This window comes from Daphnia magna, linkage group LG9, assembly GCF_020631705.1.
Source record: "Daphnia magna isolate NIES linkage group LG9, ASM2063170v1.1, whole genome shotgun sequence".
Lineage (NCBI taxonomy): Eukaryota > Metazoa > Arthropoda > Branchiopoda > Diplostraca > Daphniidae > Daphnia > Daphnia magna.
In genome coordinates this window covers 4,235,316-4,307,404 of record NC_059190.1, presented here as the reverse complement: position 1 = coordinate 4,307,404, position 72,089 = coordinate 4,235,316, and the positions used below count along the sequence as shown (strand labels likewise).

The following is a 72,089-nucleotide window of genomic DNA, read 5'->3' as shown; positions in this document are numbered from 1 at the left end:
AGTAAACAAAATAGAAGAAAATTCAAAATGATAGTTTTTTTATTGATTTGATAATTTTATTGGTAAATAAACAGCAGTAGCAAGTAAAGTTGAATCGAGTATGATGAGTTAAGAGGTTCACGCGAGAAAGAACACACTTTGTTCTGGAAGGGTTACATTGGTTACACGGTTCTTGGGTGCACTTATCTTGCGTCAGTCACCCCGACAACCTGGCCCGTCTGCGACCCGACGAACCACGTTGAACCTTAAACTTGTTGATAAATTTTCTATAATAAATAACTTCTCGTTTGAATATATAGATTCGTGTAAAATAACTTACATCAATTTTATTTTGTTCAATTACGTTTATTTTAATTGTTCACATAATAATTACACCTTGAACAATAGTGGAAGAATTCTTTTTATTTCACAGTAGCTTCCATATAGTATTGAGATCTTGTGTTCTTCTATATTGTTTTTTCCTCTTCTTTACTATTTCTCCTTCTTTTGCTGTCCAACGTTACGCGAAAAAGAAAATCACACTCGTTGGAATGGCGAGCCCTTCGTCGCCAACTCGCTGGGGTGGAATATGATTCACCCCGCTCTCGAATTCTCAACCAGCCTTTGAAGTCTATTACATGGACCTCAATGTCTTTTCACTTCGGCTCAATCTAAACTAGAGAAGAAAAAAAAACACGTTACTCGCCAATTTCGCAACCAACATTCGAGCTATACACACAATTTCCTCCTGCACTCCGAGCAAAGCAAGAAGAAATATGGTCGAGCAAACAAACTTAACCGTCAAGTCAACTACGTCCGCAATCACCGTGGATAGGTCATGCTTTACATCAACGTCCACTTCGCGACAACTACAACGCCAGTCGCCAGTGCCACCACCTGCAACTGCCACAACACCGGCGCAACCACCTGCGACAGCCAGTGCTGGAGCAGTGCAACCGGGAACCACCACCACCAATCCTCCACGAGCGCTCTCCTTAACCCCAGCGATGCTGGAGGAAAGGTATCTTGACATGGAGAGGCGCAGTATACAGCAACAGAAAAAGGCCGCAGTTGAATTTCTACTACTGCTATGCCTTTTTGGCCTACACACACGCGCATTTAAAACAACTGATTGATTCACTTCACGCGCTTCACCATCAATCTCTTAAGTGAGCATCTTTTGATTGGCTGTCCAAGCCGCGCAACCATGTGCCATCGGCATCTGGGTCACTGACGAAATGCAATGTTTCGTGGTGAACCCACAAATCGAACGAGTTGAGTCGATTCGAAGCTGCAAGACGTACAGTTGCTGATTTTATGAGCTCTGAATTGAAACTCTCTCTTAATGTCTTTTCGTAGAAATCGATTTTTTTTTGTCCGATATTGTTCTGCAGTGAGCCCTATCAATGCGTTTCCTTTTTATTGACTGACTGTTTCGTCCTGTTCTTCCTCAACGTTTCGACGAACAGTGCCTTATTCGTTTCTTCCGTCGTGTACTCACCGCATCGCTCGCGCTACGATGGTAAGCCTATCTTACCAACATAGCACAGGTCAGTCCCACGGACATCCGCAGTTTATCCAACACGGATAAGGGTGATATCCAACGGACATCCGTGGAACTTCCCTATCTCCTCTGGATGTCCATCGGGTATCGACTGAACATTACAAAACCTGCCGGGAAGATGCCATCGGATATTCTAAAAACATCCGAAAGGACTTCTTTTGGCTATAAATAGACATTATAAGAAAAATGAACATATACGATTCGAACTTCGAACCCGGGTCTTCCGCGCCGTAGTCGGACCATTCTGCTATCCCATTCACATTCATTTCAACTATATTTTGTTACGAAATCAAAATATTGTGAAATACTTGTGAAATGTTTGCTGCTGGTGATGCCAACAGCTGTCTTATATAATTATATGCTTTTTTTTAAAACATGCATAGACTTGTATTATTTTCATTCTGTTATTCATATTTTGCTGTTCTCTTTACACTACGAATCACTCATAGAAATTATCGAGAACATCGATATAAAAAAATGTAAATGAAATCATAAAACCTAACTTCTCATTTTAAAAATTTATTTTTTTATTTTTTCAAAATTTTTTTTTAAAGCAAGAGTTTGTCTTAAACCTCCCCAAACCCAAGCTAGTCCTTCCGTGTGCCAATCCAAGCAAGTTGTGGTAGAAAATTGAAGTCTCCCTCAGTTTTAAACAAAATTTATTTTGTCATTCAAAAACAAAACATTAACAGTTTTCTTGGCTGTCGGATGGACGTCCGTAGAATCAAATTTTTTTCCATCCATTTGCACTTCAATTGTAACTATCCGACGGACCTCCCTAGAACTAATCATAGAATACATGGATATTAAACGGATGTTCGGCCATGAATCGGACATCCGACAGCAGAAGTGTGCTATGTGAGATTTATGCTTCTCCAATCATGTCTTGGCTCTCGCATTTCTTTCTTGTCTTGCTATATGTTTATTCCCATGTAGTTCTTATTGCAATAATTAGTCCGTCACGGGGGTGACGGATTTAACTGCTTAAAACAACGAACAAAGAATTGTAGTACTTAAGCTTGCGTTGACTCCATTCTGATGCCAGGTGGTACGGTTTGAAGACGGCTTCACGGTGGGTATTGTAACGTTGGACGAAGAAAAGGACGTAACGATGGCAGGGTGTGAATCGTTTATTCAACTCGTCCTCAACACTAACAAGTCGGTTACACAGCTACAAGAGAACTAATACCGTCTTCAACACTAACAAGTCGGTTACACAGCTACAAGAGAAATAATACTCACACTAGCTAGGAGAAGACTGGCGAAAAGAAATCGTGTTTTGGGTTTTATACCACTAGTTGGCTTGGGGACGCTAAGGTTGGCGTGGGGTAATAAAAGAAAACATCAGCAACCAGTTCATGAAGAAATGTGAACTGGTGCGAAAAAAGGAAACATGGTTGAGAGATAAGGTGGGGGCTTTGACATCCTGGTCAGCGGAAGGGGGCAATAAAATAATAAAAGAGATAGCGTAAAAAGGAGGTCAAGGGTGGGGGAAGAAATATGAGGCTGTACACATTTAAACTAAATGCAGTTAACTCTGTAATAGACCACAGCAACTCCTCCCAGCAACAGTAACCCCACCCAGCAAGAAGGTCATCACGAATGCAACCTTCCCTGAGGCTAACTGTTTATGATAAAAGTAAAAGTTATTGTAAAACCCTTCCTTCTTAACCTTCAATCTTTGGTATATATGTGCATGGTTGTAACATCTTAAGTAGAGTTGTTTACTGGCAAATACACAGTCTAGAAACTATTACATTTGGAGGTCCCAACGAGACTGTCAAGAATAACAACGAGACTCTGGAAGAAAAGTTTCTGATCTGTGCTTCATTTGCCAGCTGCAAGTATTCTACGCTTCTACCACCAAGTTTTCAAGCAACCGACATCGGAACACCATCGAGGTAAGCGAATGCCGTTTGATTCACCTGTACAAAAGACTGCTCTCAACGAGAACACACTACTACCCTTATACCCCGTACTACAAGAATCTGATTTAACCGACCAAGACCCAAACCTTAGTCACCATCGAGAACAATTTTTGGAACCTTGGAAGACCTTAATAGACTTAGAATTTAAGCAAGACTTAGAAAAAAATAAATCATACCAGACAATCTCAACAACTGAAAATATCCAACAGTCACAAACACAGAAACAAGAAGCAAGTCAGGCGACGCAAAATTCGCTGGATTTTTACACTTATTACCTTCTAGAACAAACTTTAAAAGTAACAGATGGTGTAACGGCAGAAACCATTGCAAATGCTAATAAACCACTCAAAGACGATATAATCGCACAAGGTGGGAACACCAGAACACTCGATAGTTTACTCCAACAGCTACACACATTGCATGGAAAGGAAAAAGAGTTTTTGTTCAGTACCATCAGTATATTGCAGAAAGAGTCAGTAATTGCACTAATTGAAGATAAAAAGCAGATATCTACCCTAAAATTTGAACTTTCAAACGCGCAAAAACAATTGGAGAGTAACAAAAAGAAGGCCAAAAGTTCCAAATACACTTTAAGCAGTTCGTTAGAGCAACTTCAAGAAAACAACGTTGCTCTGAAAAACTCCCTTGAAAAAGCCGATTCCCGATTCGCCGACCTAGAACAAAACCTCGAAACCACCTTAGCAACCGAGAGCCAATTGCAGAATCTTCTCAAAAGAAAAGAGGAAAACAACGCAGCTGTCAAGAATGAAGGGCAAGAAATAATTAACAAACTTGAAGGTGAGAAGACCAGACTGATCCAGAAACTCAGCACTGCAGAAAACCAGATAAAACAAAAATCAGAAACAGCAGAGCAGCTCCAGAAACAGATAAAAGTTTTGGCAGACAGACTCGACAAGGCTTCAACAGAGAAAATCAATTTACAGAAAATCTTGATAGATTTTACTTCGAAGAACAAGAACCTTGAAAAAGACCTTCAAGAACTACAAGATCGGGTACGAGGACAAGAAAATCCAATAACATTTCTAGAAAACCGGGTGAAAGAATACAAAAAACTTCAAGTGAAATTCATCGAGACTGAAGACTCCAACGACTCAAGGTTAGACGAGGACGAACCAGGAGAAATATCTAAACTAGTGGGAGATATAAACGAGCTGACCTTTCCGACAGACAGTGGAGACAAGTCACTACACTACGAGCTGGAAATAGAACAAACCAACGATTTCGAACAAACAATAGAGAACCTCAAAACGCAAATAGAACACTTAAACAAAACAATCATCTATTTGGAGCAAGAAAATCAACAGCTAAAAAAGAAGCTCGACATGGGCGTAACACACGACAACGAGGACACTTCGGAAAAACGTTCGCGAACACCTCCAAGAAAAATCACAAGGATGACGATATTCCAACAACTGAGCAGGACGACGAAGACGCGAAGAAAGCGAACAGGTACTTCACTCAGCCAATAGTTAAGGCCCTAGGAGAACTATTCTCCAGAGAAGACAAAAAGGCAATTCCAATTTTTAAAGGAAAAAGCACTGACAAACTAATATCAGAGTTGCTACGCGGTGCCGAGCACGTAGCACGAAACAACGAATGGGATGACAATCAAAAGATACGTTGCTTTTCTGATCGATTGAAAGAACCAGGATTGGAAAGAAGCACTAATAACAAGATTTCAAGACACATACGACTTAGCTACGCTGGAGAAAAAACTTTCAAAACTAACTCAAAAACCGGAAGAAAACTGCAGAGCTTTCGTTTCAAGGTTAAATAATCTTTACGATACCATCGCTGATAAGGAAGAAGAGGCTGACCATAACCAAACTATTATTGAAGGACAATTACTAAACAAAGTGAAAAAGATGAGGGATCACAGAAAAAGCAAAATCCTACTACAAGGAAAACTACCAAAGTATAAAGCAGAACTTTATCTACGAATGCCAGAAAACACAGAAGACTTTGACGCATTATGTAAACAACTTTTCATTTCTGACAAAATTCTACACACAAAAGAAGCTACAGACGACAAGGAGATGCCAGCTGTCATAGCAGGGATAACGCATCACGAAAAACAACAAGACGATAAAATCCAACTACTTGAGCAAAAATTTTCAGAAGCTCTGTCAGAATTAAAATGTACTAATACGAAACGTGGATCTCCACAGGAAAACGACTTTACCATAGCTGCAACTGACCAATACGAAAAAGGAAGACCCCGTTCAAGTGAACGCTGCTCAAGATCACGTGATTCGCGAAAGCGATTTGCTGACAGTCATAACAGCCGAGAATCAAGTCGAGAAAGAAGTCTAAGTAGAAACAGAGACAACAGCCCCTACCGCAGAGATTACAATTCGTCAGGTCGAAGAAATTATAATCCTTCAGGATACAGGCAAACCAGATTTCCATCTCACCAACGTCTCCCATATCGGAACGACTACCCCAACCGGCAAGGAAACTACAACGGACCAAACTTTAAAAACTACGGACATCAAGCGCGTTATAACAGCAACCAACATCTACAGCAGCAACAGCACACTGGCAACAACCCTCGAACCACTGAAAATCGAGAAATAACATGCTACAAGTGTAACCGAAGAGGACATATTCCAAGAGAATGTTGGACAGATATGGCACGTACCAACAACCAAGGTCCCCGATAAACACCATAAAACCAATCCGTAACTCCCAACTAACATACAATTTAGGATCAGATGTAGAAATAGAAATTCCTAAACTGATACGTATTCCCGTTAGAACTTTTAATAAGAAAATCATAGCTTTAGTGGACACTGGCGCCGCCACTAGTTTAGTATCCAGTAAAATATTGGATACTCTAGAGTGTAATGAGAACTTAAAACAAGAAGAAAATGCGAATCCTCCTATTTTTAGAACGGTGTCGGGACAAAAACTTAAATCGATAGGGAAATTTGAATTTTCAGTTATTATTAATGATAATCATATTATTAACAATCAATTTTATGTTATGAATAGCTTAAATGAACAATGCATTTTAGGATTAGATTTCTTATCTAACAATAATGTGAATATTAACACTAGAAATCGTCAAATATGTTATGATCACTTTGGAGTAGAACATAATTTTGGAAGTAATACCATGCCCATTTATAGCGTAACATTTAGCAAAGCAGGCATCCATATACCACTAATTTCAATTGATAGAGAAGACGAAGATCTTACACAACAAGATTATCGTAACTTAGAATGCTTCACTCAATTAGACTTTAATAATCAAACTAAGCAGATAGCTAAGATTGCTGAAAAAGTAGAACAACCACTCAATGTATCAGACGACATATGAACTAAAATTGAAATTTTACTAAAGAAACACGAAGGTCTTTTTGCAAACCAAGAATCCGACTTGGGTCTAGCTACACAAGTGAAACATCACATCAACATAGGCCATAACGCTCCCATTAATCAAAGACTACGAAGAACACCCGAATCCCTAAAACTTGTTGTTAAGACTAAAATAGAGGTAATGCTAAGTAACAAAATAATAAGAGAAAGCCACAGTCCTTTTGCTTCAGCCATAGTAATGGTACCTAAAAAAGATGGAGAAATGCGAATGCGCATCGACTACATGGCTTTGAACAAAATTACTGTTCAGGATAAGTCCCCTCTACCTAGGATAGATGACACAATTGACACGTTGTTCGGATCTGTTTATTTTTCAACATTGGACTTACTAAGCGGCTACTGGCAGATAGAAATATAAGAAAGTGATAAACACAAAACAGCTTTCATTTGTGAATTTGGCCAATACGAATTTAATCGAATGCCATTTGGTTTATTAAATGCTCCCAGTACTTTTCCAAGAACAATGAATAACATCTTGAAACCGGTATTGTACAAATTCGCATTGGTTTACCTAGATGACATCACAGTGTTTAGTAATTCAATTACTGATCAAGTGAGTAAGACAGAACCAGCAGGAAGATTAACTCAATTGGCTCTTAAGATCCAAGAATTTGATATCATTATTGGGTACCGACCAGGAAAGTCACACCAAAATGCTGACACACTTAGTCGCACACCAATAGTGCCGTTAGCGAAAGTAGAAACAAGGTCAACAGGTACAAAAGAGAAATCAGAAGTAAAAAACGAAACCAAGGAAACTAGAACAAAACAAGTAGTTTTCGAAACGGAAAGTAATCAGTCCAAGGACACGGAAAAATGGATCGAACTCCAACACAAGGATGAGTATTGCCGAACAATATTAAAAGAAATGGCAAAGGCCAATCCAAATAAGGACGTTGAAAATAAATTTAAAATAAACGAAAAAGGATTATTAGCAGATATCAGAGGAAGAATTGTAACGCCAGTAAGACTGGTGCCACAAATTTTAAAGGAAAATCACGATCACATATTGGCAGGACATTTAGGAGTAGGAAAAACGTTGGCTAGACTTCAAAGACAGTATACATGGCCATGCATGCGTACCGCCGTAATAGAATACGTTAAAAGTTGTTTGATGTGTAATAAAAGAAAAGCGGTAGGTGGAAGTAAATCATCATTGCACCCTTTGCCTTTAGTTGAAGGAGTATGGGAAAGGATCGCTATGGATATAGTGGGCCTAATTCAAGAAAGCGCTAAGGGATACAGATATAAATTAGTTATTTCAGATTATTCCAGTAGGTTTGTTTTTACAGTTCTAATGAGAAATCAAACTGCCCAAACAATTGCGAAGGTTTTAGTTAATAAAATATTTACTAAATATGGATCTCCAGAAGTATAGAACTACTTACGTACAGTCCAAGGTTAAGTACAGGTTGGTTATTGGTTGGTTGGTTATTGGTCCTACTTTAAGTACAGACCAAGGTACTAACTTTCTATCCAGCTTGATACAAGAGGTGTGTAAACTATTCAAAGTCAAACAAATAAGGACTATGGCCTATCATCCACAAACCGATGGATTGGTTGAGAGGTTCAATCGAACTCTCTGTGACATGCTAGCTTGTTGTGTCTCAGACCAACCTACTAACTGGGAGAAATACCTTCCGTTCGTTACTTTTGCTTACAACACAGCAAAACAAGCTTCAACTCAAGAAACACCATTTTTTCTATTCTTCGGACGAGAACCAATAATGCCCAATGATATCAAGATTAACAGAAGATACGAGACCTATGAAAATACCAGTATGGTGTATTCACAGCAGTGGGAAAAAGCTCAAAAACTGGCAAGAGAACATCTCTTCAAATCCCAAACAAGACAGAAAAAATACTACGATGTAACCACGAAAATTACTAAATACAACATAGGTGACTACGTATCACTGAAGGCGCCACCAGCAGCAGGAAAATTCATAAATCGATGGAACGGACCATTTAAAATTTCAAGAAGCTTTTCGGATATCAACTACGAAATCCAGCACACTGAAAACAAAAAACTTAAATCTGTGGTACATACCAACCGTCTCAAACTTTACATACCAAGAAAACAAGAAACAACTAAGGAAGAAGAAATACTACAAAACCTACCAGAAAATGTTGAAGCCCAACGACGACCAACAATTCACCAACGCCGACCAGGCCGACCAAGGAAGCAGCAGCTGATACATCCAGTGAAGATGAACATCAAACCACGCAGGAACGAAAGGGAACAAAAAGAACAAACAAACAACACAATACCCAACCTTTACCGTAACCCGAAACGATCCTATAAGGAATCGCCAATACAACTTACGAAGACGATATCAAGGACCAGATTACTAAACATTTTCATTTTTCACAGATGCAGACATTACTCTTCCTTCTTTGCCTCCTTCATTCACTTAACCCTACTTACCTTATCTACGCATTCGTCTGCGATTGTAAAAATATGAAAATACGAGGAATCCTAGACTTCGAATTGCCTTACTACTGTGACAATGAAAAATCAGAAACACAACACTTACCAAGGATACCAACTACATATACCTTCGTAACCAAGCAAAAAACAGCAGCGACTTGGACATGTCGACAGTGGATTAAAACAAAGGAAATAACCGGATCGTTCTGGATGGGATCCTTCGATACAGTTTACTCCCAAGAAACAATATTAATAAGCCCTCTGGAATGCTGGCGGATGGTAAACGATAAAAAATGTGGTGACAATAACATGCAAACCGGACCGACGGGACTCAGTTTCACAGCCACTTCTACAGGAGAAGGTAATTGGTACGCCATCAAGGAATACCAAACCCTCAACTGTATAGCGGAACAGATCACGCTACGTCAGGAGAAACCAGATCACCCAATTGAAAGCCCTTTCGGATTACTAAACACCACCCAACAGGAAGGACAATTTATCCAAAATCAAAATACGATCGTGTGGGGAGAAAGAACAACCAACAGTTCATACACTCAGACATTACTTAAAGGGAAAGGATACCTGGAAATTCCTCGAGCACCGGAGTCGGATAACTCCAGCCACCTCTACGACACCAGTCGACAGATCGAAATATCAATTCTTAACAAACCAGATAAGGACATCGTACCAATAGTACATAAAGTGTTTGGAATCCCTCTAACGTACTTGACGTTTCCTGCAGAAACAACAAAAATTTTATATGAAATGTTAAAGAACACAATCGCAACATGCCTTAAAAATACCAACCTTGAAACACCAGTATGTGAAGACTACAGAAAAGTGTACAAATTCAGACCACAACGTTCTCTTCTTCAAGAAGTTCACTTTCTTTTCGACACCCAAGTCGAAGACGAACAACTTGGGATTCGCCTCTACAGTATTTCATACGCCTGGGGAACTATAAGATTGGCGCATAGAAGACCAAAAATAATCAAGGAAGATGGAAAAATCGTACAAAAGGATGCAACATTATACATTACTTACGAGTCTGGAAGCAGAAATCCTTTAATAACGTACAGTCAACTTTCAAAGGACGACCCTCTCCCACCAGGATCGAAATTTGAGTACATTGTTGATCAAACAATACGCGTACAGAACACTCATATCTGCATCACGGAAACAACAAACGACTGCGTATTTGCTGAAGCCTGTTCAGAAGAATCAATGAGATGGATATTAGAAAAAGAGAACAGCTTCCTAATTTTCCAAGAATCACAAATGTGTCTTACCGTAGGGGTCGACGAAACCTTAAAATTGGAACAGTGCGCTTTGGAAGGAGATAACACGAAAAACCAGCAGTAGTTTTTTCAAACAATAAATACCAACCCGGATGTTATAGAAAATTTTCCCGACGTAACATTGCAGGATATTCAAGAAGTCCGATTAGAACAACGAAGAGCAGTTACAACCACAATCAACTCACCCATATTTGGAGGTATCTTGAAAGCAAGTCATGGCAGTGGAAATATCATCTGGGACACGATCGCCTGGGGGTTGTTGAAAAATAGACAATATTTAAACGGAAAATGTGTCACACATCATGGGCTTAACAAACAACTAACAATGGAAGATTGTGACACAGATTTGACAAAATGTCAAGATGAACTAAAAACATCGATCACAAGCAACGATCCCCTGGTGCAATCACAAGTATCCGTAGGAAACTGCAGCAAAGTAACTAACAAAGGCCAAGCTTTCGAGTACACGTCTGATTTCACCATCAGAACGTTCAACACTAATGCTTGCGTCAAGGCAAACACAACGATGCTTATTCTACAGGAATGTGCCAACACCAGTTCAATTTGGGGCACTTTCGAACACACAGGACAGCTCATGGCAACAGACAGAACTGGCCTACATTCACCAGCGTCAGACAAACAATATCTCACACTAAAAGTAGGTCGTCTGAGTTTAGGACATTGCCACGGTTCAAATAGAAAACAACATTTTAGCTTCGAATATCGAAACCCGCACCAAATACGGACGCTTTCGGCAACAGCCATTATAGCGCTTCACACTCAACAATCATTGGACGGAACACAACTCCCACTTATACCACCTCTTCTCAAAAGAGAAAGTAAAGCAAATAACGAAAACTTAACCACGCCAACCAAACAAAAATCTATTTCGTCTGCTTCAAGCACCACAACGACAGCAAAACCGACTACAAAATTAAGCACAACAACAATTAAAGCAACAATACCCACAACGGCCATAAAAACGACCTTTAAAAGAACACCACCGACACCTAGGCCTACAAGAACTACAAAGCCTACGACTACAACTATTCAGCCTACAGCTACAACAACTAAGTCTACAACTACAACTGCTACGCCTACAACTACAACAACAAAGCCTACGACTACGACTACTACAACTACAACAGCAAAGTCTACGACTACAACCACTACGCCTACAACCACAACAACTAAGCCTACGACTACAACCACCCCGTCTACAACTACAACTACCACACCTACAACTACAACTACCTCGCCTACAACTACAACTACTAAGCCAACAACTACAACCACAAGACCTACAACTACAAGTACACTTCAAGTGCTGCTTCAGCACTTGGGTTACCCATCTGTACGAGTCTGCAAGGCTTCGGACAAGCGATGACACTTCAACAATGTGAAACAAAACGGATTTTCATCTCCGCAAAAAAATCCAAATGTGGATTTCAACCATTCTTTACCTATGAAGATAAAAACTGCACGATTGGAGTAGATGGATGGTCTATACATCCATATTCTGACTGCGTTTGGAAAAATCATTTGGTAAATTTAAATGGATTCCATCACACCTGGGAACATAATTCAACAGACGGAGAATGGGTAAAACAAAAAGCAAACATCCACATGCCGAACTTAGACCTTATCACAGAGTTCGAAGAGTTGCACTTGAATGACTTCGACTACAGTTTGAAGAGCCATCCAGCAAACGAAACAATGGAAATTGAGCAATTGAATATCCTAAACAATTTAGTAGGCCTAATGCAGGAATCAAATTCAAAATCAGTATCTGACATGGTGATGTCAGAAAAACAGCATAATCAGATAGGTACCAGGTTTTCATGGTTCGAAACACTGAAAATTCTTATTCTATCTATTATCGGATTCATTGTATTCATGGTATGCCTACGCATATTCATCATTTGCGACCCTTTCACAAGAATCATGGAAAAACTTCGCCAAACCAGAAGATTAAGAAGATACGGAATCAATATAGAAAAAGCACACGAATTAACTTCAATGATCGCAAATTCAATATTCAACCACCAGAAAAAATAATGGAACAACCATTCACTAGGATGACGGCCCCTACACCTCTTACCATGGAAAGACCCTCACAATCACGCCCAGCTCAACCAAGCGCACCGAAACAACGTAGTATTTACCCTATTATGGAAGAAAACTGGGAATCAGATCAAGCTCGCAAATGCACAGAAAAACACACGACGTGCACTTACTTTGTGGGTTATGGAATGGTATGGGAAGACCTTTGCAGATGCTCAACGGAAGTTGAATCTAAAAACAACTAACCTTTCCCTTTAAAAAAAAGTAAATAAAAATAAATAAAACACAAATAATCATGTTTTATTTTTAAGGAACATGGGTGAAAGGGGAAAGTAGTAAATGTATTAAAAATTCAAAATATGACACATAAAAAAAAAAAAAAACTTGAAGTGAATTGTCTTCGCTATAACAATAGTGTTTAAACAGCCACCGAACAATCAAGTGTTAAGTAAAAATGGAAATTTTCAGTGTAGTGAAGAAAAACAACGAAGAAACCTTAGTGATGGAATGGGACAGTGAAGACACAGTGCAACATAATAAAGCAAGCGATGGGGAAAGGCAACCAGAAACAAACTACATAGTGATCGAAAGTGACATTGAAACAGAAAGTGAAACACAGCGAGATGGACTTTTCGGGGATTATGGTTTTTATCCACCAACGTTCAAATTTGATCCAAATACTACACAAAAAGCAACACTACCTAAATGAAGTAACTGTGCGATGAACTTTATCCGCAGCAAGAGGAGATGCCATTCACGAACGAACACAAGCCATCACACGACTAAGAGATCAAGAAATTTTCTTAGAAATGTAGACGCTCCAAGGGAAGAAATAAGAAGATGTATCATCCAGAAATTGGGAAAGGATGCATCGGATTACCACCCGAAAGCAGAATTTCTAAACCAGAAATTTAGCAAAAAAACACTACTTCATACAAGCGTGAAACCGGGAAAACTGGACATAACGGATTTACTGTTAGACTACGGAGCTGATCCAGACATAGAAGAGGATGGCCAGACCATTGCACATAGAGCGGCAGCAGAAAATAACAAGCTCTTAATCAGGATATTTCGATATCACAAATACAAGTTTTCATCGTATAATAGCCTTGGAGAAACACCCCTAATGGTCGCCATCGCCTACGGACATGAAGAAGTGGCTAGTTATTTGTGGAAAAGTTCCAACGTTGCCCAAATGGCAAAGGACAACAGCACCGTCCTACATTTTGCCGCAAAACATGGAAACAATAGTCTCGCTAGGGCAGCATGCGAAAGGAAAATCCACATTAACATCAATCAAACAACTAGACCAGGGAATTATACGGCCCTACACCGAGCCACAATGTATAGGCAGGATCACATAGTAAATATTTTATTGGAACACGGAGCAAATACAAACATAACTGATGTCAACGAAAATACCCCGCGGGATTACGCGTTTGACGAACAAAGGAGAAACGTATTCGAAAATTGGGACTATATAAGAAGCCACAAGAGAAAAGCTTCTGACAGTGAATAAGACTCCAATTAATTATATTAAAAAACAAAATTAAAGAGCAAACAAAAATTTATTTCGCAACACGACAAAACACTACAATGAAGACACTACAAAAACAAATTGCATTCCCATCATTATCCTAGAGGCAGCCTATAAAAAACGAACGTAGACCATCATTTAACTAACACTCTATTAGCCTAAAGGCGATGAATAGGAAAAATATCTTTGTATTTTGTGTCTCCATCTACATACACATAGCACAGCAAACAAGGAAAACGGTGAAGGAAAGAAAATAGGTTAAGCTGGTGACAGGTAAAAACTAGTTTTCATCTAACCATTGTCACGCCACATGCCGAAAGAAAGTAAGGAGAAGAAGAAAATCAGATGAAAAAGAGGAAAAATTAGAGGACCAATTTCTTCTTGTCAAAGGGGGGAAGGAATGTAATAGACCACAGCAAATCCTCCCAGCAACAGCAACCCCAACCAGCACGAAGGTCATCACGAATGCAATCTTCCCTGAGGCTAACTGTTTATGATAAAAGTAAAAGTTATTGTAAACCCCTCCCTTCTTAACCTTCAATCCTTGGTATATAAGTGCATGGTTGTAACATCTTAAGTAGAGTTGTTTACTGGCAAATACACAGTCTAGAAACTATCACAACTTAATTATAATTAAAGTCTTAACTCTAGCGGGAGTCCTTACATAGCTCCCTTTCCTACAACATTGCGTCCCGCAATCAGCGTTGCGTAGGGCGGTTTGGTGGTAAGAGGGTCAGTTATTCCTCGGCGGTTCTTCCTACGTCACCAGGGGTGGATGACCTCGAACAGGGCTCCTCCTTGCTGCTCCACAAATGATTCCCGGACGTGTCCAGCTCACCGATCTCCCATCCGTACTCCGGCTCCTTTGATGAATGTAGCCGACAGATGCGTTCGACATACCGTGCTGCTGCCAGGTCCTCTTCATCAGAGTCCAGGGAGTAATGACTGCTGACGAAGCTGACCTTGCATTTTCCGCCACGAAGCCTCACGCGACTGTCGTTTAGCGCTGCAATGTCTATGCCCATTTCCTGGACGTCACTGACCGGTGACATACAGTATGGTGAGGGCCTGTCTTCGAGTAGTGCGACCGGATCTAAGGGGAGGGTGGAGGTGCCTGAAGGAAAAGGAGTCTTCTTCCCAGGGGTCGTCTACCGAGAGTAGGGAGACGTCGTTGATGTCACCTTAGACGTCTACGTCGTACATAACCTCGTCGTCGTCGGGGTTGTCCGCGCAATACAGGATGTCCTCTTCGTCCTCTGGGCAGGCCGCCACGTATCGGAATTCCTCCATGTCAGACGAGTAGTCTGCGCAGTAGAGGATGTCTTCTTCGTCCGGGTCGGGGATCCAGGCCGCTTGTCCACCTTTCTGACCTTCCCGATCATCCGTGGATGGAAGGAGGGAGGGTTGGAGCCTAGGGATAGAGTCCGGTAAGGATTGTTTGGATAAGGAAGGCTTGGTATCGAAGGGTGTTATGGGGTACATGGTATACTCGGCACGATTTTGGGTGGGTTTATTCTAAAGGACAATAACATAAAATCTACGACATTGCATGATACATGGGAAAATTAAGGGTAGCAATCAACGCATGGGGTTTTAATACTAGGGACGCAAGAGGAGGGCTGCTGCTTCTCTGTGTTGGACCAGGCTACGAGAACATGAAGTGGGTGGGATGAGGTATGGTTGTTGGTTTAACCCTAGCCGCCCTGTGGGACCAGCGGGGGTTGGGGGAGGGGGTATATTGACAATGGTGACAGGAGCAGTTGGGGCCAAGTTGGTGGTTGCTTGGGGTCCCAACTCGATGTCTCAATGAGCAGACTGAGGTGGCGTTAACCAACTGCAAGGGTTAAAGTACCGACAGCAAGGGATGTAAAGACCCAGGAGGGAACCGAGTCCGCAGAATCGGAAATCCAGAGCAATGGATACTCCTACTCCCGACATGATGCCGAAGTTTCGAAGCCAGTATCCGATCCTTGCCATGAAGGAGACGTCTTGTGCTTGTCTTCGGTAGACGAGGACTGTGTTCACGTGTCGTTCGCCCGACATTTTTGTGACATAGCCCATCTGTATGTACACCAGGATGTCGGCCATGATGGTTGAAGCACTTAGGGGATGCGACGTTATTGTTGGGTGCAACTGCAGTATCATGCCCAAAGAGTTATCGACCTCCAGGGGCATAGTGTCGATGAAACGGCGGCCTTGTATCTCTAGGTTGGGGTTGATTGGCATCCAGGTGTTGTTCTTGAATGTGTGGGCTTGGCCGTTGAAGTTGACGAAGTTTGCGTGCCAGTAGCACTCGGAGTACTTCGTGAGCTCCCAACCTTCAACGTTGATGGTCTGGTTGCCCAACCGAGGTTGGGCTCCACATGGCTTGAAAACCGTCTTGAAGGTGACGTTGCTTGGAAAACACTGAAAAACGGATACGGATGCCCTGACCGCCAGTAGCTTGGTGCATAATGGAAGGTCCAGATGCATAGCGGCTAAGCATCTGTCGTATTGTGCAGTCGTTGTAGCGGCATGGTAGGCGGTTTTCCGGCTTTCGCATTGCAGGTTATGAATTTCTCGGGCCAGGTGGTTTGAAATGTCCATTGCGAAGTCTCTGATGTATTGTGTATGACTGGCGTATTCGATCTCCGCCCTTGTCAGTTCGGACAGCGCCATCTTAGCCACGGCGTCCGCGTTATTTGGCCTCATCTCGACGAGATCGGTTCCCTTGGCGGCTCCCCGAACCGCGATGACGACTCTGTCCATTCCTAGAACCGGATGGTAGGCAGTGAGGTTTACTCCTCCGCAGACGGAACTGTTTATCATTGAATATATAAATTCCAGCTGCTTAATTGGGTCCCGAATACGGAAGGTAGTGTCGTTTTCGGTCGAGTAATTGACGCCCATTCTTTTTTCGATAACCCTTAACTCAAACGGCTTCGCTTCCTTCCAGGAATCGTCCCAGACGAGGGTCACGAGGTTGTGTTTGAAAGAGCCGTTTATTGCTCCAGGGATGTCGCCAAGTGGAGAGCTGATGGTACAGTTCAGGCATTCGCTCTGTAAGGTCACTTCTTCGATGCGACAGCTGGTCATCTTTTCTGTCGCCGTCCGAAGCCAACTGGTTTCCACGAATGGGTGGCCTTCCAGGGCGAACGAGTTGGTACCTGTTATATACATCGCCTTTCCTCGACATTGTCGTGTGTCTCTCATCCTTCGGCACGTTGCTGCATCCACTTCGATAGGGTTGCGGCCGTAAGACACTTGATTCCATTGCATGAAGTCCTTGTACACTGTGGTGGTGGCTACCCACATGCTACACGTGTGGCCAGCAAAGCTTTTAACTTCTGGTAGTGTAGAGTAGATAGCGTACGTAACGGGGATCGGTGGAGTTGGGGCGGCTTCAAAAGAGCAGTCTTCCTCCGTGAACTGCAGGAATCCCAGGTTTGCCGCACCATCGCAGTTACACACGGTGGCATTAAATGCGGCCAAGGGGGTAAAGAACAGGAGGGTGAGGAGGGACATCAACAATAATCTAGGCAAGCAAATATACGATACGGTAAATAGCACGAAATAACTAGTAAAAAAAGAAATGCATAGCAATGATACACAGGGTAGTAACGGATTTTATTCTACGGCAAGGTATGTAGTGAAAAGGCACATGGTTAACTACGCATGATGAACTGTTCATATGGCTGCTACTCAAATTATATTTAAACATCTAACATTTATACGAGGGGATGCGCTACGTGTCACGTCCGTTGGGGGGTCTAAGGGCGCTCCATTGCCGTAGGCCAGTGCGGCGCTCGTGGCGAGGTGCTATGGGGGGACTGGTGGGGCTACTGGCTCTAAAGCCGTTAAAAGGAGTCGTTCCGGGGTGAAAGAGAGGTCTATGTTTGGTCCTTTGTGGAGGTTTGAAGTTATCGTTCCTTCTGCTAAGGGGGATGGACCGGCGTCGAGGTTTATCAGATCCTGTTCTTCCTGCAGAGCGTACTCTTCATCCGTTGGGGGTGGTACTTCTAGTTCGTTGGTGAGCTCCGGTCGTATGGGTTTGATCACGGCTCTCTTGGAAATCTACGTAAGGTTCTTCCTTCCAGATCATAGATTCATACAGGGGTTTGATCCTGTTTACGTGCACCAACTGGTCTGTTTTCCCACGCATTCTTCAATTTCCACGGTGTGGCTGTTCTTGATTTTTGTGACGCGGTATGGCCCCATAAAACGGGGGATGAGTTCCTTGCTTGTGCCTGCCATTGGCGTTCTTACGTCAATTAACACCTTGTCACCGATGTTGAATGCTTGCTCACGAGCCCGCTTGTCGTACTGGGTCCTTTGCTGTTCCCTAGCTTAAGTCAAGGTGTTTTAACCAATACGAAGGCCTCGTGAGGACGTTGCATTAGCTGGCTTTTGTAATCGGATGGGATGATGATGTTCGCTGGCTTTTGTAAAAATTTGTCAATGGGCACTACTGGATCGCGGCCATGATTTAGGAGGTAGGGGGTTTCTAGGGTGGAGAAGTGTACAGAGTTCCTGTAGGCGAAAGCAACTGGGCCTAGCACTTCTTCCCATTTAGAGAAACCCTGTTCCATGTATTTCCGTAGCATTTCTACTACGGTTTTGTTGAATCTTTCGGTTAAGCCATTAGTCGGTGGATGGTACGCAGTGGTCCTCAACTGTTTAATTTGTAGTGTCTTACAAAGTGAGGAGAACAGCTCGGACGTAAAATTCGAACCACGGTCGGTGACAATGGCCCTTGGGGGACCATGATACAAAATGACTCTATCTGCTAGCGCCTTGCTCGTTGAAAGGGCGGTCTGGTCTGCTAGAGGGATAACTTTTACCCATTTCGTGAAGTAATCAGTAACTACTAGGATGTGATTGTTCCCTTGCAGGGATTGTGGTTGAATTGGCCCTAAGAAGTCTAGCCCTAAAACCTCGAAGGGTCCTGAGGTGAGGTCTAGGGGATTTAAGAATGGCCGAAGATTCAATCGTCGTTGGAGGGCACAGGGTTTACAAGCGAGGCAGTACTCCTTTACGTCGGAGAGCATTTTTGGCCAGTAGTATTTGTATCTAATGAGGAGGCAAGTCGGCTGGTATGCCAGATGGCCCGATAGAGGGCAGTCGTGATACTCGTTCAATAGCTGTTTTCTTAGGCTAAAGGGAACCACCAATTGTTGTTGCACGAACCGTCGTCTCTTCTTTGAGATGGGCTCTTGTGTACGACACAGAAGGCCACCCGCAATGCCATACAGCTCGATTTCTTTCGCCCAAATCTGGTCTGTATTCTCTTCACTAAGGGTTCCATGTTCTAAGTAATTTGTAATGTCCATACACAACAAATCTTTTTTCTGTTCGCAGAGTATGGCGTCATCTTCTTCAGGGGCTGTTCGAACTGAATTAACCGGAATTCAGGATAGAAAATCTGCATTCTCATTGACTCGACCAGGCCGGTAATTTATCGAGTATTTGAGGTTAGCCAACAATATTTACCATCTTCCTAATCTACCCGTCTCGTCTTTGAACGTCTGCAGCCACTGCAGCGGGCGATGGTCACTGATGATAACGATGGCGGAAACGCTTTATACCAAAAATCACGGCCGCGGCTTCCTTCTCGATGGTAGAGTACTTGGTTTCTGCTTTATTCAGGTGTCTACTGGTGTAGGCGATTGGTTGGTCTTTTCCGTCGTGTATTTCGGACAAAACGGCTCCTAGTCCGTAATCGCTGGCATCAGTGTAAATTAGGAATTCTTAAGTGAAATCCGGGTAGGCCAGAACAGGGTCAGTCATCAGGCATTTCCTAAGGAATTCGAAGGATTTTTCTTCAGCGGGCCCCCATTTTATCCTGTCCTGCGGTTTACCCTTCGCTTGATGTATGAGGGGGTGGGCGACTGTGGAGAACCCCTTGATAAACCGTCGGTAGTATGACGCTAACCCCAAAAAGGACTGCATCTCTTTAACGGTAGGTGGTTTTCTGTAATTTACTAGGGATTAGATTTTGGCGGGGTCTGGTGCTAAGCCATCTGCTGAGATGATGTGGCCGAGGTACTGGACAGATGTCTCTAAAAATCTAAATTTTGATAATTTCACCTTGAGGTTTGCCTCTTCAAGTAAATAAAAGATTTTCCGCAGGTTCGATATGTGTTCTAAGGGGGTCTTAGAGAAGATGATAATGTCATATAGGTAAACCAAGCAAGTCTTTCCTATCTCTTCCTTAAGGACAAAATTCATCAATCGTTGGAAGGTTTCTGGGGCTTTAATAAGACCGAAGGAGAGCCGATTCCATTCATACAAATTGTTCTCAACGATCAACGCTGTCTTCTCTTTTGACTGTTCGTCCATTTCTATTTGCCAGTACCCTGATGCCAGATCTAGAGTGGAAAAGCATTTTTGGCCTTATAACAGGTCAAGCACGTCGTCAATGCGGGGCAAGGGAAAGGAGTCCTTCTTCGTGATTGCATTTAGTTTTCTGTAGTCAATGCACAGGCGGTCGTCTCCTGTTTTCTTCTTTACTAACACTATTGGGGCCGCCCAAGGGGAGAGGGAGAGTCGTATAGTATTGTTTGCTAGTAGTTCGTCGATGATTTTCTTTGCAACTTCCCCTTGACGGGGGGATGCTCTGTATGGCCTTTGGCGGATGGGCCCTTGCCCCTGAGTGTCGGTAACGTGTTTGACCAGGCCCGTGTTCCCCAGATCACGTGTTTGAAATGCGAAGATACTTTGTTTTTCTAGGAGTAATTTGCGCAATTCCCCCTTTATGGTTTCCGTAACATCTGGGAGGGAGGCTTCGAAGATGGCGGGGTCAATGGTGGTAGGCTTGGTGGAACAAGATGCTATGAGTGTAGGTGGCTCGAAAACCACATGGCCTAAGATGGTGTAGCGAGGAAGGGAGATAGTGTGGTTTGTTTCGTTGACTATCACAATTCTGAACATCCCATTGTCACGTTTTGTAAAGACGAAAGGGTCCAGTCGAAGGCCGGCGGGTAACCGTGGGTTTTTTACTAGAACACAGGCAGTGTCGAGAGATAGCTTGTCGTCACTATTCTCGCTCTCCACCACGCATGCGGAGGTATTTTCGTTTTAACAGCCACCATCATTGTAGGTTTGTCATCGTTTTGGAGTTGATCAGACTCCCTCACTCGATAGACTTGCCTCTCACGACCGTCGATCATAAACTTATGTTCATAAAGAGCGTCTTAACCTAGTACGCATTCTTCCATAGTTTCTGGAATGACGATGAACTCTTGTTGAAAGGGTTTACGGGGCCTTTCGTCCTCGACGAGAACATCTACTGTTACGGTGCCCTGGCAGGCCAGGCGCCTGTTGCTTATATCGGAAAGGTTTACTTCTACTTCTCTTGTGTGTCTGAATTCTTCCATTTGTTGCTGTAGTCTTTCGAAGAGTCGACTACTAATGAGGCTTTTTCCTGCTCCACTGTCTACTAACGCTTTGAATGAACAATTCCCTACTCTTAGTCCAATTCTGGGGTGGTAACTTGGGTGGACACGGATTTTACAAATTGTTAGGGCTTGGGGCACCCACCGAGTGGCCCAACAGTTGATTCGGTGGTTTCTAGTTTTCCGCCTGCGACCGCAGGATGCCGGTTGGTGTCGCTGGAGTGTTGGCATAATGCCCTGATGGTGAAGGGGGTCCTGGGTTCCGGATGGTAGGGCAGAAATTATGTCGGTACCCTATGTTTCGGCACAGGCGGCAAAACTCGTTCTTTTGTTGTAGCTTGGTAAAACAGTCTGTTTCGGTGTGGAACCCCCAGGTGTTGTGGAATTCGCAAAAAAGAGCTGCCCTTTTAAAAGCTTCGGGCTGCGTCACGTTCGGGTCTCTCTCTCTTCCACCAACCTGAGAGGGCCTCTGTGCTAAGTGCCTTTTCATTTCTGCTAGACTCTGTTGTAGTTCCGCGTTGCGAGTCGTGGCATTTTGGTCTTGGTGCTTAAGCGATTTAGGGATTCCAGCACGCTGGTCAGTTCATTTTGATGGGTTGGGGCGTTCGTTGATGAGTATGCTGCATGGATTCTAACTCTCGTCTGTGATTCTACAATAGCTTATGCGGTAAGTTCGGCTCGATCAATAATCGTCTCAAATGAAGCAAACTTTTTATACTTTAAGGGGACTTGCACGTCGCTAGGTAGACCTTCCAGAAACCTGTCCATCATCATTTGCTCCCGGGATGCGTCGGTAGCTGAATCTAATATCCCATCCATAGGGTAAGCTTTATGGAACGCCTTACGAATACGATTTGCGTAGCCGCGCATTTTTTCCTCCGGCTCCCTCTTCATGTTGTGAAACTCGACACTCCTTTGTGACCGCGTTTCGGTCGAGTGGAAGAGTTTGAAGAGTTCGTGCTTTCACTGCTGCGTATTCTTGGGATCGGATAGGGTGGTCTAACTTGAATGTGTCGAATTCTTCAGCAGCCTCTCCGTAGAGTTTAGAGCGCATTAGGCGTAATTTCCTAGCTTCCTCGAAATTGCCTAGATCGAGGGCTGATTCCATGTGCGCCGCCCAATCGTCGAAACGACCAGACCTCTGATGATCGCAAAGGATTGTCACTGAAGCAAAGGCTTGCATTGCCTGTTCCTGTTGTGCCCTCCTAATTTTGTCGTCTACGGCTACATTTGTTACGGATGAGGGACATCTGGTACTTGTGGTCCCTGAGTGTGGGGTGGAGGGCGGTTGTGGGTTTAGCCAGTGGGGGTTTTGCTGTCCACTGGATAGCGGGTTGACTGGTGTCGAAGCTACGAAACCTGGGTGGGCAGGGCTCTGGGAGTGTTGTCCAGATGGGGCAAACGGATTGGTGGGGGGCGTGTTATAGCCCCACTGTGGTACGGGTAATGGGGTGACCCCCTGTAGTTTTGAAGTCGGGTACGGGTTGGTGGTTCCTTGTAGGGTGTCTGTGGTTGCCAATTGGTTGGTTCTGCTCTGCTTGGGCAAGGGTTCTCGCGGTACTAACCGCTGTCTTCGTGTCAACGCCAGCTTCTAACAGGCGGGTCAATTCTTTTTCGTACGTCTCAAAGAACGTGCTCGCCTGTACTGGAGACGGTCTGCTTGCACCCGCCCCATACACGGTGAGCACTGGCGTAAATGACACCTTCCTGTTTGACGGTGTCTTCAACGACGTAGGGCACGGGGGGACGGACACTGGTGTTGGATGTAAGGTGTGGTGGTGGGACATCGTTGGCGAGGCGATTGGCGAGCTAGTTGAAGTCGGAGGTGTGAATTTATCTGTCTCTTGGCGGGGAGCGGGCTTCCCGGGTGTTTCCTCGATTGTATCGGGATCCGAGGTAGTCACGGGGCTCAACTCGGTTGGATCGGATAAGTTCGGGTCGGGTCTGGCAAAGTCTGGGGTAGAGCCGCTCTTCGGTGCTCTGTACTGTGTCGGTTCTCAGCGGTGGGGTTGGGGCGTCGATAGATGGAGCGGAATCACTGCTGTCGTACGAACGAGGTAGAACTGGCGTGTACCCCGTCCCTAGGTTTAAAAATTCGAAAAGTCTGGCTGGAGTATCGAGGGAGGGGTAAAGCGCTAGAAGGGAAAGCAAAGAGACCCTGGTGTGCTCGTCACTTAGGCGGATTCGGCCGTTAGCTTCCAGATGATGCTGGAGCTCGAAGATAAGCTCGTCTTTCGGAATATCGTGGATGCGGGAGTGCCAATATTGGCTGTGGAAGAAGGTTCTTTTCTGGTTACTAGGCGTGAGGGAGGGGTCTGCTTCGTGTAGGAGAGTGCTTGCCTGGCGTAACAGCTCTCTTCTCTCCTCCTCTGTGTCACTGTCTTTAAATAAGGACTGTGCGTGGTTCCGGAGTACGTTCTTTTGCTGGGCCAATTGTGTTTCCCTTCGGTCTGTGTTGTTGGGGATATCGAAATTTACTAGGGGGGCTGTTGACTGGGGGTATAGGTTTTTTGGTTGGGTGCCCAGGTGTGCCCACTCGTTTTCGTTTGCGTGTTCCCGTACTTCCTGTGGCGTGAAATATCCTTCTTCTGACCCTTGGCTACCCTTGCAGCTGTCTACAAACTTCTCTAATTGTTCATCGATGTATTTTTGGTTTGCTGCAGCTTGGTTTGGTCATGGGCCCGTCCTGAATGATGGGAAGGATTGACGGAAGGACCTCCCCAACGCTTCAGAAGCGTAATTTTTTTCCCGCGCTGCTCTCGTCCTTAACAATTACTATTTTACAAGGATGTTATGCACGCGGTAACGAATCTAAATGGGTGAGGCGGTCTTTTCTCCCAATTTTGGGTCTACGGGAGTCTGCGGGAGTCTGCGGGAGTCGGCGTGACTTAGCGTGAATGCGTTTTTGAACAGTAGTAATGGGCTTAAAGGTCTTCTGGCTTAAGAGCATGCAAAAAATCCCTCTTCGTGAATTTCTACTCCCGCGTGAGCGATCACGGTTAACAACTCTCCCTGGGTAGTCTATGTACGAGTATGAGTAACATAACAAGGATCAGAAAGAACGGTTTTTTGGGCAATTTGAGGGTTTCGGGGAGTCGGCGAGATTCAGCGTGAGTCAGCGTGAGTTAGCGTGAGGGCATCGTAGAACAGTATTATCGGTTCAAATATCTTCTTGCTCGAAAATACACAAAAACCCTCTTCGTGAATTCCTACTCCCGCGTAAGCAATCGCTGTTCACTGCACGGCAGCATAAGGGAGTGGTGTTCAAAGTGGTGTACAAAAAAAACGGGGGTTTCTGAATCCTAAATCCGTCGCTGGACGAACTCGACAAAAAAGAAAGATAGCGTCTGTCAACCAAGTGGGACATAAATAAGCTAGGACGAGCCATACGTTCAATCACGCTACGCAGAAAACTACCCGACGCATGTCCGTTCATTGAATGTGCATGCGACGCATAGTGTCCGGACCACGGAGCCTGAACGAGTGAATCATCTGTTTGTAGCGGCGCGAGGCGGTCAAAAAAAAAGGAACGAGGTCACGGTTCGACTTCGCTGCCACCAGATGCAATAATTAATCCGTTATGGGGGTGACGGATTTAACTGCTAAACAACGAACAAACAACTGTAGTACTTACGCTTGCGTTGACTCCATTCTGATGCCAGGTGGTACGGTTTGAAGACGGGTTCACGGTGGGTATTGTAACGTTGGACGAAGAAAAGGACGTAACGATGGCAGGGTGTGAATCGTTTATTCAACTCGTCCTAAACACTAACAAGTCGGTTACACAGCTATAAGAGAACTAATACCGTCTTCAACACTAACAAGTCGGTTACACAGCTACAAGAGAACTAATACACACACTAGCTAGGAGAAGACTGGCGAAAAGAAATCGTGTTTTGGGTTTTATACCACTAGTTGGCTTGGGGACGCTAAGGTTGGCGTGGGGTAATAAAAAAAACATCAGCAACCAGTTCATGAAGAAATGTGAACTGGTGCAAAAAAAGGAAACATGGTTGTGAGATAAGGTGGGGGCATCGACACCTTGGTCAGCGGAAGAGGGCAATAAAATAATAAAAGAGATAGCGTAAAAAGGAGGTCAAAGGTGGGGGGGAGAAATATGAGGTTGTACACATTTAAACTAAATGCAGTTAACCTAAATTCTAATTAAAGTCTTAACTCTAACGAGTCCTTACATTATGGCCTTAGTTCAATAATATACCTTAATGATTGTGGGTTTATCGCCTCTATTTCTTTAAATACAATTAATTTTATTTCTGGTAATACCATCAAACCTCGCACGGGGATGTCTGACATAATCATCTTAAGATTCTCAGTATCGCAACCAATAACTCCTACAAAAAATTGTGTAGTCCATACACCTTAATAACAAAATACAATTCACTTAAAAGCAAATGAAAAGTGAAAAGTGTCTTGAATGTGGGGACGATGGTGCACCAAAAGTTATTTAGAGCTGCGGACATCGACACATACAAAACTCGTCTTATAACTGCTTCGTGCATCATTTACTCATTGAACATCAGCTCTGGTACTTCTTCGAACATCATGGACTAGCAGAAATCCAGCGTGAGGTGTATCCTATCGTTAGAAGCGATATCAAATCAGGTAAACTGTTCCTAAATCTTGTGTCAGATGAAATGATTGATTGCCACACTATGTCATTAATAATCAATGCGGATGATGCCAGCTGCTATAAAATTTTTAGCTTTTGGCCGCTGATGGCCCTAGTTAATAATGTCCTTTACAAATCACTCATACATTTCTGTTCGCTCATAATAATAATGTTTTGAAATAAATAAATAAATAATGCTATTAAATAAAGGACACTGCATTTTTTGGTGGAAAAAATATAATTTCACTTAGTTCAAAATATTTTGGTCTCATTGGTGAAAACGCGGTTTTAACACAGCGCATATGGGGGGAAAGCTCGTATCGACAATCGATGAACGAGTGTGTAGGGGCGTGGGAGTTACTCCTACAAAAAAGTCAAGTGTGATTTAAAGATCGATTCTTCTGATTGGCGAAAAAGAAAAAAACAATCTGTCGTTAGCTGTTAAATAGTTTTTTTGAATTTTAGTGACACACGCAGAGCTATAAGAATACATGGAAATAGAAGGGGACGTTCCTTTTCCTTTGTTGGGTACTTTATCTTGAACCAAAAAAGTAAAGATGATCTTAAAATCTGAAAGTTAAACTGAATCTTCTCGCAAACGCAAAAAATTCGGTCAAATATCCAACTGCCCACAGTTAGAATTCATTACAATTTCAGCAGACAGCAATATCTCTATTATAAATTTAATTAAAATTTTCTTTGGATTACATGCAAATAGTGTGGAACGATGCATTTTCAATCAAACATGAGAAAGCCAAGGTTTTAAATTTGGGTGTGCTGTCGGAAACCCAAATTAACAAGACGATCGGAGCCAAATTGTTGTTCTGTCACAACAGCCTGGAAAGAACAAAAATCCCTCGACCTCAAACTCCAGCTTCTACAAAAAGCGATGATCATCTTCTGTAATTCCTGTGTTTCCAGTGCCAAGACATAAGAGTTATTATGATGGTACTCGTTTATCTCTCTATAGTGTAAAGAACCAAAACAATTTTATATCTTTTTATTGTCCACCATTTATTCTTATGCAACCATCGTTTTCTGTATGCCCCTCTTTTCTTTGTAATTTCTTCTTTAGACGTTTACTTTCCCTAAAAATTTATTTACCCTTCAACGAATGTTTCACATATTTTTCATTGTAGTTCAACTTCAAGAACCAAGTATAAAAGCCTATTTTCTTAAAAACGTAGAGTTCAGTTGAGGGAATTCAGTTCAGTTGGATCTAAGTTAGAACTCATTTAGGCGGAGCCTGCAGAGTTCATCCCGCCAGGATATTGGTTCAGTTCCCGCAGAGTTATCAGGAAGGTTAACGATCGATAGCCGGCAAGGAACATCATCATCAACTGGTGCCCTCCAGGAAAGGACGCTCGAAGAAGATCAGAACACGGTGTAGTTTTCCCCATGTATATAAGGGGCTGTTCAGCCGTGGAAATACACTCACTTTTCTTCACCGAACCCTCGAGTCAAGTGGTCCTTCACTTAACCTCCTGATTTCTCCCGTAAAGGTCAAGGATTCCTGCCGCCACCGCTCTCCCAAGCCTGCCCAGCCATCAGCCCGAATTGCCATACCAAGCCCGCGACCTGAGACGACAGCAGCAGTACCAGGATCCAGTTCATCACCGTGAAGAGTAATACTCTAGCAGACGTAACCTCTGTTAAGCCCGATAAGGCCGTACAGAGCACTCATTGCCACGGCATTGCTTAAGCCCTACAAGGTGAATGCAACACCAAAGACCTCTAGCCGTAGCCCGATCAAGGCGAAGGCTGTGGCCCCTGAAACGTGCTACGGCACTAGATAAAGGTTAAACTGCGTTAGATAATACCAGTCTGGCAGGCTCACCCCCGTAAGTCCCGATTGACCATCTGCGCCAGCAGTTATCTGGCCCTTCGGAAGATAATTCCTGAAACCCTAGGGGGTTACAAAAAATGACCCGACATGTTACTTGCCTTGAGGCGTAATACCTTAAGGCATATAAAAAGACAAGATCTAGACTTACCCCACCCTGTCCTGTTGTGTCAATCACCCCGTCTACCCAACCCCAGAAAAAAAATACGCGTTCCCCGCCAATAAGTGGCTTAAAAAATTTAATCGGGGTTCGGATTTTTGTGAAGGATACTATACAATAAGCAAAGTAATAACGGAACAACTCCAAAGTACTTAGTTACCAGCTCAATTCCTAAAACGAATCCTTAGTAATGTGTCCATCAAAAGTAAACAGTACAGTAAGCCAAAATAATTTTTTTTCTAACGACACCGATAAAATTAAAAAGTTACAACAAAGCAAAGCAAACACGTTGTTTAGTAACGTCGGGATTTACTTAGACCAGGATCACTCCGGTCGCTTTGTTGACTGGCTTGCACATCTAGAATCAGTACTAGTTTTAGGTGATTTTGGGGAGTCACCAAAAATTATCTTAGTACACTCCAAATTGTATGGTGAAGCGGCTGATGTGTTTGATAACTTCAAACTTGAAGACCCAATTAGTGCGCAAATTTATGGCAGAGTAAATGAGCGTTTAATTAAACTTTTCCATTCTACAGAGACCTTGTCTAAACAAAGTGTTAAATTTCATAATATGCAACGAGAACCTGAAGAGAATATAAGACGTTATGCCAACCTTATACGCAAGGCCTTCCACTTAGCGTATCCTTTAAAATCCACGATAGATAAGGCAACAGCTTTTTCCAGATAAGAAATCATGATGGACAGGTTTCTGGAAGGGTTGTCATTCGACGTCCAAACCAGACTAAAGTATAAGGAATTCAAAACTTTTGAAAAACTCATAGAAAATGCGGAAATAACGGCCATGGCAGTAGAAGAAGTCTAAGTTAGGTCCAGATTAAATGCTTTTCAGGCAAAATACGTCAAACCCAATAGAGAATTGAATAAAGTAACGGAGGCTTTAGACCACCTTAGTACACAGGTGGAATCCAACACTCACCAAGAACATTTAGAAGAAAACATGGAGAAAATGTAAAGGCAATTATCCACGAGAAGAAACGTGAGTTTTTCACAGCACTTACCACAGTCAAACCCTAAAATAAATAAAACAGGGGATTTAAATTTTTTGATTCAATAAGCAATTGTTAAGCACGGGAGAGTCAAGCTAATGATAAACGCTTTCGTTGTAAAGAAATTGGACACCGAGCAAACTTTTAACCCCTGATAAAAAATTTAAAGCACAGTACTCCAGAGGGTTATGATGGGAATGGAAAAAAAACTCACTTCGTTTGAGAAAAGACGAAACTAAAAACTTACGATGTAAGCGTTGGGCCCCCCAATGGAACTAAGAAAAAGTCCCGACATCATACAAATAGTTTAGCATTAAAATCTACAGTTCCTAGGATAAGAATCAAAATAGGAAATTCTGTTGTAAATACGCTGTTTGACACTTGAGCCAAGAGAAGCGTTTTTACCAGCACATTTTTCCATAAGCTTAAAGAAGGAAAAGAATTCATCAATTTTACTAAAGATGTAGATGTTGATCTTTTTAGCATAAATGACAGGCGCCTCGTCACGGAAGGCACAATCACCGTTAAATTTTTGGTGGCAGAAGAAACTCTACTCTAGAAACTCTCTAGACCTTCAAGAAAGCCTGTTAAAACAATGGCTTCAATTAGCGTAGCTTCGGATCCAATCAACACAGCAGCCGTCGAGTCGGCTCATCAAAACATAGATGAGGAAAACAAAAAGAAATTTTGTAGATTAATAATAAATAATTATAACAGTTTTTCTTTTTAAACAAGTGGGTTAGGCCATACTACTTTAGTAAAACATGTCATTGACACACAAGGGCAAGGTCCTATTCTTCTAAGGGCATATCGCAAGTCTCCAAAACAAAAAGAGATAGCTAAAAATATTATTAAGGAACTGATGCAAAATAGAATCATTCATTATTCAATGTCTCCATGGGCAGCCCGGAAAGCATTAGTAAATAAGAAAACAGGGGATGTCCGTCTTAATCCATTAGACCTCGCTACAAGACCTTTTGAACTATTGGGCTTAGATTTTCTAGGTTAAATTAAACCTCATTCACTTCAAGGAAACAATTATATATTAATAATCGCGGATGACTTTTCTAAATGGATAAAAGTCATTCCTCTTACCAATTTTATCACCCTTAGTACTAGTAAAGCCCTAGTAGAACGAATCATTTTACATAATGGTCCTCCAAAAGCAATAATTACCAATCGTGGTAGTAATTTTACGTCTGAACTGTTTTCTACTCTTTGTAAAGCTTTAAACATTAAATGCATGAATATGGTAAAATGGAGCGGTTCAACAAAACTATCGTTGAAACGATAAGGAAATACTTGGAGAACGGGTTCGAGCGGTGGGAGGAAATTTTAGGGCCTGTTGTTTTCGCTTTAAATAATTCTGTCCATTCATTGACCCTTGAGACCCCATATTTTCTAAATCACGGACGTGATCCAGTCATTCCGATTGATGAGTTCCACCGTCTTCTTCCTCCAGTAATAGTCACTCCCTCTGACTATAAAAGTCAAATTATGAAACGCTTACACGAAGCCTTTCAGCTTGTCAAAATCAATCTTTCTCAAGCCCGTAAACAATAAAAAGCCCAGTACGATAAACGCGTAAAAGGACAGAAAATACAGAAACAGGGATTTGTTAAAAGCTTATTCCACGTTTCATAAGCCCTTTTCGAATTTTGAAAGTAAGTAACAATAGAAATGTAGAAATACAACAATGGGTAGGAAAACAAACACAGCTTGTACATGTGTGAGTCAATGATCTGGAAGAACGAACCAGGTGTCGACTTTTTAGATGCAAGAATTGAAAAAGAGGCGGAAGAATTCTTACAAGAAACTGCAGATGAACTAAAAATCCCCTCCAACTCCAGAGACTAGCTTTGAATCTGAATTAGAACAAAAAACTACCCCTTGTAAAAAAGAAACTCCTACTCCAGATTTTATGAGTCCCTCATCCACAATTACTCTTACTCAAAATTTATTGATTTGTTCTCCAATAATTCCGTTACATTCCAAGCCGATTCCAGAGACGTCAATCTTACCCATAAGACGGGAACGTCGCCTCGGTTTACGTCCTTGGAGTATTTTGAAACCTGTTGGCAAATATTATAATTTTGTTTGTTTATTTTTGTTTATTTTTTTTTTGTTTATTTCCATTCAGCACATTTCTGCCATCGGATGTCCGAATCATGGCTGAACATCCGTTAGATATCTATGTACTCAATAATTAGTTCCAGGGATGTCCATTGGCTAGTCACCTTGGAAGTGCAATGGATGTGCGAAAATTACATTCTACCTTCCCTTTGGACCTCCTTCCAACAACCAAGAAGATTTTTAATTGTTTCTTTAAGGACCGGTCTCGAGCCAATCGGAGCGCTTTTTTGCCAATCGGTTTTCTCATTTCGGGCCATCGAGGTGTGGATCAGGGTGAAAAATTCTTCTCCCCGAATTCAATTGGAGTTCAATCGAGGTACTTAATCAGGGAAGCTACCCCAATTGCAATCAATCGATTTATTCAAAAACATAATCGATGGACTGTTTCACCCAAATGATCCGAAAACAACCTCGAAAAATGCTCGTTCCACCCGCCTGTCTCGATTTTTACTCTGAAACCGAAAGAACGGTAATTTTTTTTAATGGCATCGGGGCAATCGGGTTAACCTCGGTTTTTTCCCGCACTGCTCCGGTTGAAAAACTGACACCTTAATTTAGCCCTGAATGCTGTTTTTCAGTGCGGGGCGGTTAACCCGATTAAAGCTTATCGGGCCGATTGCTAAGTTTCATTATTGTTTGTCAAAATTAATTTTGTTCCAAAAGGAGGAAACTTAATAACCGTGTTCAAATTTTGTCCTTGAACGTATTTTTATTTTAGTCCAGCATTTAATACGAAAAATATTATGATTGTCTACTTTTCCTTCTTTATAGGAATGCTACGACAGATTTCAATATTTTGTCTGCTTTTCTCAATTTTTCTTCTTTTAGTTTTTTCTTGACGCTCTTTTACGTCGGTCCTTCATTTTTCATTCTTCGTTCGTTTTTGTGTTTGCTTGTTTTGGGTCGGCATCGTAAAAAAAAAGGAAGTTGATTCATTTGAATTCTTGCTACGCCACCGTGGTAATTTTGATGACGTTCTGGGAGTTATGGAAGCGTTGTTGTTTTCATCGCCTTTTCGTTTTTAACCTCGATTTTCTGGGAGATTTTGAACGGTTCTTCTAGGATGATGATGGAAATTCAATTTTGTTTCTGCAGTAGCTTCATTGTAGTGTTTTGCAATGTTTAGTAATAAACTTTTGTTTGATCTTTAATTTTGTTATTTTAAATTAGTTAATTGGAATTTTCTTCGCTATTAGAAGCTTTTTTCTTGCGGCTTTTTATATAGTCCCAATCTTCGAATACGTTTCTCCTTTGTCTGTCAGACGCGTAATCCCGCGGGGTATTTCCTTTGACGTCAGTTATCTCTGTATTTGCTCCGTGTTCCAGTAAAATACTTATTACGTTAACCTGACTATACATTGTGGCTAGGTGTAGGGCCGTATAGTTCCCTGGTTTAGTCGTCTGGTTGATGTTGATGTGGGTTTTTTTTCACATGCTGCCCTAGCAAGACTGTAATTTCCATGTTTTGCAGCATAAGGTAGGACGGTGCTGTTGTCCTTTGCCATTTGTGCAACGTTGGAGCTTATCCACAAATAGTTAGCCACATCTGTGTCCGTAGGCGATGGCGACCATTAATGAAGTTTCCCCCAAGCAATTGTATGCTTCAAATTTGTGTTGGTGGTAGCTCAAAATTCGAATCAAAAGTTCAAAAATCATAGTTTAACAGTAAATCTGTTATGTCTAATTTTTCCATTTCTACACTCCTATGAAGCAGTGTTTTTCCGTCGTATATTTGGTTGAAGAATTCCGCCTTGGGGTGATAGTTACATGCGGCGGGACCTAATTTTTTCATTGTGCACTTCCTTATTTCTTCTCTTGGACCATTAAACATCTCCAAGAAAATTTCTTGGTTACGCAACTGGGTGAAGGCGGACACTCTTTTATGAAAAGCGTCTGCTTTTGCTGCGGAGAACGTTGGATATGTCTTCATCGCACAGTTACTGCATTTTGGTGGTATTGAATTCGGGTCGAGTTGGAACGTTGGTGCTAAATACCCATAATCCTTGAAATATTCTTCTCATTGCTTTTCACTGAACGTTTCACTGTCACTTTCGATTACTACTGTCTTTTCGTTGCTGTGCTTCACTGCAACGACTATTTCTCTACCTTTGTACACTACGTTGAAGCCTTCCAATGTCTCACTTAGCACTTGATCGTTTCGTAACTGCTTGAGCACTACTAACTTGACAGAGTCACCAGTGTTTTTAACTATGTCGAGCTGTAAAAATTTGTGTTTTTAGTACATTTACAACTTCTGATCTATTTCCCTTTCACATGGTTTTTTTTAAAGAAAATGCTACGATATAAAAAAAAATTTTTATAAGATTTTTATTTGATTTTAGTTTCCGCATCTGTGGAGCACTTGCAAAAGGCCTTCCCATACCATCCCATAACCTACGACATAAGTACATGTCGTGTGTTTTCCGGTGCATTTACGGATTGATCTTATTCCCAGTTTTCTTCCATAATAGGGTAAATATTGCGTTGTTTCGGTGCGCTTGGTTGAGCTTGGCGTGATTGAGAAGGTCTTTCCATGGTAAGAGGTGTAGGAGCCGTAATCCTAGTGAATGGTTGTTCTATTTTTTCTTCTGGTGGTTGAATGTTTGAATTTGCAATCATTGAAGTTAATTCTTGTGCTTCTTCTAGGTTGACTCCTTATCTTCTCAGTCTTCTAGTTTGGCGGATTCTTTCCATGATTCATGTGTACGGGTCGCATGTGAGAAATATGCGTTGGCATACGAGGAATGCAATAAGTCCGGTAATAGTTAGAATAAGAATTTTTTATGTGCCAAACCATGAAAACATGGTACCGATCTGGGTATCTTGTTTTTCTGCTATTACTTTATCAGATACTAAATTTGCTTCTGGTTCTTGCATCGGGCCTACGATATCGTTCAGAATATTCAATTGTTCCATTTCCATTGTTTCGTGTGCTGGGTGGCTCTTTAGTCCATAGTCGAAGTCGTTCAGGTGCAGTTCTTCAAATTCTGTGATTTGGTATATTGATATTTGCTTTTTGTTTTATCCAATCTCCGTCTGTTGAATTATGTTCCCAGGTGTGTGGGAATCCATTTAAATTTACCAAATGCGTTTTCCAGAAACAATCGGAGTAAGGATGAATAGACCATCCGTCTACTCCAATTTTGCAGTTCTTATCTTCGTAGGTAAAGAATGGCTGAAATCCACATTTCAATTCTTTTGCGGAGATAAAAATCCGTTTCACTTCGCATTGTTGAAGTGTCATTGTTTGTCCAAAGCCTTGCATCCTCAAGCAAATTCGCAGTCCCAGTGTTGACGCAACGAAAATGCCATTACTTTGGGCTAAAACCACAGCTTGGTTTCTCTTTATCATAGAAGTATATAAGCAGTATATACGTCGCGGATTTCTTTAGCGAGCTTGTTCTCGTGTTCAGTTTCAACGCTCATTTTGTATTGCTTGTGCATTTTTGTGATTTAGAATTTAATTTTGCCGTTGAATTCATTTATGTTTTCTGGTAGGCCATTTTTCGGAGTTTCTTCTTTTATTGATACCTCCGGTATCTGTTCTAGTGTTAAAGATGCTGCCTCGGGTATTTCTTGCTGAGCTGTTTGTTCAGTGTCATCAATAATTTCCATTATTGCATCTTCCGTAATGGTGCTATCTTTCGTGACTGGAGGATCTTTTATTTTTTCGGTTGTTGTGTGATGTGTTGTTGATTGGTTTATTAATTCAGTTGTTGTTGTCGCCTTAGTTTTCGTTGATGATATTGTAGTGGACGTGGTTTTAGTTGTAGTTGAAGGCAATGTAGGCTCAGTATTTGTAGTTGTAGGCCTAGTTGTTGTAGTTGTCAGCTTAGTAGCTATAGTTGTAGGCTTAGTAGTTGTAGTTGTAGACGTGGTAGTTGAAGTTGTAGGCTAAGTTGTTGTAGTTGTTGGCTTAGTTGTTGTTGTAGGCCTAGTTGTTGTAGTCGTAGGCTTTGTAGTTGTTGTAGGCCTAATTGTCGGTGGTGAACTTTTAATGGTTGTTTCTTATGGCCGTTGTTGCTATTGTTGTTTTAATTATTGTTGTGCTTAATTTTGTAGCCGGTTTTGTTGTCGTTGTGGTGCTTGAAGTAGACGAAATAATTTTTGTGTGATGTGCGTGGTCAAGCATTCGTTGTTTGCTTTCCTTCCTCTTTTGAGAAGAGGTGGTATAGCTGGGAGTTGTTTTCCGTCCAATGATTGTTGAGTGTGAAGCGCTTTAATGGCTGCAACCGAAAGTATCTTTATTTGGTGTGGGTTTCCATTTTCGAAACTGAACTGTAGTTTTCGACTTAAGCCATGGCAATGCCCCAAGCTAAGACGTCCTACTTTCAGTGTAAGACACTTTCTGTCTGACGCCTGTGAATGAAGACCAGTTCTGTCTGTTGCCATGAGTTCTCCAGTATGTTCAAAAGTGCCCCAAATTGAGCTGGTGTTAGTGCACTCCTAAAAACAAGCATCGTTGTGTTTGCTTTGATGCAAACATTACTGTTGAATGGTCTAATGGTGAAATCAGACGTGTACTCGAAAGCTTTGCCTTTGTTAGTTACTTTGCTACAGTTTCCTACGGATACTTGTGATTGCACTAGGGGATCGTTGCTTGTGATTAATGTTTTTTGTTCACCTTGACATTTTATCCAATCTGTGTTACAATCTTTTATGGTTAGTTGTTTGTTAAGCCCATGATGTGTGACACATTTTCCATTTGGATGTTGTCCATTTTTCGACACCCACACGTGATCATGTCCCAGATGATATTTCCACTGCCATGATTTGCTTTCAGGATACCTCCAAATATGAGTGAGTTGATTGTAGTTGTAACTGCTCTTCGTTGTTCTAATCGGACTTCTTGAATATCCTGCAATATTACGTCGGGGAAATTTTCTATAACATCCGGGTTGGTATTTAATGTTTGAAAAAACCTCTGCTGATTTTTTCTGGTATCTTCCTCCATAGCACACTGTTCCAATTTTAAGGTTTTGTCAATTCTTACGGTAAGACACATTTCTGATTCTTGAGAAATTAGGTAGCTGTTCTCTTTTTCTAATATCCATCTAGTTGATTCTTCTGAACAGGTTGCAGCAAATACGTAGTCGTTTGTTGTTTCCGTGATGCAAATATTAGTGTTTTGTACGCGTATTATTTGATCGACAATGTATTCAAATTTCGATCCTGTTGGGAGAGGGTCGTCCTTTGAAAGTTGACTGTACGTTATTAAAGGATTTCTACTTCCAGACTCGTAATGTATATTGTTGCATCCTTTCAAACAATTTTTTCATCTTCATTGATTATTTTTGGTCTTCTATGCGCCAATCTTATAGTTCCTCAGGCATATGAAATGCTGTAGAGCCGTATCCCAACTTGTTCGTCCTGCCAATATATGATCGTGATTTTTCTTTAAAATTTGTGGCACCAGTCTCACTGGCGTTACAGTTCGTCCTCTGACCTCTGCTAATAATCGTTTTCGTTTATTTTACATTTATTTTTAACATCCTTACTTGGATTGGCCTTTACCATTTCTTGTAATATTGCTCGGCAATACTCGTCTTTGTGTTGGAGTTCGATCCATTTTTCTGTGTCCTTGGACTGATCACTTTTAATTTCGAAAATTACTTGTTTTGTTCGAGTTTCCTTGGCTTCTACTTTTTCGTTTTTTAATTCTGATTTCTCCTTTGTACCTGTTGTCCTTGTTTCTACTTTCGCTAATGGCACTATTGGTGTGCGACTAAGAGTGTCAGCATTTTGGTGTGACTTTCCTGGCCGGTACCCAATGATATCAAATTCTTGGATCTTAAGAGCCCATCGAGCTAATCTTCCTGCTTGTTCTGTCTTACTCATTAGCCATTCTAAAGGTCTATGATCTGTAAATACGGTAAACTTACGCCCGTATAGGTACGTCCTAAACACGTCGATGGCGTGGATTATTGCGTATGCCTCTTTCTCTGTGGTTGACCACTTGGCCTCGCGGTCGTTCAGATGTTTAGATGTATAGGCTATGACGACTTCTACGTCGTCTGATTCACAGAGGTCTTGTCCGTCGGACTCCGCTAGATCCGCTGAATGAGGTGGAGGTTGTATTTGACCCAAGACTGCTCCTATTCCATATCCTGAACTAACGATATCCACTAACCATATCCATAACCACTTTCTTTGATTTCTATCTGCCAGTAGCCGCTTAGTAAGTCCAATGTCGAAAAATAAACAGATCCACACAACGCGTCGATTGTGTCATCTATCCTAGGTAGAGGGTACTTATCTTTAACAGCAATTTTATCCTAAGCTCTGTAATCGATGCACAAACGCATCTCTCCATCTTTTTTAGGTACCATTACTATGGCTGCAGCAAAAGGACTGTGACTTTCTCTTATTATTTTGTTACTTAGCATTACCTCTATCTTAGTCTTAACAGCAAGTTTTAGGGATTCGGGTATTCTTCGCAGTCTTTGATTAATGGGTGCGTTATGGCGTATGTTGATATGATGTTTCACTTGTGTTGCTAGAACTAAATCAGATTCTCGGTCTGCAAAAAGACCTTCGTGTTTCTTTAATAAAATTAAAATTTTAGTTCGTATGTCGTCTGATACATTGAGTGCTTGTTCTACTTTTTCAGTAATCTTAGCTATCTGCTTAGTTCTGTTATTAAAGTCTAATTGAGTGAAGGATTCTAAGTTGCGATAATCTTGTTGTGTAAGATCTTCGTCGTCTCTATCAATTGGAATTAGTGGTATATGGATGCCTGTTTTGCTAAATGTTACGCTATAAATGGGCATGGTATTACATCCAAAATTAGGTTCTACTCCAAAGTGATCATAACACATTTGACGATTTCTAGTGTTAATCTTCACGTTATTGTTAGATAAGAAATCTAATCCTAAGATGCATTGTTCATTTAAGTTGTTCATAACATAAAAGTTATGGTTAATAATATGATTATCGTTAATAACAACTGAAAATTCAAATTTCCCTATCGATTTAAGTTCTTGTCCCGACACCGTTCTAAAAATTGGAGGATTCGTATTTTTTACTTTTTTAAAGTTTTCATTACTTTCTAGAGTATCTAATATTTTACTGGATACTAAACTAGCGGCGGCGCCAGTTTCCACCAAAGCTATAATTTCCTTATTAAAAATTTTAACGGAAATACGTATCAGTTTAGGGATTTCTATTTCTACATCTGATCCTAAATTGTATGTTAGTTGGGAGTTACTTATTGATTTTATGGTGTTTATCGGGGACCTGGGTTGTTGGTACGTGTCATATCTGTCCAACATTTTCTTGCAATATGTCCTCTTCGGTTACACTTGTAGCAAATTATTTCTCGATTTTCAGTGGTTCGAGAATTTTTGCCAGGGTGATGTTGTTGCTGTAGATGTTGATTGCTGTTATAACGCGCTTGATGCCTGTAGTTGTTAAAGTTTGGTCCGTTGTAGTTTCCTTGCCAGTTAGGGTATTTCGTTGCGATATGAGGGACGTTGGTGAGATGGAAATCTGGATTGCCTACAGTACCCACCAAATGATTAAGAACACCCCCCTCTATTTCCATGTATTCTTATGGCGCTATGTGTGTCACTAAAACTCAAATTACTATTTAACGGCTAGAGAAAGGTTTTTTTCCTTTTTTGCTGATCAGAAGAAGAATAGATCTTCAAATCATTCACACTTGACTTTTTTGTAGGAACAATCCCCACGCCCCTACACACTCGTTCATCGATTAAGATCACGAGCTTTTTCCCCCATAAGCGCTGTGTTAAATCCGCGTTTTTCACCAAGGAAAATAAAATATGTTGAACTACGCGAAATTATTTTTTTTTGCACCAAAAAATGCGGCGTTATTTATTTAATAGCAGAATTTTTTTATTTTTTGGGGGGGGGTTTTATTTGGAACCCTTTACTATACCTTGAAGTTTATTCCCTATACATTTCGAGTGAGAAAATCTTACCTTCGCCTTCAGTCCCTAGGGGCGCTAGTGTGCTGTAAGGTGACAAAAGAAAACGCGCAGGAATCAATGACGGGATTTTAATAGAAAAATGCCAATCAATCAACAAGAAATCAATATATTTTATATTCGTTAATTTCTTTCTGGCTTTATGATTTATGATTTATTCTCGGCTGTTATCATTGTGTAAGCTATTAATATGTTAACTTACTTTTTCATTGTCGTTTCTTGGAAAGTATATTTCAGTAGCACACAAAATTGGGAAACAACTTTTTAGGAACTGAATTGTGAAAAGTGTCTCTCTCTATTTTCTATAGAACAAAAAGTTTTTATACGGGGTTCGTGAAGGTCGAACTACAAAAAAATCAAGTTGAAAACTTTTGAAGAGTAAATCAGTCTGTAAGACGTCTAAGGAAGAAATTACATAGAAAAGAGGGACGTATAAAAAATTAATGTTACGTAAGAATAAAGGGTAGGGAAAAATATGGAAAATAATAAAGAATAAATTGTTTTGGTTCTTTACAATTGTCAGCAAATCGCAATCGCGAATCACGTGATCTTGAGTTGCATTCACTTGAACGTGGTCTTCCTTTTTCGTATTGGTCAGTCGCAGCTATGGTAACGTCATTTTCCTGTGAGGATCCACGTTTCGTATTAGTACATTTAAATTCTGACAGAGCTTTTGTTAATTTTTGCTCAAGTAGTTGGATTTTATCGTCTTGTTGTTTTTCGTGATGCGTTATCCCTGCTATGACAACTGACATCTCTTTGTCGTCTGTATCTTATATGTGTTTAGAATTTTTTCAGAAATTAAAAGTTGTTTACATAATGCGTCAAAGTCTTCTGTGTTTTCTGGCATTCATAGATAAAGTTCTGCTTTATATTTCGGTAGTAATCCTTGCAGCAGGATTTTGCTTTTTCTGTGGTCCCTCATCTTTTTCACTTTGTTTAGTAATTGGCATTCAATAATAGTTTGGTTATGATCAGCGCTTTCTTCTTTACCAACAATGGTATCGTAAAGATTATTTAACCTTGATACGAAAGCTCTGTAGTTTTTTTCCGATTTTTGTGTTAGTTTTGAACGTTTTTTCTCCAGAGTAGCTGAGTCGTATGTGTCTTGAAATCTTGTTATTAAGGCTTTTTTCCAATCCTAGTAATTTAGATCATCGCCTTCCTCCTCAGCGTAGTTTTCATGCCAATCAAAGGTTTTGCCTTGAAACCGATCAGAGAAGAAACGTTTTTTTTTTATTGTTTTCCCATTCGTTGTTTTGTGCTACGTGCTCGGCACTTCGTAACCACTCTGATATTAGTTTGTCGGTGCTTTAGCCTTTGAAGGTTAGGATGGCCTTTTTGTCTTCTCTGGAGAATAGCTCTCCTAAGGCCTTCACTATTGGTTGAGTAAAGTACCTGTTCACTTTCTTTGCGTCTTCGTCGTCCTGCTTAGTTGCTGGAATATCGCCATCCTTGGGATTTTTCTTTGAGGTGTTCGCGAACGTCTTCTGCGTTGTGTTTTTCGAAGTGTCATCATCATCGTGTGTTACGCCCAAGTCGACCTCCTTTTGAATTGTTGATTTTCTTGCTCCAAATAGATGATTGTCTTGTTTAGGTGTTCTATTTGGGTTTTAAGGTTTTCTTTTGTTTGTTCGAAATCGTTGGTTTGTTCTATTTCCAGCTCGTAGTGGAGTGACTTGTCTCCACGGTCTGTCGGCAAGGTCAGCTCGTTTATATTACCCACTAGTTTAGTTATTTCTCCTTATTCATCCTCGTCTAACCTTGAGTCGTTGGAGTCTTCAGTCTGGATGAATTTAACTAGAAGTTTTTTGTATTCTTTTACTCGGATTTCTAGAAATTTGATTTGATTTTCTTGCCCTCGTTCCCGATTTTGGAGTTCTTAAAGTTATTATTTAAGATTCTTGTTCTTCGACGTAAAATCCAGCAAGCTTTTCTTTAAATTGATTTTTTCTGTTATAGTCGTGTCGAGCCTGTGGTGTCCACCCGTTTCGGCACTTTTTTCGGCACTTTCGATTTTGGCGTTTTCGGCACCCATATAAAACGCTTGGTCCCCCCTTGTATTTAAAATCTTCTCGTTTATTAAAAAATCTTTCCGTTTCGGCACTAATATTCTCCGTTTTGGCACCAATTGTGTCTCTTTCGGCCCCAACTGTGTCCGTTTCGGCAAAAAAAAAATTATGTTGCAAGTCATATAGGGATGCCAGTCATTCAGGCCAGGGGCCTGAAAATTTTCGGTACTTTACAGGCCTGTCGACTTTACACTTTGTTCATGCCACTAGTGGCGCTAGCTGTATGGGTTCTGGAAGTCAGCGCCACCACCACCACTCGACTTATGCTTATGCTGTCTGTCGTGAAATTGTCAGTCGCGTGGTCGCGTAGTAACAGAGCGGAGCTCTTGATTTTTTTTTCTTTTTTTATTCGAGTGGTGTTTGCTGATATTTCTTCAAATTGAATTTCATTTGTGAGCTTTATTTTATTTGTGAGTACTTGTTGTATTTATTATTTGAACAACTCTTGAATGTTGAATTTTTTTTTGGTGAACACCTGAACCGTTGGCACGGGGTAGTGTTCACTGTGGGTTTTTTTTTGTGAACACCCGAACCGGTGGCACGGTTCGGGGTAGTGTTCACTATGGAATGTGTCATTTTTTTCGGTAAACACCCGAACCGATTTGGGTTTGGTGAAATTTTTGAATATTTTTTGGTGAACACAGTGTTGTTCTCTTTGTATTTCTTTTTTTGAGCCATCCAATACAATTTTGTTCATACACTTAATTTCTATTCTGTCTCTAACTCAAAGAGACGAGCATCGTTCGCCGTTTTTGCATATTTAATTGCGTTGAACTTTGTGTAAATATCTGCACATTGTTCTAAAAGTTCTGCGGTCGTTATCTTTTGTTTGGAATAGTCGTTCCACAAACCAAACAGTTTTAAATTTAATTCTTTGAAAGTTTTTCGCTGTCTTCTCAGTTGTTGACCCTGTTCAAGCATCTTTGTGTATATATTAACCTGTATAGCCTCCTCGTAGAGAACTTCGAGGAGAATATACAGGTTGAGGCCTTTACTGCTAATGCTTAGTCCAGCGTGATTTGCTAGATGTGTGTGCCAGCCTTCAACGTCATTAGTGGTTCTCACCTAAAGCATGTTAGAGTGAATGTAATCATTTGAATGTTTTAAATTATATTTTTCTTTTAATACCTCTTGCATGAAGACCGACCAAACTTTAGGAGGCTAAAGCAAGCTGTCGATCCAGGTATTTTCCATGTAGTTGTACAGTTTTCGCATCATAGTTCGGTTCTCCCTGTTTTCAATTTCCCAGACAGCTGATCTTAATTTTGCAAAGGCAGTAGGGATTTTTCCATGTGGGAGGAGATGGAGAGACATCATTTTCCTGCAATAGTTAGTAAATACATCTGTTAAGTTCCACAATAAATATAGAAATATTCACACTCACTTGCAAATCCCACGAATTAGCATGTCTGTACGATATGCTTTTATTAAACCTATAATATTCATTAATATATTTCAAAATTTTACTTATTAATTTGTCTGTCTTATTTTACCCAATGATTTTATGCGGCGAAAAATACACTGGGTCCAATGGAAGCCACATCCAAATATTTTAACACCAATACCAAACTCTTTTTCAATAGCCAGCCACACTGACTTCTCAAAATCAACGACACATTCCTTCATGGCGTAACTGTACAAATAAATAATGTCTCGTCATTACTACATTCATAGTCATAAAAAATGTATAGTTATACCTGTTACCGAGAATTGCAGTTTTTATGTGTTTCAGCACATGTATGTAGTCTTAGCGGTTACTACGTCATGAAGGTTTAGCCCATCCGGAATTCCATCGTCCTCAAATGAAAAATCCAGTGTTTTTGGATTTTTTGGACGAGTCTTCGCTCTAAACAAAGTTTGGAATTTTTTCAATAAATACATAGGCAAGAAATGTGTAAAAATACCTAGCCATGTTGACTGATTTACAGACTTGTGTTCTATTCACAAGTTTCATTCTCCTATTTGATGCAAAGTGCTTAGCGGTGATGGGGTCGGTAATGGCCTTAGCAGATTTCCCCTTATTTTTCATTCCTTCACGCTTAGTGTCCCTGTAAATGACTAGAGACTCATATATATTTTCTTGTTTTGGGCAAGAAGTAATGTGCACTCCTCGCTGGATGATTGCATTGCCTAAAATCAGAATAAGCATTAAATAATACAAAAAATCTTTAAAAAGACGATGTATGTACCTGATTGCAAAACTGTGCATTTGCAAGGATTCTGCTGTGGTCGATGATTACACCGATAAAGAATACCATTACTCAGCACCTTCCAGACACCAAACTTGTATCCATGTTTGCAGTCAACAAGGATATTACTTAACCTAGATTTTAAAATAGCACATTAGATAAAAAAAACGTAAAAGAACAATGAATAGTATTTCTTACTTCTTGCCTGCTTTAAATACAAGTTTCCAGCGCATGTGTGTAGCCCGCTGACGTTTATGTTGCTGAGAAGACCCCTCAGTCACAGGAGCGAGTGTTTCTTCGCCTAATGATAGATCACTCTTGGTCATATCTGCGTTTGATTCTTCGCTTTGACTCCTTGACAAAGATTGCCTCTCGGCTGAATGATTATGGGCTCGACGACGTTCCTCCCAACGACGTCCTGGAGAAGGCGTTCCTATCGCCCGACGACAACGCCGACGACTTCGTGTGGGTGGGGTACTTGGCTCACTCTCTTCTTCACTATCTCTTTCACTCTTCTCGCTATTTCCTTCATTCTCTTCTTCACTTCCTCTTATATCACTTTGCTCACTCTCTTCTTCGATTTCTCTTTCACTTTCCACGCTATTTCTTTCATTCTCTTCTTCACTTCCATCTTCACTTTCATCATCCGGTGTAGGTATGATATTAGGTTCTTCAACCATTACAGGGATAGATCCCCTTGATGAATGTCGTTGAGCGGCTTCCAGGTATTGAGCGGCTTCCTCTGGTGTCAGTTCATTTAAAGTTAATGGACCTAAACCAAATTTGATTTTAACAAAACGAATCAACAATGTAACAAAATTCTATTACCTGTTTGACCTTGGATTGTCAATGCATTTGGCCGAATCGGTTGATTAGGAATAGCCAGCCCACGTCCACCACGTCTACCTCTGCCTCGCACAACCCACCCAGAATCACCACTAACCTCATAATCTGCCAACCGGCTGGGCTGTTTCGTCGATCTAGTGGGTCTTTCCATGATATACTTAATAAACTTCAAATAAACTTTAATAAACTTGCTAACAAAGCGTCTAAGAACAAAGTGAGAAAAATTTCACAATATATTATAACACGACACCTAGTGGAACTTATTGTTTACGAATTTTGGGGGTGGTGCCGAAACAGACAAAAATAGTGCCGAAACGGACAAAAGTGGCTAAGAAAACATACATTGTAATACCAATACTTAGGACCACCTCTGGTGGCGGTGCCGAAAAAGACAATCGCAGTGCCGAAACGGAAAAAATTGGTGCCAAAAACACCAAAATTCAAAGTGCCGAAAAAGTGCCGAAACGGGTGGCAACCGAGCCTGTCTGCCAAAACTTTTATCTCTTTCTGCAGCTGTTTTGCTGTTTTGAGACTTGTTTTATCTGGTTTTCTGCGGTGTTAAGTTTCTCGATCAGCTTGGTCTTCTCACCTTCAAGTTTGTTGATTATTTTTGGCCCTTCGGTCTCTAGAGTTCCATTGTTTTTCACTTTTCTTTTGAGAAGTCTCTGCAATTGGTTCTCGGCTGCTAAGGTGGTTTCAAGGCTTTATTCTAGGTCGGCAATTGGGGAGTTGGCTTTTTCGAGGGAGTTCTTCAGAGCCTCGTTCTTTTCTTAAAGTTGCTCTAATTAACTGCTTAAAGTGTATTTGGAACTTTTTGCCTTCTTTTTGTTACTCTCCAATTGGTTTTGCAAGTTTAAAAGTTCAAATTTTAGGGTAAATATCTGTTTTTTTTTCAATTAGTGCAATTACTGACTCTTTCTGCAATACACAGGATACAGATGGTACCGAACAATAATTCTTTTTCTTTTCCGTGCAATGTGTGTAGCTGTTGAAGTAAACTATTGAGTATTCTGGTGTTTCCACCTTGTGCGATTATATCGTCTTTGAGTGTTTTAGTAGCATTTGCAATGGTTTCTGCCGTTACACAATCTGTTACTATTAGAGTTTGTTATAGAAGGTAGTAAGTATAAAAATACAGCAAAGTTTGCGTTGCTTGACTTGCTTCTTGTTTCTGTGTTTGTCTTGGTCGGTTATTTCAGATTCTTGTAGTACGGGGTATAAAGGTAGTAGTGTGTTCTCGTTGAGATCAGTCTTTTGTACGGGAGAATCAAACGGCATTGCGTGTCCCCTTCTGTCCTGCAAGAACCACTCGTCAGTTTGAATGGAACAGCCGTGTTGCATTTTGACAATGCTGACCAACGGCAGTTCCGCTTTCGAAGAATCCCTTGAATCTATCTGTGGCGTGCATTCTATGACTGGAGATCGTTGGTTATTCATCGATACCATCCATTTCTAGGGTCCCAGGAAAATGGCTTCCGGGCCTCTCCACACCACTACAACATGATCGCACTCCGTTTTCTTTTTTTCCAGTGTTGTGAAGAAATAGCACCATCACACAAGGAATCTTAAATTTTTTTCGGTAGATGGCTTTACTGGGCGGGCATACAGACCCTGCTTGTCCTTTGGCTGCTTGCAACTCGGTCTCTGTTAGCTCAATAAATGTTTTCCGATCCCATGCCACTGCCAAAAATTCGGGTATGGATGCGTGCTGAAGGCCGAAACTACCAGCTGCACTAAACACGGGAAAACAAAAGTTTGATAGAACTCAAACGTTTTGGTTATTATCTGTAGGTGAATTAATAACCGAAATCCCGTTTGTGTTGCATCTACGACGACTTGGACTTCCTGGTAGACCCTATTGTTTGTATCTTGTACCAAACATTATATTTCATGTTCCGGAAACTCATGTGGTTGCCGAAACCCAGACCAACCCTACCTCTGTCTTCTTGTGTGACAGAAATGTTGTCTGCTGTACAGTTGGTGACTTGACTCATTCTGACAAGAGTAGTTTCAAATATCTTCTCAATTTTGTAAGGTATAAACTCTGTCATTTGTTCTGAGACACTTAAAGTTCAAGCAAAAGGTAATACAGTTGTTTTTGTTAAAAAGAAAAGAAAAAACTTGTTTCGTATTGTCTTTACTTTGCTAATTACATTTAACAGGTTATGGGCCCCGACTCACGTGTTCTGTAAACGGCACAAAATGGCAAACCAAATGATCGAGAATCACCTTAAAGATGTTAATCATGTGTCCATGATTCACGAAAATTTGTGCCGTCAAGGCACAAACTTTCGTGAATGGAGTTATAAACTTAAACTGATACTCCAACAGCTAGGTCTACTTGGACTCATTGAAGCAAGAGTTGAGCATACTCAACCCGATGAGGTAACTCAATCCCTTTATTACTACATGTTAAAATCACATCCATATGTGTTCCGTTATGACATATAACACACATTTACAAACTCTAATGTTTGATTCACACAAATGCTCGCATGTATGAATCTAACGCATGTCCTCATACACATGCCCATATGAGTCAAAAATTATTTCTCGCATGTCATCCATACACACATGCCTAAAAAAAATCTATCTGTCTTACAGATAAGAGACGACCCAGATAATCCAGAACTTATCACGAATGCTGCTCAAATTGATGTATGGATTCTGAGAGATGTCACGTGCAGAAATTATATTTTTGCCACTCTCACGAGACCAATGAAGGAAGGTCTCTACTCCTGTGATACGGCAGCAGCGATGTGGATGAAGTTGGACTCACAGTATCGACTTAGAGCAGCAGAGAACTTGCATTTCTTGTGGCAAGAATTTTATGGCTTCACTCATCAACCTGAGGATGACATGACAACTCACATGCGAAAGCTTTCATGCGTTGCTGACAAACTAAGAGAACTTGGACAACCTCTCCAAGAGATGCAACTCGTGACTAAAGCCCTGGCACTTCGAAAAATTCAGAATCGTTAGATCTGTCTGGGCCAACGTCCCACTTGATGAAACAACGTCTTCGTTCAGAAGAGAATGTGGTTAAATCCTATGAAAGACCTGATGGCTCCAGCCAAGCCTTTGCAGCACGAAGTCACACACGAGGGAGAGGTCGTGGAAATAGACGAGGTAGCAGAATTTACCATGGAGTCAGCAACGGTTTTGTAATCCAACACTCATCGCGTGACGAAATTCGATGCGGTTATTGCCCACACTATGGCCACAAAACTCAAGACTGCAGAAAGAAAAAAAGAGATGAAGCAGAAGAGAAAGCAAACAAAGACCAAGCACTACTATCCTCATCATCTTCCGACCCAAAGAGTGCTTTTGCTTTCTTCGCTGACTCAGGGGCAACGCAGCATATGTCGGACCAGAAAATTTTATTCGAAAATTTCACGCAAATTCAAACTGGAACCTGGTCAATCGCTGGCATTGGAGATACGCACCTTCAAGTACTGGGAAAAGGCCACATTAAAGTTACTATCCCAGTAAACAATCATTCATCTATCAGAGTCATCAAAAATGTCCTTTACGTGCCTGGCCTTGGCACCAACCTTTTCTCGATTGCTGCTGCTACCAGCTCTGGATTGGAAGCCCGTTTTTCAAAAGATCTGGTCTCCTTTTATCGTGTTGATGGCCTCGTACTGACAGGAAAGCGTTCCGGCAACACTCTTTATCTCCTAGATCTCAAACGTCACACAGCTTCTATCCCCTCAACAAGGCGCATTGACTCTGCTTACAGAGCCGGTCTACGAGCTTCGCTACTAGTTTGGCACCAACGATTAGGACACATGAACCACCAAACCATTTTAAAGATGGTTTCAGAAGAACTCATATCTGGTCTCCATCAGACAAACGAAAAGTTTCCCGAAAACACTTTGTGCTGCATGTGAACTTGGGAAGATCTATCGACCACCTTTGAAGATTGGAAGAACCAGAGCCACTCGCATCGGTGAATTAGTCCATTCAGATGTTGAAGGCCTGATGCCATCTCCAAGTATCGGCCAAGCACGTTACTATGTCCTGTTTACAGATGATTTCTCTGGTTGGAAAGTTATCTATTTCATGAAATGCAAATCCGAGGTATTTACATTTTTTCGTCTCTTCATAGCCTCTCTTCTAAGTGAAACAGGAAAAACCGTTCGCACACTACGTTCTGACAATGGAGGTGAATATGGTGGAAATGATTTACACAAATTTTTAGCTGAGAAGTGCATCCGCCATGAAAATAGTTCTGCACACACACCAGCTCAGAATGGTGTTGCAGGAAGATCAAATAGGACGCTACTGGACGCAGCTCGCAGCATACTTCTTGCAAGCAATCTACCTTCTACACTCTGGGCCGAAGCTGTTGGTTATGTGGTTTACATCCGGAACCGTGTATTGTCTAACACCATAAAGATGACTCCGTTTGAAGCTTGGAATGGAAGAAAACCATTCCTGGGAGCACTTGAAATTGATCCCAGCGCCCCTGGTGGTTCAAGCACAAATCATAATTTTCTCTGTAAAACATTTCAGTGTAACAACTTTGGGGTATAGGGAAGCATTTTTTTAGTTCAAATAATTAAAAAACATGCACTATATTTCTAATAGAGTAAAGAAAAACGCGTCGTTCGGCATAAAAAAATTAATTTAAGGATATTTTGAAGTATTTTATTTAGATTGTTGGAAACGCCGGTAATAAGATGGCGTTTATGGGGAGAAAAGTGGTGTACCTAATCATGTGAACGATATTTTAGCGCCCTGGGTGTAACTTCTACAATTTTTTCATGTTAAGATAACTTTTAGAGCACTTTCTCTTCTGATAGAGGAAAAAAGAAAAAAAAATTAGTCCTTATCAGTAAAAAGATATTCAAGTTTTCCTAAAACCCGTAGCGCCATAAGAATGCACTAAAAAAACGGGGGTGTACCTAATCGTTTGGTGGGTACTGTATGCCGTAGGACAAGTAGCCCAATACGCTCAGAAACCAGGAAAACAGCATTGACGAGCAGTTAAACGAATTCTGGCGTATTTCATCAAAACAAAAAACTTTGGACTACGTTTTGGAAACACTAGTATTTCACTTATTGGTTTTTGTGACGCAGATTACGCTGGTGACTTGCAGACACGCCGTTCCACTTCTGGATTTTTGTTCTTTCATCTTGGAGGACCTGTCTCTTGGGCCAGCCGGCGTCAACCATGTGTGGCACTGTCCACTACTGAAGCTGAATTTGTTGCTGCTGCTGATGCGACCAAAGAAGCTGTTTGGTTTCAACAACTGCTGTCAGAGCTCGGAATTGATAGGATTCCGACTATTATATATTGTGATAACCAAAGTGCTATTTCCCTTGTAAATAATCCTACTTTTCACCAGCGAACCAAACATATCGATGTTCGTCTTTTCTATATCAGAGAGTTGCAAGAGAGTAAGAGCATCAATATAGTCTACCTAAACACGGAACAACAGATTGCAGATATTCTAACTAAACCTCTTGCAGCTCCAAGATTCGAAAAACTTCGAGATGCTTTGGGATTAGTTTTGGTACCCGTTTAGAAATTAATGTTTGAGGGAAAGTGTTGTTTGTATCTTGTACCAAACATAATATTTCATTTTGCGGAAACTCATGTGGTTGCCGAAACCCAGACCAACCCTACCTCTGTCTTCTTGTGTGACAGAAATGTTGTCTGCTGTACAGTTGGTGACTTGACTCATTCTGACAAGAGTAGTTTCAAATATCTTCTCCTCAATTTTGTAAGGTATAAACTCTGTCATTTGTTCTGAGACACTTAAAGTTCAATCAAAAGGTAATACAGTTGTTTTGGTTATAAAGAAAAGAAAAAACTTTTTTCGTATTGTCTTTACTTTACTAATTACATTTATTACAATTACATACTAATTACATACTATTACATTTAACAGGCCCTTCATAAGTCACAATTCTGCAAAGCGGGTGTCAGTGCCCATCCGATTGCCAGGGAAGCTCAAAGTTACTTAAGAACCGCACGAAGTTGACTAGGTGGGAGTGGTTCAGGTGATCAGTTACCGGTCACCAATACTGCGAGTTCAATGCCGATGTCTTCTAACGTCATGCTGGCCTAGTCTAGTACTCGTTGAGCAGCCCGGAAGGCTTCGTCAACCATCGCCGTCATAATCGCTTGACTTTCTAATGCGTTTAATACACTCAGAACATTCTGTCTCAATTTGTTGAATTCTTTCTCCAGTGATTGGTGTGCTCTGTCCAGCTGCTTTATGGCCAGCACATGTTCTCTGAGTTCCCGCAATGTCTCGTTCCCCAGCGTTGCTTGGTGAGCTACAGCATTCACTATCCCTGTCGCCTCCAGCTCCAAGGCTTGCAGCTGACCATCCAGTCTTTCATGATCATCATTATTTGCTACCACAAATAGCCAGTGTAGTGCTGTGCCGCCCACATCGATGAACCCTCTTAGTCTCCCTAATCCCTCCTGCTCCAACTCCAATTCCTAGCAGTTCCAACCCGTCCATCGCCCTCTCCACCATTTGTGCTCGTAAGCGTGCACTTCCTTCGTCATCCTGCGGTTCTTTTTTCCTTGCCAAGTCGGTGAACCAACGGTGCAGTTTGTTGAGTGTGTATTCTATGGGTCCAAACGAGATTCCGGTTACCACTACCCATTCCGAGTAACTAAAGAAAGCCTCCCCTTGTAACTGGAAGATTACCCCTTTCCCCACGAAAGCCGCTTGGGGATGGGCGCTGAGGGTGTACACCCCTCAGCGCCCAAAGCAGTCCTAGAAAAAGAAGAAAGCCCCCATTACCGCCTGTGGAATTTGACCGGATCGATCTGGTGTCCTTCTGGTTCTTGCCGACCGTGGTCTTCGATTTTCCATCCATACGTCTTGAGCTTTGGCACCCTCGGACGTGGTATTATCGTCCGTGGACGTCTGTCCCACCAGCCATTTGGGTGCAGCATTGCGGCTCCACTCGACGTGATCCCTCTCCGGAATTCATTTTCCCTATTTCCCTGTCTTTTACTATCCAGTCGGCTTTCCTGAAAAACTTCTTCTTCTTGACGACGTGCTTCAGTTCCGTTTGCCTAACGGCCGGCTTCTTCACCTCGTAACTTAACGCAGACGCTAAGCACACCACCGTGAATGGTCCCAGCCACTGGTGGAGCAATTTTTCAGCTGTCCCCACCTTCCGGAAAGGCTTCTACACCAGTACATCTTCCCCCGGTTTGAATTCCGGTGTTGCTCTTCTGGCCGCCTATTAAATTTTAAATAGAACAAAAATATTTAGCACCAGGATTTTATTTTAAACTTTATAAAAAAGAAATAGGGAAAATTTATACCTATAAGTGCTTTGAGGTTTTGCGTGCCGCTTCAGCCGTTCTTGCAACAGCGCAAATCGCATTTTCACACCTTTCCATGCAGTTTCTAAGTTACGGGCAAGTGCCTCCGGACCCTCTGGATGGGATATAACGTGAACTCCCATCGCCATATTCACCGAAAACCGCGTTTCTCTGCCGTAGAGAAGGCAGAACAGTGTATTGCCGGTCGATTCCTGAATACTTGAATTGTATGCGAACGTAATATAGGGAAGGATGTCATCCCAGTTGGTGTGTGTGCTGTTTATATACATGGACAGCATATCTCACAGGGTGTGGTTTAATCTCTCGACAAGGCAATTCGTCTGTGGGTGATAAAAAGTGGTAGGTCCACCTCCATTAGTAGCATGGCTTCCGTTCCGTTGTCGACTGTATGGCTCTTGTTTCTGCTCATTTGGTTAAATAATCTACCGCGACAATGGTGTGCTTCTGGTCTCCCGTCGACAGCGAGAAAGGTTTAAGTATGTCCGTCCCCACTATTTTTGAAAGGTTTTTCCACTACAATGATTTCCATTTGTCCCTGTGGCTCTAATGGGGGGGGTATCGCTTGACACTATGGACAAGATCAAACGTAGCTCACTACGGCCAGCCGAATCTCTCCTCGATCCACACAAGCGTTCTCTTTATATGAAGTGGGTGGCCCAACGATCACCATGGTAAACATCTAAAATCTCCATCCGCTGACCCGTAGGTATGCATAGTCGCAGCCGCATACCCAAATTACCCAGGGTTCAGAGATGTTGTAGCCTTTCGGCTGTACGTCCCTCAAGCTGGCTGCGAGCTTTCTTCCATCCTGGAACGGTTTCTGGCATCTCCCTTGCCCAACGTCGTTCTTTCTCCCTTGCTGGCGTGTATATAGGTATCAAATCCTCTTCGTCACTAACGTCTCCTATGCTGTCCACCAGATAGCGGGAAAGTGCATCGGGGTCTTCATGGAGGCGGCCACTTTTATATACAGTCTCTGGGTGGTAGTTCTGTACGTACAGTATCCTAAAAAAAAATCCGAATGCGATTTTTTGGGGGGAAACCATCTAGCGGTCTGCGCTAGATCTCGCCCAATGCTACACCACTTAGCCCCGGCTCTACTCAACAGTGCCCCAGCATACGTCATTCTGCCCAAGCCCTACACCAGTCTCCCTAGTGTCAGATTTGCAATATTATATCATATTTCTATATATTGTTTGTTGTACTGTTTGTTTCTGAAATAAAAAGATATTTAAAGCAATATTTTCGTTTAATGAGTTTGTGTATTTCAATACTTTGTCCAATGCCCTTCATTTTCAACAATAAGACGAAGACGGTTGATCATGGAAAGAGCAAGTTTTCGCCAATAGTTTGCATTGTTTCTGTACCCCTCCCAAATAGAATTTGCCCTCTCAAAAACTTCGTCGGCAGTACGGGGTCGAAAAAACTCACAGTCTTTAACGATGTCACCCCAAACGTTCTCGATCGGGTTGAGATCTGCCCCCTTAGCCGGCCAGGGAAGAACATCTAATTCTGGATGATCTTCAAACCAATTCTTGATTATATGGGCTCCATGAATGGGAGACCTATCGTGGACAAACGGAACGCGGATCCCTTCTGGAAATCTAAGATGAACTGAAGGAAGTAAGGTGTCTCCCAGGATTTCCAGATATTTTTCGGAGTTGAATTTTCCGTGAATGCGGACGAAATCACCGGGTCCCCTTGCGGAAAACCATGCCCATACAGGAACAGTTTTTCTTCCAATCCGGTCTTTTATTTGGACGTGGTTGTTGTAGAAACGGGTCCCATCACGCCGGTAAACAAACACTCGTCCACACTCGTCCGATCTAACATGAATTTACTATTAGATTCAGCTTATATATTAAAAAATATATTAATCTTAACATTACCCAAAGGTTTTTTCGTCAGTAAAAATTGCATTTTCCCAATACGCTTCGGTTGCGTTCATGAAGTGGAACGCAAACTCTAAGCGCAAATTTGCGTGCTGTGGCGTTAAAAATAATTTAAGCGCAGCACGCCTGGGATGAATATTCCTTTTTTTAAGAACACTCATGATTGTGTTTGGTGACACAGCAACATTGACGACATCTACGACATTAAACCATGTTAATTATTTTTAATGTGATCTTGTAACATTAAACTTGCCTGCGATTTCTTGCGCTGTTGTGATAGGTTTTGCAGCGACCGCCTCAACGATATGTTCTTCATCCACAGATGTCATTTTTTTGGGTCTACCGGAACCCCTTTGCCTAATTATTTCACCTGTTTCACGATAACGTGTTTGCCATAAAAATACGGTACTGCACGATATTCCCATACGCTCACTTATAAAAGAAACTGTTCTACCACATTCGGTAAATGCAATAATACTTGCGCGTTCCTGATCGTTTAAATGTTTTCGGCCACGATCAGCACGAAACATGGTGACGAATGAAATACCCGTTAAATACTAACTTTAGCAGATATTTTTCTAACGCCTGAACGACCCCCCCCCCCCCAAAAACTTGCTCCATTTCTATATGACCTTGATGCGAGTAATATTGGGATAGGTAAAGTCAGGTTATTTTACGGGGTGTGGGTAAGTAAACTCTTTGCTAGCTATATGTATGACCTTAGTGTGTTAATTCTTATAACATTATTTAGATTCAGTGGCCTTGACCACATCCGGTGAAAAAATATACTTGGAAACTATACCATTTCTGTCTTGTATACACATATTATTTCATTTTTCCCTTTTCAACCTCCATACCCTGGGGTGACTTGTGAAAAAAGGGTGTGAGAACACGTTAGACTGAAAAAAGGTGATACTCGTCGTGAGTCCTATCACCATTTCGCCTTTCATTCTAGAACATGACACAACAACAATTGTTCGCCGTGCAATTTTCGTCCTCATCTTTTTCTTTCTGGAAAAATTGTATTTTCGTCGATGACCATAGATTTGGGTATTTATAAATTTGATTTGTGTGATTCATTTATTTATTTGATTTTATTGTATTTTTTAAATTTCAGATTGAATGCAGCAGGAGATTTAATCTCAATTCCAATGCGCTGTTCCCGTCAACGATCGGTGCTGGTTACCGGGTGCGTGTCATACGATTGCCCAAGAGAGATCCACCGCGTTGAAGAACCTCGCAGCATCAACCAGTATTTGGGTGTTTTGCAAAACGTTGCTGCTGTCGGGAGAACCATCGTCCATTTGAGAAGTCCCATTCGTTCATCCCCAAGAGTGAAAACATGGATTGCATCCCGGGACATGTCCAGCATATTGTGGCCAACGCAAAGTACGGACATCATGCCAATGACATCCATTTGGCGGAATTTCATCAGAGAATTCAACATGACCAGTCCGGTGAAAGGTAATTCCGATGAATTGTGGGGCGAAATTCAATCGTCTTGGTTATCTTTCGTGGAAAATGAATATTATGTATTGTCTGCCACTGTAGGATATTTATGGCTTAATTTAAGCAATATCGTGGAAGAATACAATGCTAAAAGATGAATTGAACTGTGTATTTTGGTAGAATTCAAAGATTCCATTAGGAGAGAGCAACAACTGACAAGGGCCGGAATTGATTTTAAGTCTTTTTATTTAAAAAAAAATAAAAATAAAAATGATATATTCAAAACAAAAACTGTTGTAGGAAGGGGCAGATTGTTGTAGGGATGAGGCAGAATTACGTATGCTGGGGCACTGTTGAGTAGAGCCGGGGCTAAGTGGTGTATCATTGGGCGAGATCTAGCGCAGACCGCTAGATGGTTTCCCCCAAAAAAATCGCATTCGGATTTTTTTTTAGGATACTGTACAATGCCCAACAAACCAACCTACCAGCCAAATCCTTTTTCGTTGTTAACCAACATGGTGGTTCGTCACCACTTTCCCTTTCGTATCCTAAATATAGCTGTGGAGCTTCTTCACTGCCCATACAAGGGCTAGACCCTCCTGTTCCGTGATGGAATAGTTCCGTTCTGCTCGGGTCAATAGCCTACTGAAAAACGCAATAGGCCTCTCCCCTGTGTCCCCCTTCTCTACTAAGACCACATCAGTCCCGTATTCGCACGCATCGTGATTTATTTAGAAAGATTTCGAGTTATCCGGGTACACCAGCTGCGTGGCTTTCACTAGTCTAATCACTTGTTGGCCTGCTCTCCGTCTCCTACGAAGTGTACTGACATGGGTATTATTGTACCTATTCTCCTTCCTGACCACGTGGGCAATCGCGACGCGTGTGTCCTATCTCCTCACAACCACAGCACACGATCCGGCGTCTGACCCCTCGAGCCCATGATCGTTCGCTCTTGTTGGGCACTCTCTTCCGATGTGTCCCTCCACATTACCTGCCGCAGATAGGTTTTCCTTCCAGAGTCCATTTCAGAATTGGTTGGTTGTCCGACCTCTGCTGAGGCGACCGATATTGTTGGTTCTCCGCTCTCTCTCCTGACTATGAGGCTGTCCCTGACGCGTTCCTTGACGTGACGGCTTTCGTCGGTCCTTCCCAAAATTTTCTAATCCGTTCTAATCTCTCACTTTCCATTGGCGGTGCTTGTTTTCCAACTACCCCCATCGCCCATTCCTTGCACCGTGTTTGAGAGGTCATTTCCTGATACCTCTCAATTTCTTAAATGAATTCATCGCAAGAGTTGGGTTTCAAACTCAAGAGTTTCTCCAGTAAACTTGGCTTTAGTCCTATCCATAGGTGTGCCAATTTTTTAGCTTCGGTCATGTTCGGATGTACTCTGCAGTATAAATCGAGAATATCGTAGAAATATTCGATCATGGACTCTTCGATCTCTGGTTTATGGTCTCTCATTTTCGTTTCGTTAAATCGATTCTGCTTGACTGGCTTGAATTGCTCCAACATCTGCGTTCTAAATCCTGGCACAATTAGAGGTCCTGCTGCATCCTGCCATTCAGTTTTTAGTTGTCCCGCCGTCCTCCTTGTATGAGTATCACTTCTGTGCTGCCCCTATCAGTGACAGCTCGAAGTGATCACGAAATTCGTCATTTCACTATCGATTATGCCACCCTATCCTCTCGTATCGATTCATCAACTGCACGACATTCTCCACGTATTCCCCTCCCCCGATGGCGGGGAGACGATTGGAATTTGATTTTCGCGACCATCATGTGTCTTGTGCTCGCTGGTTTCTTGCCTGAAGCGGTTCGTTCATTCTCCCTCCATCTCTGAACCCCCAGATACATCTGCTGATATTCGAGTACCTTCTCCTAAAATCTTTTGAATACCCCTCCAGCTGCTCCTCTCCGTGTCCACCCCGATCCTTCATCCTCTTCAGCGTCCTCCCGCTGTTCGGTTTCCTATTCACTGCATATGAGATGATACGCCTGCTGAATGGATAGCTGTTACTGCTCCTAGTTGGGTTCGTTAGCCCCGTCCTCTATCTCCCGTTGCTCTTCCGCACTACTTTACTCCGTCGGTCGACTGCGCGTCCTCACCCGCCAAAGGGAAGTACTCCCATTCTCCATTCTTCCCCAACTACCTTGCACAACGAACTACCTCCGATTATCTCGGATCCTCTCCACACTCCTTCCGTCTTCTTCCCCTATCATCTACATCCCACAATCATCACACCTCCGACACTCTTCGACTCACGGTTCCCTACCACTATTAACGTTCACTCAGTCCATCTGCTCAGTCTTTCCCCGCCGCTCTCCCCCAGCGTATCTTTTTCATTGCTGCTTCCCTCCGTCTGTCCCAAATACGTTGCCGTGACCTCGTACCCCAACAATTTAAGGTTCTGAGACCATTTGGTTCGACAACTCTCGGATGTCTCTTATAGCTACCGCTTCCACACAACAGAATCAAAAAGAAGAACAACCAAAAAAGACTTACTCGAGTATCTGCATCCCTACCATGCAACACTACGTTGTATTCAAGAGCAGTAAGAGTAAGACTTAGAGCGATGCAAGATTACATGGCGACTATACATGAGTGGATCTGACGTCATACGTCCAGTTGTACTAAATACCAGCCAGATCGCATAGCGTAGTCATTTACCAAGTGACAATATCGTGCATTAGTTTTATTTTTTAAGGCATTTGTAAACGATTTTTGTAAAATACTGCTGGTGTATGTTGTAAACCAAGTAACAATTTTGAAAGACTTTTTCAGTTACACGGCTAGATGAAATACGAAGACATGTCTCCATAAGGAAAAACGACAATATTTTTGTGTCTAAATTTTAACAATTTCGATATTTTATGGTTGGGTAGAAAAAGTAAACCATTAAAAGGCATTTGAAAAAAAAATACAGCAATTAAACTGTCAGTTAGCAAGTAGCCAGCGTAATTATTACTCGCTTTTATTTTACAATCACTTTCACTTGGTGAAAGGCAATCCGTCTGAGAGAATGTTGCAGGTGTGTTTTCTTTGGGGACCTTCTTACTTAATTTGTTCTGAAGCCAGCATGTTACATTCCTTCCCCCTATGGCTAGAAGAATTGGTTACCAATTTAGTGTTTTTCCTTTTCCCTCGACTACTTCTTTTACTACAGGCATAAGAAAACTGGAATACAAAATGTTTTTTCTTCGCCAGTTAATTTGTACATTGCGTGAGGTTATACATAAAAAGAAATGGAAGCACGATAAAAATTTAAGTCTGGCTAAGAATAAATGAAGTTCTAGCTCATCTTTCCTCCCTTCTGAATGGTTTTGCTAAACTTTCTGCCTAATTTTTATTATTTTTTCAGATGGTTTTTCTTTTTTTGGGTTTTTCTATTCTCAACTTGATTTCTTCTAGACCCTTCCTGTACTTTCAGATAGGGTTGTCTTAGTTTCATTTCTACAATTCTGTGTTGGTTGTGTGTTATTTGTACGCTAAAAGCAAATTGGATTATTTTGAATATTTTTATGTTGCATAGAGGTAACTTTGACAATCTTTTCGAGTTTGTGGAAATATTAATGTTCCACAAATCGTGTTGTTATTATAGGTGGGTAAAGCCTGATGACAAATTGTTCATTGCCCAAATGTTGTTGTTCTCATTACTAAATGGTCCGTTCGATGCTCCAACTTACCAAGACTTTCAGTGGTAAATCTTCAAGCCGAAAGTTTCTTTTTTTAACAAATGTTAGTCTCATAGGGACCTCTAATTGTAAAGTTCCTAACACCATGTATTTCTGTATATGAGAGATTACAAGCTTACAGAACACTGAGACAACTCTGATTACACGGTTATAAACATGTGCTTTTAATACTAAAATAAGTGAGAGTTTGAAGGTAAAATAGGAGGGGCTACAATCACTTTCACTTGGTGAAAGGTAATCCGTCTGAGAGAATGTTGCAGGTGTGCCATTGTTTGTTGACGTTCAATCGTCCGCCAGGCAAGGGCGGCCAACAAGCTTGCACCGAAGCGTATTTCTGTGCCGAAACTGGAGCTAAACGCAGCACTGTTAGGAATCAGACTGGACGTGACGGTCCAATATGCCTTAACAATCAAAATTAAGGTTCGTAGATTTTGGACGGACAGCAGCACTCCGAAACTGGAGTCGCCATGTAATCTTCTATTGCTCTCAGTGTTACTTTTACTGCCCTTGAATACAACGTAGTGCTACATAGTGGAGATGAAGAAACTTGAGTAAGTTTTTTTTTTATTCTTCTTCTTTTCGATTCTGCTTTGCGGAGGCAGTAGCTGTCCGGGACCTCTGAGAGTCGTCGACCCAACTCATCTCAGAACCTTAAATTGTTGGGGTACGAGGTCACGTCACCGACCATGGGGCAGTCGGAGGGAAGCAGCAACGAAAAAGAGACGCCGGAGGGAGAACGGGGGTGGAAAGGGTTAAGGCTGTGCAGACGGGCTGAGTGAACGTTAATAGTGCGCCGTGAGCCGCAGAGTATCGGCAAGAATCAGGGAAAGGAACCGTGCGCCGAACAGTGTTGACAGGAACCGGTTGGTGTGAGGTTTGTGGGAGTTAGATGGTAGGGGAAGAAGACGGAAGGAGTGTTGAGCGGATCCGAGACGCTCGGGGACGTTTCGTGGCGCGAGGTAGTCGGGGAAGAACGTAAATCGGGAGTACTTCCCTAGGGCTGGCGAGGACGTGCAGTCGACCGGTGGGGCAAAGCGGAACTGAAGAGCGAGGGGAGATAGAGGACGGAGCTAACGCACCCCAACAGGAACAACAACCGTTATCCATTCGGCAGGCGTATCATCTCACATTCAGGAGAAAAGAAGCCGAATGGTGGTAGAACGTTGAAGAGGAAGAAGGATCGAGTGAACACGGAGAGGAGCAGCCAGAGTAGGACTTCACAGATTTCAGATTTTAGAAGAAGATCCTCGAATATCAGCAGCAACATCCGGGGGTTCAGAGACGGAAGGAGGACGAACGGGCAGCTGCAGGTGCCAGCGAACCAGCAAGCGTGCAAAAGGCACGCGATGGCCGCGCAAATAAAATTTCATTCACCACCCACCTTCAGGGGGGGGGGGGAGACGGGGATGACATCGTGCAGTGGATGCATCGGTACGAGAGAATTGGAAGGTTTAATCGATGGGGAGATGACGAATTTCGCGACCACGTTGAGCTGTCACTGTCAGGGGCAGAACAAAAGTGGTACTCATACAAAGAGGCCACAGGACAACTAGCAACAGAATGGCAGGATGCAGCAGGACCTTCAATTGAGCTAAGAGTTAGAACACAGGTGTTGGAGCAATTCAAGCTAGTCAATCAGAATCGATTCAACAAAACGAAACTGAGAGATGGTAAACAAGGGATCAAAGATTTCACTGTCGAATATTTTTACGACATCCTGGATTTATGCCGCACAGTAGACCCGAATATAACTGAAGCTACGAAATTGGCGCACCTATGGAGAGGACTAATGCCAAGTTTACTGGAGAAACTTTGGATTTTGAAACCCAACTTTTGCGATGAATTCCCTCAAGAAATTGAGCGGTATCAGGAAATGACTTCCCGAGTAAGACACGAGGAATGGGCGATGGGGGTTGTTGAAAAACAAGCACTGTCAATGGGAAGTGAGAGAATGGACTGGATTGAAAAATTGTTGGAAGGACTGATGGAAGCCGTCGCGTCAAGGAACGCATCAGCGACAGCCAAACAGCAAGGAGAGAGAGCGGAAAACAGTTTAGGGCAACTTAGCAGAGGTTGGACAACCGACCAATATTGAAACAGACTTCGGATGGAAAACCTATCTGCGTCAGATGTAATGTGGAGAACACATCGGGAGAGAGTGTCTAACAAAAACAAACGATCAAAGGGCTTGAGGGGTCGGATACCGGAGGAAAAGACCGTGTGCTACGGTTGTGAGGGGATAGGACACATGCGTCACGACTGCCTGCGCTTTTAGGGAGAAGGAGGGGCGCCACAACCGTAACAACGGTAACGGTAGGTGCACTTCGCCAGAGAATGTGGTTTGGGTAAGCAACTAATTTGCCTAGTTTGGATAGAGAACGTAGACCCAGAGGTGTTAGCATGAAATATCCTGAAAATTGACATCCAGAGGATGCTAGTGCTAGACGTGTTGTGCTGGGGAAAAAAGGTGGCCGTCGTAATAGATACAGGGGCGATAGTGTCCGTGTGTTCACCCAAATTAGTGAAAGAACTGAGGATAACAGTGGCACCCTGGTGCGAGAATCGCCTAGTGTCAGTTGACGGCAAGGAGATTCAACCAGGAGGAGCTGCAATGCTGTCCATATCAGACGGGAGGATTAACGTCGAGGGGGAGCCTTTGATGCTAGACAGCGACATTGACTTATTCCTGGGGAAGTACATTTTTGAAAAATTCGAAACGTGGATGAAGATTGGGGTGCTAGCCGAAATCTTAATTGGGGACATCGGAATCGAAGCACTGGTGGACGAGGTGACACCGAAGGTGAGAAGAGTCGAAACTAGTAATCCAGCAAGTATGCTGGGTTTCACCCCGATCGATGAAAGTGGTCGCAACTAGACCACTAGATTTTAAAGGGTTTGTGGGATTTGCGCTGGTGGAACCCTCCCAAGCATTGCAGATGATAAAAAGGGTGTCGACGAGAAAAGCCCTGATTAGCAGCATGGGGACAATTGGGCAGATGGCGGTAACCAACTTATCGGACCACAAACAATGGATCGAGGAGGGGGCGGTATTAGGAGTAATCGAGCCAGGGACCGATATCAATGAGGGAGACACCCCAATAGTCGCCGTGACGGCAGTTGCAGAGAAGAAAGCGGTTCGGGAGCATGAATTTGAAAGCAGGATTGGAGAAGGATTAATGCCGACAGACAGAGAGAAGATCTTGGAGGTGTTAGTGAAATATGGCGATTTGTTTTCGGTGCCCGGAGACCAGCTTTGAGTGTGTACGGTGGCAGATCATACAATAGACACCAGGGAGGCCAAACCGGTTCGACAATCACCCCATGCATTGCATGGGAGGAGAGGATCATTATAGAACCTCAGTGAAAAGAAATGAAGAATGCAGGAGTTATCGAACCCTCGAACAATCCCTAGGGAGCGGCTATGGTCCTGGTAAGAAAGAAGGACGGGACTTAATTTGGACGAGATTTTGTGTAGATTTCCGGCGCTTAAATGCAGTGACGATTAGTGATGTGTATCCGCTGCCGAGGATTAAGGAGACACAGGCACGAATGGAGGGTGCAGCGTTCTTTTCAATCATTCAGACCCGTCGGATTTGGAGTCAAGATACTGGCAAGTTCCCATTAGGGAAAGTGATTGAACAAAAATGGCGTTTGTCACAGCGGACGGGTTATACCAGTTTAAGGTAATGGCGATGGGGCTGTGTTCGGCACCCGGAATTTTGCAGAGGATGGTGGATGTGGTGTTGAGTGCGATCATGTTGTAGTAGAATGGAGAAGCCCGGAAGCCGTTTACCTGGGCCACCGGCAAAGGGCAGTATCAATGAATAATCTACGCTCTCTGGTAATGGAATGTCCGCAACAGACAGATTCGAGGGATTCTTCGAGAGCGGAGCTGCTGTTGGTCGGCATTGTCGAAATCCCGCATGGTTTCTCCATTCAAACGGATGAGCTGATTTTGCAGGCCAGTTCGCGACACTCGTCATCATCGACTAGGAAGGGGAACGACTTTTTGCCACGTCTAAAAGGGGTAAACAGAGCTGTAGTTACAGACGCCCAGGAACAAGAAAGCGTGACGAGCGGGAAGTCTACGAACTCATCGCTGCATGCTTCATTTGAAGCGTTCTTGAGACGGATCGGTGGCAGTCTGGTGAGCGCGGATATTTTTGGTAAAACGATCCGTGCTTTGAAAAAAGACGACTGAAAGCGGGAAAAACGAGTGTTTGGACACCATACATACCCATTCGAGCTATGGGGTGGGGGAGTAGCGTTTTTCATGGATAGTGTCGCTGTGTTTAGTATCCAGTGGTGTCGTGGGGGAGAGGAGACGCTAATATAGCTGATCTTCGGGAACGCCAACGGAGAGTGGAGAAGTTCATAGAAGAAGAAGCTAAGAAGCGACGTGTCCGGTGGTGGAGTACCATGCATTGCCTCACCGAAATAAACAACCGTATGACGGCACATGAGCAAATTTGATTGGCGACACTGAGTGATCTAGAATCGTCCATCGAGCACTAGGCCTAACAAGGGTGCATCCTCTTGTCTGTAGCCTTTTTATGTCTGTGTCACCTGTATCATGTAGCGGTGTTCCCGTTTTTCTTTCGGGGGGTGGGGTCTATTATCAATTAAATCCAAGTAGGACTTGTATACGTCAATTTAGTTTTTGTCTTTTGGTTTTTTGGGGGCTTTTTTTTGGGGGTGTTTGGGGAAATGCATTCGAGGACGAATGCAGCTAGAGAGGGGAAGTCACGTGGCCCTTGACCACGTGATGTTATCCTGCTGTATTCAGTACTACCGGACGTATGACGTCAGAGTTTCCCTCATATGTAGTCGCCATGTAATCTTGTATCGCTCTCAGTCTTACTCTTACTGCCCTTGAATACAACGTAGTGCTACAATACGACAACATTTCTGGATCACCAGCGGAAGAGAGGTGGTGAAAAAGACCCGTCGTGCTTGTGTGACCTGCCACCGTAATCCACCTAAGCATGGAGAGCAATACAAGGCTGATCTACCGGAGTCGCGTCTTGATTCCGGATCACTCCCCTTTACCAGATCTGCAATTGATCTATTTGGTTCATTTGATGTGGGTCTCGAAATCGAGCAGCCAAGCCTTGGGGAGTTTTGTACACCTGCATGGTAACCCGGGGGACATTTCTCGAATTGGTGCCGTCCTTTTCTACCTCAGATCTCCTGCTTTCCATGCAAAAATTCATCACAATGTATCAAAAGTTTGTCGTTATCCACTCAGACAACGGGACAAACTTCGTAGGTGCCGAACGAGAGCTGTGTCAGGCAGTAGAAGCTTTAGACGCTTCTGAAGGAATTCCAGAATCCATGAAAGATTCTGGCATCGTTTGGACCTTCCAGCCACCGCGAATTTCGCATTTCGGCGGAACCCATGAGTCTTTGGTAAAATCAACCAAACGAGCGCTTTATAGCACTCCGGAGCAAGAAGGCAGTAGTCTTCGCTACCCCTCAGAAGACCTGACCTGAGACCCGCTAAACCGCACCGACCTAACCTATGTGTATTTAAATTTTAAAAAATTCCTTAAGGAAAAGCTATAATTCCGAAATTAATAAATTTTACATAAATAGATAGCTCTTGGTAAGGGCTATCCATTTCTGTATAATTTGTGAGCATGTGTTAATAGAAAAAAGTTTAAAAAAGAAATAAAATTTTTAATTATGTCTATTGAGTCTAGTATATACTGTACATAGAGCGCAAAAACTACAACAACCTTTCTGTCAAAAACCTTTTTGTTTATGTAAATTCATTTATTACTTTACAGAAATGAATAGCCCTCATTAGGAACGATCCATTTATGTACAATTTGTTAATTTTGGACTTATAGTTTTCCCGTAAGCAATTATTTAAATTTTAAACACACATCGGTTAGGTCGGTGTGGTTTAGCGGGTCTCAGATAATCCCCATACAAAGCAATAAATGAAATTTAAATAACAGGAATGGATGGCCTTTGCAAAGAGCTAATCATTTGTGTAAAAATTATTAGTTTTAGTCTTATAGCTTTCCTGTGAAAAAATACTTAAACATTGCGTATTAATTGGGAGATAGGGGATTACCTGAGACCCACTAAACTACACTTACCTACGCGGTATGTGTTACAAGTTTAAATAATTCATTACGGGAAAACTGTAGGTCCAAAATTATTAAATTTTACATAAATGGATAGCTCTTGGTAAGGGCTATCAATTTTTGTATGAGTGAGGAAATATTAATTTTAAAAAAGTTTGAAAAAGATATAAAATGTTACATATGTCTATTGAGTCGAGTATATTCATCGAGCGCAAAAACTACAACAACCTTTCTGTCAAAAACTTTTTTGTTTATGTAAATTCGTTTATTACTTCACAGAAATGGATAGCCCTCATTAAGAGCTATCTATTTATGTAAAATTTTTATATTTTGGAGTTATGGATCTCCGCAAAAAAATTATTTACATTACATGATGTATTGGGAGATAGGGAGACCCGCCAAACCGCACTGAACTACTCGATTAATGGCGAATCAGTTTAGTACTCCAATAAGTACTTTTGTAAGCCATGTTTTTACAGAAATGGACAGATTTTATCAAAAAATAACCATTTCTATAATAGTTTTAAATTTTCCCACTAAAAATTAATATCTCGGTGAAAGGGCATGACCCATGGGCACTTAGGTAACAATACATTAAATTAAATAAAAAACAAATCTATGTGTAATAAATTCTATTCATAAAATGAAAAAAAAAATTTAAATAGGTAAAACATGGTTTTACATGAATAAATAAATTATAAACTACATAATAAAAATTGAGAAGAGAAAAGAAAAAAACAAATGAAACGGCAGCGCTACAGAAAACTCCACTGTGGAGAGTTTGCACCAGAAAATGCATCGCGGCATAAAGGAAAGTACATCGCGCCGTGCAAAAAAGTGCATCACGCTGTAGGCTGCCATCGCTTTGAATCACCACGAAGCGTCTCTGAGAGCCGAAGCGATGATCGATATCTAGTTGTCTTATGGAGAACCAACCAGTGTTCTATCGAATAAGGAAAAACTTGATTCTTTTTGTAAACGAATACGAATAAGCAGTTCAAAAAAATACGAATAACGAATAAAAAGGACGTGTTATTTTCGAATACGAATAATATTCGAATAACGAATAACGAAAAAATTTTCGATTAAATTATCTAAAGTCATAGACCCCTGGTTGCTCCACTATGGCTTTTTTCCCTTTCAGAAAAGGGGTACCCTCTTGCGATGAACACTATACGAAAAAACGAGGATTTTAGGGCGGAGCGTAAGAGTAATTTTCTGCCTGGTGCGAGTGTCATCTGGCTACAATGAGTCTCTGCGTGGAAATAACACCAACACATCCGCAAGAGGCGCTCTTGTCGGGTGGGAAACGTCCAGTGTTCCCCCAAAAGTGTCAAGGCCTACTTAATGGTTAAGGCCTGTAAACTTGAATGTTCCCCTATGACGGCGAGAGGATTTGCAAAATTCCCTATCCTTTCCCCAGTCAACAGCCAATCAGAAGAAAAAAGGAGGCGAAGACTTTGCCGTCTGGCGTTCAAAAATGCCACCTCGTAAGGATGGGAAGGTAGAAAGAAAATGGGGGTTGGGACTGACGTTTGACGTCTTAAGCCAAATAATGGTAAGCATTTTGTTATTTAAATTTTAGAAATAGAAAATGCTGTAGAATTTGAGTTTGTTGTTTATTGTTTCAGTGTTCTGGCCCTACGTTCTTTATTGGCTGGACCAAAGGTACTGGTCTTCTTATTTAAACTTAAACGCAACTTTCTCTTGTTAGACAAAATTGGTTTCAAAATTTTTCTCAAAATAACTTCAATTAATGCTTTTTTATTTTCACCAGGACCAGCGATTTCACAGAGAAAAGTGTTACATGTCTCCAGATGGGGCAGAAGGAATTCAACAAGGCCCTTCAACATGAAAGTCGAGCTTGACATCTGTCAAAGGCACTCCTTTACAAATAGATACACCGTCCACAGCCTTGACACAAACTTAACTGTGGGATAGAGAAGGCCACCTCGGTCTGTAAAAAACGATAGAGGTAATGTTGTTTATGAGATTTTAGGTTTTGAAATAATATTGAGTAGTGCCCTCTCTCTTCTCAGCAATTGAAGTAAATTTGCATGTCTTAATTTTTTTTGTTTATCGGAATTCATAAATGACAGGGTTTTTTCTTCCGCACGGCCACCTACTTCATCTGATTGCCAACTTGATAAATCTACCCAGTCATTGCGAGAGTTACATCGTCTTGTGATTGAGTGACGGATTTGCCTTGCCCTTGGACGACCTTGCTTTGCAGTTAATTCACTCGGCGGAATGGTTGTAGCTTCCATTTCACTTGGCGGTATGGTTTTAGCTTCCATTTCACTCGGCGGAATGGTTGATAACAATACCACCGGATTGTAAATTGGCTGATCCTGATTGTCCATGCCTGAATTGTCTAAGCAATCGACATTCTTTAATTCATCTTCCGAAAAGTTTATTGGCATACTACTGGACGTGCTCTTGGCGAAAGAGCTGTTTCATGCTTCGGCGATGGTAGAAGCCGACGGATTGGTAACAGGAGGATTCTGTCGTTGGCTGCATTCATATTTGGAGTGAACGTTGCTGCTTGCTGAATATGTGGAAGAAGACGGCGTTTGTTTGAGTTATTCATCTCGGGATCTTCATCTGCAAGAAAGAAAATATGATACGGTAATATAACTATTCATAGTGAAATATAATTTAACAAATATAATTTATTTTCAGAAATGGGACCAAAATGGTTGTTATGAACGGGAATGTTGCAAGGAAAAATCAGGAGTAAAGGAAGTCAGAGAAAATTTCAATTTACTGCCCAAGGGAATGCAATTCTCGTACAGAATTAAAAGTCCTAGGAAAGTCGTTTGTCGCCAGGTATTAAATCAAAATCTTTTATCGAATTGTACGTTGCATGCGCTAATTTCAAGAATGTTTGCTCTCCTAGATTGTAGCCTTACCGAAGCGTTGCTGGACACAGACATTAGAATTCGTCCAATTTTTACCCATGTCAATTGTGATTGATAGATGAAGAAGTCACGGGTTTTATTCGATCTACTTTCCCGTACAGCGATCGGTTCCGAAGGAGATAAAAAACATCTCATCAATCGAAGAACGTCCCGGTGATCGTATATAGCTTTACAGTGTTCAGAATGTCTGTTACGTTTATTAACATTTTGTTTTTTATTTTTCAATGTAACAATTTTTAATGAGAACAATACATTTTATACTTTAAACATAGAACAAAACTTATGCGTTGGTTTGTTTTCCACTTGTCGGGTACCGCATCACATTTTTGGCACATCGAGGAATTACCGTGCATCTGATAGCTTGACGCTGTGAAGTGTTCACCACAAACACATTTGTTAGCCAATAACTCATACCTATCTGAAAACTCCTTTTTAAATCCTTCGTGCTTCCTAATTTCACCTATCCATTGATCACGCAAACTGTTATTCGAGGGAAACTCATGGAAAGAAACACGTTTTTTTTACTGGTATTTGCACACCTATGCATTGCGCAACTTTTTGTGACCATTCTGTAGACAATAGAAACATGTTTAAACGTGAAACACCGATCCTTGATTCCATTCTCAACCCCTAATAACAGTTCCCTGCCTTTTTTATTTCCGTTTAAGTCGTGAACACACGCTGAAACAAGATTTCTGTACATTTGACAGGTTCGAAAATAGAACGAATGATATTTATTTGGGAGTGTGACACCAGCTACCTCCGAAACTAGCTACCTGGGGGGGTCGACAGCAGCTACCCTTTTTTTACGACACTAGGTACATGACAGGGGGTTAGGTTAGGTTAGGTTAGGTTAGGTTAGGTTAGGTTAGGTTAGGTTAGGGTAGCTGCTGTCGACCTCCCCCCCCCCCATTTAGCTAGTGTCGGAGGTAGCTGGTGTCCACATCCCATTTATTTGGTTGTTATGCGTTCAAAAAACATATCCGTTTCATAACTAATTTCCCTTAATTTTTTGTTTATTTTTTCATTTCATGCCTCAATATTTATTATTTATTTTATGAGTTCGATTCTGATCGCCAGATGGCGAAGTCTTCGCCTCCCTTTTTCGTTTTATTGGCTCTCACAGGGGCAGGGATAGGAATTCTGGCTACACCTCTCGCCTTCATGGCAGTAGATACATGTTTTCAGGCCTTAACCATTAAGTAGGCCTTAAAAGTGTACCCCTTTTCTGAGAGGGAAAATAGCCATGGTGGAGTAATCAGGGGTCTAAGACTCTGAAATATCGAAAAAAATGGAATTTAGGCCATTAAAAATAGAAAATATTTGTACTAAACAGCAATAAAAATGAGATTTTTTGCCGAACAAAAATAAAAATACTTATTCGAAATTGTATTCGAAATTATACAATTTGGAGTTACAACGAATAAGAATAACGAAAACAAATAAGTCAAATTTTTATTCGACGAATAACGAATAAATGTTCGATTTTTTGCGTTATTTTATTCGAAATTTTATTCGAAAGTTTTATTCGACAGAACACTGGAACCAACTCCTTCTCGTTAAAAAATAAGTTTTAGTAACTATAATTTAGATTTCTCCTTTTTTGTTTGTTACGGTGGGTACGTTATTCATTTCTTCATTTCTTAATTTTTTTTTCTAGGCCCAATTCTATCTAGTTTGTTTTTATTTAATTATTGTTTGTGAGTGGCTGTATTTTGCAGTGTTGTGTTTCAAAAAGCAACAGTATTGTCGCGGGTGAAAAGGGAGATTGGCTATCTCTTCGCAGAGATGAGTCATCCGCTCCTTGGACAACGCTGCGATCGTGGTGAAGAAATTATCGGTAGAAGTTCGCTCTAAGAAAGATACGCAGATACGCAGTCCGGAAGGGGAGTAATTCGCGCGACGGTATAAAACGCTGCCCCGAATCTGCGTTCGATGAGTCTCCATCGGGTGAGCTCCCGGAGCTGGGCTCCGTAGGAGGAGTTCCCTGGTTTCCCTAGAGGTCTTCAGACGCTTCTCCAACTTTTGGTAATGGTTATCCCTTTTGTTTGAGTTAAACCATTGTTTAGAATTTAAGTCATCACTTGTTGTATTCGTTTGTTCTTGTTCTAATACAACTCGTGTGACAGTATTAACTCCGCGCACATGCTCATTTATGGCCAGGTGGCGCTCGCATCAGGCGGAAAATTACTCTTACGCTCCGCCCTAAAATTCTCGTTTTTTTGTATAGTGTTCCCGCAAGAGGGTACCCCTTTTCTCAGAGGGAAAATAGCCATAGTAGAGCAACCAGGGGTCTATGACTCTGGATATTTTAATTGAAAATTTTTTCGTAATTCGTTATTCGAATAGTATTCGTAATCGCGAATAAAACGTCCTTTTTTTCGTTATTCGTATTCGTTTGTACTGCTTATTCGTATTCGTTTACAAAACGAATCAAATTTTTCCTTATTCGACAGAACACTGCAATTGTGTGTGCAGGTCGGTGCGGTTCAAAGGAGAATCGGGTAATCCCCATCTCCCTGAAATACATAAAATTTAAATAATTTTTTGCGGACAAACTATAAGTCCAAAACAAATAATTTATACAGGAATGGATAGATGGATAGCCCTTATCAAGAGCTTTCCATTTCTGTAAAATTTAGGGGAAAATGTTTACAGAAAAAAATTTTTAAAAAGATTCTTATTTTTTCATTCCTCTACTGGGTCGAGTACACCTATAGAGCGCAAAACCTCCGAAAAACCTCTTGTCTGAAATTTTTTTGTTTATGAATATTTTTTTATTGTACAGAAATGGATAGCCCTTATCAAGAGCTTTCCATTTCTGTAAAATTTATTTGTTACAGTAAAATATACACAATAAATATACAATAAAAATATACAATGTATTATTACATGCGGGGTAAATGGGGTACAAAGCAGTGTAATCGGGTTTTTGGCTTGGCTTTCTTCTTTTGTTGGCACCGGCTTAGACCCGGAAGCTGACCCAAATGCCCATGCGCAGATAAAAGACGCCCCGAAACCTATTTCTAACACTGCACCGAAACTTCGGGCCTTTCGTTTGGGGATTTATTTATTTTTTTTTTTACTTTTTAAATGATAAAAAGATAATTATTCGATTCTTCTCTAGACAAGTAATGTCACAATGTAATTTTAAAAATTGAATAAAGTAATTTATAATTAAATTTTAAGTATTGAAGCATGTATGAAAATACTAGGAAATACTGCCGCGGTAGTAAAGACAATTTACACTAACTTCTATGAAAATGCATCGTTTCTTAGTTAAATAATATTCTATAAAATAAAAAAAGGTGTAATTAAGATCAAAAGCATCGTATTACATGAATGTAAATGAAAACAAACAATAAAAGTATGCTCACGTGAGCAAGAGATGGCGTTGACTGTCGGCTACTGCAATAAGGAATGCCGACTGCACATACATGGAATACGTTTTCGATATTGAACGTCAGCCATGTTCTGTGCAAAACAGACAACGACTATTCCACATTAGGGACCAAGTGACAAATATATTTTGTTTTTGAGCTATAACTGTCATGAACCTAAAGATTGAACAGTAGGTGTCAAGGCACGGAGCAATTCTATAACTCCTTCGCGACTGAAACTGCGTGTACGCGTACAGGCATTCCCCTCGTCTTGTCTTAGTTGCAACCCTTGCATTCTCAAGTAACATCTAGTTTCTCCGGTTCAGCCCATATGTGGGAGGGCTGTCCGCACCTCCTCCTAGGTCTCTTTTGCCGCTGTAGTCTATATCCTGCCATTTCATCTTCATTAGTCAAACCGACTGTAAAGGGCCTGGCGGACAACTTGTTGTAGGCTAATAATAAACATCAATACACTTTTTCGTTACTTTTGCTCTTTCCTGTAAATAGCTTTTTCTATTATGCACTGACTGCTACAGGAATCCTCTCTAAAAATGAACTATCTAGTCATGCCGTTTGCAAAATTGTACTATTATTTTCTTTCTATTGCGTTAGACCTCTCGATAGAAATAAAAAGATACACAAACACTATGTTGGCTGCTTACCAAAAACGATCGGAACGCATTTTTTATAAATTAAAATGAGCCCACATGATGAAACGTAACCTGCTGTTGTTGCACCTTGATATCATCCATGATCTATATTAATACAAAAAGTTGAAAAATTGAAATGCTATTTTCATCCTCGACGTTCGTTTTACTCTTTACTTATTTATCTGTTTATTTTTTTAATTTTTTTTTATTTATTATTATTTCTTTTAACATGTGCGAGTACCTGATGACTGTTCTGGCCACATTCTCTTCAACGCCTT

The 72,089-nt window shown here is 41.6% G+C and overlaps 1 protein-coding gene, 3 long non-coding RNA genes and 3 pseudogenes across 4 annotated transcripts; 4 read left to right on the top strand and 3 right to left on the bottom strand.

Annotated features, from left to right (window-relative positions):
* Positions 1–15,802: 15,802 nt before the first annotated feature.
* Positions 15,803–17,707, bottom strand: LOC116931295 (annotated as a pseudogene).
* Positions 17,708–22,236: 4,529 nt separating this feature from the next.
* On the bottom strand, positions 22,237–22,759 carry LOC116931294 (annotated as a pseudogene).
* Positions 22,760–42,033: 19,274 nt separating this feature from the next.
* On the bottom strand, positions 42,034–44,584 carry LOC116930090 (annotated as a pseudogene).
* Positions 44,585–46,604: 2,020 nt separating this feature from the next.
* On the top strand, positions 46,605–47,618 carry LOC116931291. Its single transcript, XM_032938869.2, has 2 exons — positions 46,605–46,787; positions 47,007–47,618. The coding sequence occupies exons 1-2, from the start codon at positions 46,605–46,607 to the stop codon at positions 47,382–47,384; spliced, it is 561 nt and encodes a 186-aa protein (XP_032794760.1). The 3' UTR covers positions 47,385–47,618.
* Positions 47,619–50,086: 2,468 nt separating this feature from the next.
* Positions 50,087–50,583, top strand: LOC116930352. The gene is made up of 2 exons (XR_004398381.2): positions 50,087–50,187; positions 50,303–50,583. It is a non-coding gene; the product is annotated as an uncharacterized LOC116930352 (long non-coding RNA).
* Positions 50,584–66,343: 15,760 nt separating this feature from the next.
* Positions 66,344–66,800, top strand: LOC116929967. The gene is made up of 3 exons (XR_004398172.2): positions 66,344–66,418; positions 66,492–66,528; positions 66,638–66,800. It is a non-coding gene; the product is annotated as an uncharacterized LOC116929967 (long non-coding RNA).
* A 47-nt stretch (positions 66,801–66,847) lies between these two features.
* On the top strand, positions 66,848–68,033 carry LOC116929968. The gene is made up of 3 exons (XR_004398173.2): positions 66,848–67,488; positions 67,543–67,689; positions 67,760–68,033. It is a non-coding gene; the product is annotated as an uncharacterized LOC116929968 (long non-coding RNA).
* Positions 68,034–72,089: the final 4,056 nt, after the last annotated feature.

What these genes read in the sequence shown, in the direction of transcription:
- LOC116931291 (XM_032938869.2), top strand. Translation starts at nt 46,605, where the DNA reads ATGGCAAACCAAATGATCGAGAATCACCTTAAAGATGTTAATCATGTG. An exon ending in AGCATACTCAACCCGATGAG is followed by an intron (nt 46,788 to 47,006) that starts GTAACTCAATCC and finishes TCTGTCTTACAG; the next exon opens with ATAAGAGACGACCCAGATAA.